The sequence below is a fragment of the Nycticebus coucang genome, chromosome 5, assembly GCF_027406575.1.
Source record: "Nycticebus coucang isolate mNycCou1 chromosome 5, mNycCou1.pri, whole genome shotgun sequence".
NCBI classification, from domain to species: domain Eukaryota; kingdom Metazoa; phylum Chordata; class Mammalia; order Primates; family Lorisidae; genus Nycticebus; species Nycticebus coucang.
In genome coordinates, this window is record NC_069784.1 from 46,002,744 (window position 1) to 46,074,832 (window position 72,089).

The following is a 72,089-nucleotide window of genomic DNA, read 5'->3' on the forward strand; positions in this document are numbered from 1 at the left end:
TTTAATATAGTCAATAAAATTTCAGGTTACCAATAATGGTAACTTAACTTAGTATACAATCTTTATTTAAATTAAATCCACATAGTCTACTTTTAGAAAAATTAAATCAAAATTTGGATCAACCCAGTTATTTAGCAGAAATCTGTTGTGTTTGCCTTATAAGTTTTTTTTAATTTGCAAAAGAGAAGAAACAATAATATCATAAAACGTAAGCTGATCTTAACTACCTTTTTGGTCAAGAAAAGTTGTCCAAAAATCCTTTTTAGATTTAGATGGAGGAGGGGGAACTGCTTGTGTACATCTTTCTATATCTCATAAGGACTTTGTAGACATTCGTGATGAGATTTCTAGGACTTGTTTAAAAGAGTGAAAAATTTTAAAGTAGAAAAAAAGAAGTATTCTCTAGTGACACTATTGTCCTAAAGAGTTAATGTATGCATCTTTTGTGGGGAGGTTGAAACCACACATAAATATTTAGAATATATCATGTAAAATAAACAGAGCCATAGAAAAATAAATGTTGTCCACTCAAAAAATTATAACAATTATTGTTAGATTATTGTATCTGTAATTCTGATTATGATATTATACTGTGAGCTTCAGATATAATGTGATTATTATATATAGAAAGAAGAAGCAGATGGATGGATGGATGGGATAGATGAGACAGGTCTAACATTTACCTGTCGGAATTTTATATGGGCAGTGATAGTCCATAATTTTAATTCTTTTGTGTCTGAATCAATGTCGTAAGTATCAGAGCTTGGCAACTGATTTTTTTTAGTAAATAAATAAATGAGTAAGTTTATAAGTTAAAAACATACGTAAGGAAGAACATGGGTTTTGAATGTGTAATTTTAATAAAGGAAGCATCATTTGATAAAAAAAAAAAAGTAAACTTTTGGGATGTATTTTCAGAACACAAAAATAACCCTCAGGTATACCTCAAAGTTCACTTTTGGCATTCTGCAGTTTCTCAGTTTTCTGGGCCAAGAGGTTTCAATGTAGAACACGTGAGTCCTCTCTGACAATTTTGCTGTCTTTCAAAAGGCTCTCATTATCCTTTGTTAACAATAAATTTTCACCACGGAGATCATTCTCTTGGATAAGGAAAGCAGGAACAAAGTGAGATCCAGGAATCCCACTATTTCTGTATAAATTGGTAAAGCTGTACCATCAGCCCCAAATGGGGTGCATCTTGCATTTTCTTTTCTTGCTTTAATAGAACCTTTAAGAAACTTTACTTTTGGGGGGTGGAGCAAGATGGCGGCCGAGTAACAGCTTCCCTGCAACTGGGCACGGTGGGTCTGGGGAGATAAGACTCCAGGCATCTCTGGCTGCTGGGATCTGCCTATAATCATCCCTTTGAGGATACAGGGAGTCAGCAAGGGACTTCTGGACCCCAAGAGGAGGACAAAAACAGTGGAAAACTGGGAAGTGGTTGTGTGTGTTTGATTGACCTAATCCCGCCAGGAGTCGTAAGTACAAGCAGCAGTGAGACTGCAAACCGGAAAGGCCTTACCTGTAAACTGTTTCGGTGTTTTTGGACTTGGCACTCAGTTGAACTGCCTTGGGGAGAGCTTGAGCAGGAGTGCAGAGAACTTTGGGCATTGTCTAGGGCCCCAGACTGAGCTGCTGAGCCGCATCAAGCTAATAGTGTTCGGCTGTGGGCTACAGGGAGCCATTGTGAGAGAACTGCCCCGGCAAGCTCTGCCCTCAAGGTCTCAAAGCAAGGATCAGGCAGGAGCTAGTAACCTACTGACTGAGCAGCCTAAAGGCGGGGATGAGCTGTCTACAGCCTTAACCCCCAGGGGCAGAGTAAGACCAGTTTTGGCATACTTTAGCCTCAGGCTGTTGCCCTGAGTAGAGTGCTGTGGCATCACAGCTCATAGCAACCTCAAACTCCTGGGCTTGGCGCTGCCCAGACCTCCATAAGAGCTGCACACTGAGCCCCAACCTGCGACCTGCACCCACCAGGCCTCCACATACCCTGACCAGGAACTATGGGAGCCGCGCAAACCTGCGTCCTCCCTCCTGTACCCTCCCTGCCTCCACACAGGCCCGCTCATCAGGCCAGGGACTCTGGTAGCTGCGTGCCGTCTAGAGCCCTCCCTTCCTCTGTGCAGAGCCCTTCTCCTGGCCAGAGACTGCTGGAGCCTTGGGCTCTCTGTGCCAAAGTCACTGGGATCCAGGCACCACCAGAACCATGCGCACCACCTCCTGCCCTGTTGCTGGATCCAAGTGTGTCACACTCCAGAGCTGCCTCCACAACCAGAACTCCCTGGCTAGGGCAGCCCCAGAGGAACTACACAGGGTCACTCCCTACAAAGATCCAGCAACAATAGAGTGATGCCACTAGGCTCTACACTTGGAGAGACACCTCCCCAACTCTGACAATGGCCAGAGGCAATGGTGAAAAACAATCATGAGGCGAAATGAACAGAAAAACTCTGGCAAAATGAATAATCAGAGTAGATCAACTCCCCCAAGGATCAATGGGGCAGACACAGCACAAAATCCCATGCACAAACAAATAGCTGAGATGTCAGAAATCGAATTCAGAATCTGGATAGCAAATACGATTCAATTAAAATTCCAAGTAGTAACCCAAAAGATATCTCAAGAATTCAACGAATTCAAAGACCAAATGAGCAAATATTTTGACACATTGAGACATGAAATTGCAGCCCTCAAAGATCTGAGAAATGCAGTAAAATCCCTCAGTAACAGAATGGAACAAACAGAACAAAGGATTTCTGACATTGCAGACAAAGCTTTCGAACACTCCCAAACTCTCAAAGAAGAAGAGAAATGGAGGGCAAAAACAGATCACTCTCTCAGAGAGCTCTGGGATAATTTGAAGGAAATCAATATTCGTCTTATAGGGATCCCCGAAAGCGATAAAGTGGCTTCACAAGGCACAGAGTCTCTTCTCCATGAGATTATGAAGGAGAACTTTCCAGACATGCCAAGAGATTCTGAAATTCAGATAGCAGACGGATTCAGAACTCCAGCACAACTCAACCCAAATAAGACATCCTTCAGACACATCATAATCAATTTCACAAAGTTAATATGAAGGAGAAAATTCTGAAAGCAGCCAGACAAAAGAAAACCATCACCTACAAGGGCAAAAATATGAGAATAACTGCAGATCTCTCTGCTGAAACCTTTCAAGCTAGAAGAGGATGGTCATTGACTTTTAATGTCCTAAAACAAAATAACCTTCAACCCAGAATCCTGTACCCGGCTAAACTGAGTTTCATTTATGACGGAGAAATTAAATACTTTAATGACATTCACATTTTGAAGAAATTTGCCACAACTAAACCAGCTCTCCAGGATATTCTCAGACCTATCCTCCATAAAGACCAACATAATCCTCCACCACAAAAGTAAACCCACCCAGAAAATTTTGATCAAATTTCAACTTCCACAGTCACAAATGGATTAAAAATGTCCACTGGACTCTCGAAAGGCTTATCAATATTCTCAATTAATATGAATGGTTTAAACTGTCCTCTAAAGAGGCACAGCTTGGCTAACTGGATACAAAACTCAAGCCAGATATCTGCTGCATACAAGAATCGCATCTTACATTAAAAGACAAATATAGGGCGGCACCTGTGGCTCAGCAGGTAGGACGCCGGTCCCATATGCCAGAGGTGGTGGGTTCAAACCCAGCCCCGGCCAAAAAAAAAAAAAAAAAAAGAAACAATCTTAAAAAAAAAATAAATAAATAAAAGACAAATATAGGGTGAAGGGATGGTCATCTATACTCCAGGCAAATGGAAAGCAGAAAAAAGCAGGCATTGCAATCCTATTCGCAGATACTATAGGCTTTAAACCAAACAAAATAAGGAAGGATAAGGATGGACACTTCATATTTGTTAAAGGTAATACTCAATATGATGAGATTTCAAATATTAATATTTATGCACCCAACCAGAACACACCTCAATTTATAAGAGAAACTCTAACAGACATGAGCAACTTGATTTCCTCCAGTTCCATAGTAGTTGGAGATTTTAACACCCCTTTAGCTGTGCAGGATAGATACTCCAAAAAGAAGCTAAGCAAATGAATTTTAGATTTAAACTTAACCATTCAACATCTGGATGTAACAGACATCCACAGAACATTTCATCCCAACAAAACCAAATACACATTCTTCTCATCAGCCCATGGAACATACTCCAAAACTGACCACATCTTAGGGCACAAATCTAACCTCAGCAAATTTAAAAAAATGGAAATTATTCCTTGCATCTTCTCAGACCATCATGGAATAATAGTTGAACTCAACAACAACAGGAACCTGGTACCCATACAAAAACATGGAAGCTAAACAACCTTATGCTGAAGGATAGATGGGTCATAGACAAGATTAAGAAGGTAATCACCAAATTTTTGGAACAAAATAACAATGAAGACACAAATTATCAGAACCTCTGGGATATTGCCAAGGCAGTCCTAAGAGGGAAATTTATAGCACTGCAAGCCTTCCTCAAGAAAACGGAAAATGAGGACATTAATAACTTAATGGGACATCTCAAGCAATGGGAGAAGGAAGAAAACTCCAAACTCAAACTCAGCACAAGAAAAGAAATAACCAAAATGAGAGCAGAATTAAATGAAATTGAAAAAAAAAGAATTATACAACAGATCAATAAATCCAAAAGTTGGTTTTTTGAAAAGATCAATAAAATAGATAAACCTTTGGCCAACCTAACCAGGAAAAAAAAGAGTAAAATCTCTAATTTCATCAATCAGAAATGGTAAAGATGAAATAACAACAGACCCCTCAGAAATTCAAAAAATCCTTAACGAATACTACAAGATACTCTACTCTAAGAAATATGAAAATCTGAAAGAAATAGACCAATACCTGGAAGTACACCACCTACCAAGACTTAGCCAGAACGAAGTGGAAATGTTGAACGGGCCTATATCAAGTTCTGAAATAGCATCAACTATACAAAATCTCCCTAAAAAGAAAAGCCCAGGACCAGATGGCTTTACGTCAGAATCCTACCAAACCTTTAAAGAAGAACTAGTACCTATATTACTAAACCTCTTCCAAAATATATAAAAAGAAGGAATATTACCCAACATATTCTATGAAGCAAACATCACCTTGATCCCCAAACCAGAGAAAGACCTAAAAGAAAAGAAAATTATAGACCAATATCACTAATGAATATTGATGCTAAAATACTCAATAAGATCCTAACAAACAGAATCCAAAATACATCAAAAAAATTATACACCACAACCAAGTGGGATTTATCTCAGGGTCTCAAGGCTGGTTCAATATATGTAAATCTATAAAAGTAATTCAGTACATGAACAAACTAAAAAATAAGGACCATATGATTCTCTCAATTGATGCAGAAAAAGCTTTTGATAATATCCAGCATTCCTTCATGATCAGAACACTTAAGAAAATTGGTACAGAAGGGACATTTCTTAAACTAATAGAGGCCATCTACAGCAAACCCACAGCCAATATCGTATTGAATGGAGTTAAATTGAAATCATTTCCACTTAGATCAGGAACCAAGCAAGGTTGCCCATTGTCTCCATTGCTCTTTAACATTGTAATGGAAGTTTTAGTCATCGCAGTTAGGGAAGAATGGGCGATCAAGCGTATCTACATAGGGTCAGAAGAGATCAAACTTTCACTCTTCGCAGATGATATGATCGTATATCCAGAAACACTAGGGATTCTACTACAAAACTTTTAGAAGTGATCAAGGAATATAGCAATGTCTCAGGCTACAAAATCAACACTCATAAATCTGTAGTCTTTATATATACCAACAATAACCAAGCCGAAAAAACAGTCAAGGACTCTATTCCTTTCCCAGTAGTGCCAAAGAAGATGAAATATTTGGGAGTATACTTAACAAAGGACATGAAAGATCTCTACAAAGAGAACTATGAAACTTTAAGAAAAGCAATAGCTGCAGATGTTAACAAATGGAAAACATACCATGCTCATGGCTGGGAAGAATCAACATTGTTAAAATGTCTATACTACCCAAAGCAATATATAATTTTAATGCAATTCCTATTAAAGCTCCATTGTCATATTTTAAAGATCTTAAAAAAAAACTTCCTTTTATATGGAATTAAAAAAAACCCTTGAATAGCCAAATCATTACTCAGCAATAAAAACACACCAGGAGGAATCACACTACCAGACCTGAGACTGTACTACAAATCAGTAGTGATAAAAACAGCATGGTATTGGCACAAAAACAGAGTAGTAGATCTCTGGAACAGAATAGAGAACCAAGAGATGAATCCAGCTACTTACCATTATTTGATCTTTGACAAGCCAATTAAAAACATTCAGTGGGGAAACGATTCCCTATTTAACAAATGGTGCTGGGTGAACTGGCTGGCAACCTGTAGAAGATTGAAACTGGACCCACACCTTTCACCATTAACTACGATAGACTCTCACTGGATAAAAGATTTAAACTTAAGACATGAAACTATAAAAATACTTGAAGAAAGTGCAGGGAAAACTCTTGAAGGAATCGGTCTGGGTGAATATTTTATGAGGAGGACTCCCCAGGCAATTGAAGCAGTATCAAAAATACACTACTGGGACCTGATCAAACTAAAAAGCTTCTGCACAGCCAAGAACATAGTAAGTAAAGCAAGCAGACAACCCTCAGAATGGGAGAAAATATTTGCAGGTTATACCTCCGATAAAGGTCTAATAACCAGAATCCACAGAGACCTCAAACATATTAGCAAGAAAAGAATACATGATCCCATCTCAGGGTGGGCAAGGGACTTGAAGAGAAACTTCTCTAAAGAAGACAGATGCACGATCTACAAACACATGAAAAAAAGCTCATCATCCTTAATCATCAGAGAAATGCAAATCAAAACTACTTTGAGATATCACCTAACCCCAGGAAGAGTAGCCCACATAACAAAATACCAAAACCAGAGATGTTGGCGTGGATGTGGAGGAAAGGGCACACTTCTACACTGCTGGTGGGAATGCACACTAATACGTTCCTTCTGAAAGGATGTTTGGAGAATACTTAAGAGACCTAAAAATAGACCTGCCATTTCATCCTATAATTCTTTTACTAGGTTTATACCCAGAAGACCAAAAATCACAATATAACAAAGACATCTGTACCAGGATGTTTATTGCAGCCCAATTCATAATTGATAAGTCATGGAAGAAGCACAAGTGCCCATCGACCCACGAATGGACTAGCAAATTGTGGTACATGTATACCATGGAATATTATGCAGCCTTAAAGAAAGATGGAGACTTTACCTCTTTCATGTTTACATGGATGGAGCTGGAACATATTCTTCTTAGTAAAGTATCTCAAGAATGGAAGAAAAAGTATCCAATGTACTCAGCTCTACTATGAAGCTAAATTATAGCTTTCACATGAAGGCTATAACCCAACTATATCACAAGACCATGGGGAAAGGGCCAAGGAAGGGGAAGAGTGGAGGGAAGTTAGGGTGAAGGGAGAGTAATGGGTGGGGCAGCACCTACGGTGCATCCTAGAATGGGTACAGAGGAAACTTACTAAATGCAGAATACAAATGCCTACATACAGTAACTAAGAAAACGCCATGAAGGCTACATTGAACAGTTTGATGAGAATATTTTAGATTGTATATGAAACCAGCACATTGTACCCCTTCAATGCATTAATGTACACAGCTATGATTTAACAATAAAAAAAAGAAACTTTCTTTTTCTTCATATCTCAGTGCAATTGATGTTTTGACTTTTTCGACACAGGATCATTTCAAAATGTCCTAAATAGCTCAGTTGTGCTTAGTACTGTTATTGTAAAGTCCTCACTCAAAGAGTTACACATTTCATACAGTGACACTTGTTCCTGTAGACCCTCCCTGTCTGCTTCCCCATGATTCAGTTCACTTACGGTCTCCACACAGACATCAGAAAAGCACCCCCAGATGCAGGACCCCTGGCACTGTGGCAGTCCTGATGGACACTGGTGGCATAGATTATTACCTATTGCCACCATAATATTACAAAATGACTCTAGAAGCTGACACAAATGCCTTCCAGAACTGAGGAAGTGTCAGGATAGTCAGAATACATGCAAAAGAAAAACAATCCTAGCAATTTCTTTTCATCTCATCCAAATGCCTCATGATAGAAAACCTCCCCCACAGCCAGGTGTGTAAACCAGCCGGAGTGGTGGCAGTGACAGTAGCAACACCACCGTTACAGTGGGAGGAGTGACAGGAGGAAGCACAGGGCTATGCTGGCTGCAGGAACACAGGTTTTCAGTGACTGCCCGAGGGTTCTGTGAGAAATTGCAGAGTGGAACATGAAGGAGCAAGATACCGCAAAGATCAACTCCCAAGAGGCCTGGAGTCCAGCAAAAAGTTTAGCTGGGCCAGTTTATTTCTCCCTCCCCCATGTCTCTGGCAGTCAGTGGGCTCCTGAGCTGGGGAGAGCCCTTCTACCCTCACAGGTCCACCCAAACTCCTGCCAACAGTGAACTGGGAGCTTCTTGAGGGCAAAGCACAAAGCTCCCAGCCCCCCTTGGGGTCACTTCTTGACAATGCAGACCTGAGCCAAGATGGCAGGTACCATACTGCTTCTCTACACCCCTGCACCCCGTGCACCTTTGTCCTCCTCAGAGGGCTTCAGCCTCCTCTCATTTGTTCCTGCACAAATATTTCCCAACTCCAGGCCAGACTCTTGGGGCCACAGGGGACCAGTGGGTCCTGGAGGATCGGTGTGACTCCAGAGCCGGACATTCTGAGTGGCTGCCTTCTGGAGAGAGGGACAGATATGACCAGAATGCTATCTTTCTCCCATTCAGATTCTTTTCTTCCCCTGCCCCACCTGTGGCTGCTGAGAGACAGTTGAGCTAAGGCTTGTGGGAGATTCTTTTCCTGTCTATTGGTGCATCCAATAGACAGGGGCTTCAACAGAGAGCAGGGCTCAGACCTTCCCTCCAGGGGTTCTGAAGTAGACTGTGAGCTCCTTGGCCACAGGCCTTCCCTGGTGTTGCCTTCCCAGTAACTTCATTAGAGAGGGGCACACCCCAAGATGGAGGGATGGGATGCTGAACCTGGTTGGGCACCCCATGGACAACTTGACACCAGGAATCCCTGGCATGGTTAGGGATTGATCTTTGTGGACCCAAGGACAGGCCTATAGACAAGACCCCAGGTCTTAATCATGTTCCTCAGAAGCAAGGATGGGAGATTTGTGAATTAATCTTGAGAGGAAAGGCTGCCTGTGTGGGCAGATTAGTGGAAAAAGTCCCATGTGGGTCCTCACTGCAGCACTTATGAGGCACCACCTCCTGCCATGGAAGGACCACAGCCTGCTTCAGACTGCCAGATTGTGAATCTCAGACAATCCACCATGACCAGACTTTCTGGTTGGGTGAGGCCATTTCAGCACCCTGCTAGCAGCTTTGCCTGGAGGCTAGGAACAGATCTTTGACCCCTGCGAAAATAGCTACCTTGCCAGCTTTGGTGGAGCCTGAGGGCAGCTCACCCAACTCAGCCCCACCCAGCTGCACTCCCACACCTCCTCTGCTATGGCAGAGAATAGGGACATACCAGAGTTCCAGGACCCTACCCACAACCTGGGGCAATCAAGTGCTTCTCCTTAGGGAATTAGAGCTTGTCACAGGACCCAAAATCAACATTGTGGCTTGTTCTTCAGTCAAGTGCCACCTACTGAAAAGGAGGTCAAATTGCACTCCCTTTGCAGCATTTCTGGACTCAATCATACAGGATGTGGTTGAGTCTCACCTACAAGCACCACCCACTATCTCAGATATTAAACCGCGCAAGCCATTATCTAAACAAAGAAAGTCTAATAACAAGAAGCAAAAACTGCTCCAAGATAAAAAGATATCAGTGAATGGTCTTTACATACACAAAAAGTCAGAGGGAAAGAATACCCCCAAAAGAAAATGATAATGCCCTACCAATAGAAACCAAATAAAATGGGAATACTGAAATGACTGATAAGGAATTTCAAATATGGATTGTAAGGAAGCTCAATAAAATACAAGAGGAAATGAAAGCCCAACACAAAGAAAGCACAAAAACAATGCAGGAAATGAATGAAGAATCCATTAAAGACATCAAATTATTGAAAAATATCAAGCAGAGCTTCTAAAAATAAAATATTCATTCAAAGAAATACAAAACCCAGTAGGAAACCTTAAGAATAGGCTAGATCAGGCAGGAAATAAAACAATGTCTGAGTTAGAGAACAAATACCTTTGAATTAAACAAGTCAGTCAAAGAAAAAGAACAGAGAATTAGGAGGAATGAACAAAACCTACACAAAGTTTGAGATTATGTAAGGCAGCATAACATAAGAATCACAGGCATCCCTGAGAGTGAAGAAGAAAATGCACTAGGGCTGGAGGAAATACTTGTGGAAAATTTCCCAATCCTCACTAGAAATCTGGACATCCAGGTACTAGAAATACAATGAATTCCTAGGAGATTCATCACCAAGTGTCAAGCAGGGGTCCTCAAACTGTGGCCCATGGGCCACATGAGGCAGTGTGATAGTATTTGTTCCCGTTTTGTTTTTTCACTTCAAAATAAGATATATGCAGTATGCATAGGAATTTGTTCATAGTTTTGTTTTTTTTTTTGTAAACTATAGTCTGGCCTTCCAACAGTCTGAGGGACAGTGAACTGGCCCCTTGTTTAAAAAGTCTGAGGACTCCTATTGGCTAAAGTTAACACAAAAGAGGAACTCCTACAAACCAAAAAGTGAAAGCATCAGGTAACTTATAAACGAAAACCCATCAGAGTAACTGCAGACTTCTCAATTGAGACTTCACAAGCCAGAAAGGACTGGGGCCTCATTCTCAGTCTTCTCAAACAGACTGATTGGCCAGCCTAGAATTTTGTATCCTTCAAAACTGTTTCTTTTATGAGGGAGAATAAAAACTTTCCCAGAGAAGCAAACACTGAGGGACTTTGTAAAGAACAGAACTGCCCTACAAGAAGTCTCAGATCTGCATTATATATTAATCAGCACTATAGACACTCACCAGTGTAAAACCGCCAAAAGTTAAAGGTAAGAGCCCAGATACCACAATTACTCAAGAGGTAATATAAAACAATAAAGCTCTATTCAATACTATGTTTATCAATTTTTTAAATAAATGTAATTGGATTGAATTCACCACTAGGGAAACATAGGCTGATTGAATGGTTAAAAAAATGCAACCCAAATGTGTGTGTCACCAGGAAACACATCTAACCCATAAGGACTCATTTATACTCAAGGTAATGAGATGGAAAACAATACTTCATACAAATGGAAACTAAATGAAAGCTGGTATAGCCATTATATTAGATAACACAGACTTCAAATCAACAAAAGTAAAGAAAGACAAAGTTAGTCACTATATAATGGTGAAGGGAACAATTCAATAAGAAGACATAACAATTCTAAATATTTAAGCATCTAACATAGGTACACCCAGATTTATAAAACAGGTCTCCCTTGACCCAAACAAAATGATAAATAGCAGCATTGTAATAGCTAGAGACTTTATTTTATACCTGTAGACTTCAATACCCCACTGATAGAATGGGACAGATCTTCCAAGCAGAAAATAAGCAAATAAATGATGGACCTAAATGTAACTCTAGAATAAGTGAGCCTAACAGATGTTTACAGAACACTCTACCCCAAAACCTCTAATTATACATTCTTCTCATCAGCTCATGGAACATTCTCTAAGACAGATCAACTCCTAGGTCCCACAAAAAGTATCCACAATTTTTTTTTTTAAATAGAAATTATACCATGTTTCTTCTCAGTAGTATAAAACTAGAAATCAATTCCAACAGAAATTCTTCTCTCTACACAAAATTCATGGAACTAAACAATGTACTGCTAAATGATTATTGAGTCAAGGAGGAAATTAAGATGAAAATCAAAAGATTCTTTGAACTAAATGACACAGGGAACATGAGTTATCAAAATCTGTGGGACTCAGCAAAAGCAGTCAGAAGGAGAAAAATTAATTGCCGTAAAGCCTACATCCAAAAGACAGAAAGATTACAAATCCATAGTCTCATAAATTGCCTCAAAGAATTGGAAAAGAAAGAGCAAACCAATTCCAAGCCCAGGAGAAGAAAACAAATAAGGTGAGCATAGAACTAAATGAAATTGATAATAAAAGAATTATATAGAAGATTAATGAGACAAAAAGTTGGATCTTTGAAAAGATGAATAATATTGGCCAAGGATTGTGGTTCACACCTGTAATCCTAGCAATCTGGGAGGCCAAGGCAGATGGATTGCTTGAGCTCACAAGTTGAAGGCCAGCCTGAACAAGAGTGAGATCCCATCTCTAAAAAATAACCAGGCATTGTGGTGGGTGCCTGTAGTCCCAGCTACTCATGAGGCTGAGGCAAGTGGATTGCTTGAACCCAGGATTTTGAGGTTACTATTAGCTATGACTCCACAGAAACTCTACCCAGGGATATAAAGTGAGCCTCTGTCAAAAAAAAAAAAAAAAAGGAAGGAAGGAAGGAAGGAAGGAAGGAAGGAAGGAAGGAAAGAAAAGAAGAGATGAACAATATTGATAGAATTCTTGCTAGATAAACCAGAAACAGGAAAGAAAGTACCCTAATAAACTCAATCAGAAATGAAAAAGGAGAAATTACAACTGATACCACAAAATCCAAAATATCATCCCTAGATGCTATAAAAATATCTTTGCACATAAACTTGAAAACATGGATGAAATGGACATATTCTTAGAAACACATTACTTCCCTAGGCTCAATCAGGAAGAAATAGAATGGCTGAAAAGATCAGTATCAAGTAATGACATTGAAACAGTAATAAAAATCCCAGATGAGATGGTTTCACAGCCCAAATATTATCAGACCTGCAAAGACGAACTGGTACCTATACTACAAAAATTATTTCATAATGTAGAAAAGAAAAAAATCCCCTCAATTCATTCTGTGAAGTCAATATCACCTTGATACCAAAGCTAGAAAAGGACACAATGAAAGAAAGAAAACTATGGATAAATATCCCTTAATGAATATAGATGCAAAAATTCTCAATAAAATTCTAGCAAACTGAATTCAACTACACTTAAAAAAAGAATCTGCTACATTCAAGTGGGCTTCATCCCAGAGATGAAATGATGGTTCAACATATGCAAATCTATAAATGTGGTTTGCCACATAAAAGAAACAAAGACAAACACCAGACAATCCTCCCAATAGATGCAGAAAGAGCATGTGACTAAATTCAGCGCCCTTATAAAATCAGGACTCTCAATAAAATAGGAATGGAAAGAATACACCTCAATATTATTAAAAACATGACAAACTGAAAGAAAACATCACACTGACTGAAGAAAAATTCAAAACATTTCCACTCCAAACCAGAAGCAGACAAGGTTGCCCACCGTCCCCACTTCTGTTCAACATAGTGCTGGAAGTCCTAGCCAGAGCAATCAGACAAGAGAAGGAAATGGAGGGTATCCAAATAGAGAAAGAACTCAAACTATCACTCTTTGCAGATGATATGATCTTATATTTAGAAAACCCAAAGGTTCTACCAAGAGACTCCTGGAATTGATAAACAAATTCAGCACAGCCTCAGGTTAAAAAATCAATGTGCACAAATCAGTAGCATCCCTGCATGCCAACAAGAGTCAAGCTGAGAATCAAATCAATGCCTCAATACCTTTCACAATAGCAACAAAGAAAATAAAATACCTAAGCACATATTTTGCATGGGAGGTGGAAAGACCTTTACGGGGAGAACTATGAAACACTAAGGAGGGAAATCCCAGAGGTTGTAAACAAATGGAAAAGCACATTATGCTAATGGTCAGCAGAATTAACATGGTTAAAGTTGCTATACTACCCAAAGTAATTTACAGATTCAGTGGAAACCTCATTAAAATACCAATGTCACTTTTTTGCAGATATAGAAAAAATAATTTTACACTTTGTATGGAACCAGAAATGACCCTGAATAGCCAAAGCAACCCTGAGCAGAACGAACAAATCAGAAGGCATCACTTCACCAGACTTCAAGCTATGCTAAAAGGCTATTGTACGCAAAACAGCATGGTATTGGCATAAGAACAGAGGCACAGATCAATGGAGCAGAACAGAGAACCCAGATATAAAACCATATTGCCATTTTATCTTTGACAAAGCAGACACAAGCTTACAATGGGGGAAAGAATCTTTGTTCGGTAAATGGTGCTAGGAAAATTGGATAGCTACATGTAGAGGACTGAAATAGGATCTTACCATGCATAAAAATTAATTCATGGTGGATGAAAGTCTTAAACTTAAGGCATGAAACTGTAAGAGTTCTGGAAGAAGAGGTTGTAAAAACTCTTCTTGATATTACCTTTGCAAAGAATTTATGAAGAAGACCCCAAAGGCAATTACTAACAACAAAAATAAATAAATAGGACCTGATTAGATTAAAAATTGTGCACAGCTAAGGAAACAATCAATAGGGCAAATAGATAACCTACAGCATGGGAGAAGATATTTGCATGCCATACATCTGATAAAGGGCTAATAACCAGAATCTACAAAGGACTCACAAAATCAGCAAGAAGACATCAAACAATTCTATTTTTAAAAATGGGTAAAAGACACGAACAGAAGCTTTTCAAAAGAAGATAGACTAGTGGCCAATAAGCACACCGAAAAATGCTCAACATCTCTAATCATCAAGGAAAGGCAAATCAAAACCACAATGAGGCATCACCTAATACCAGTGAAAATGGCTTTTATGCAAAAGTCCCCAAACAACAAATGCTGGTGTAGATGTGGAGAGAAAGGAATGCTTACATACTTGGTGGGACTGCAGACTAGTACAACCTCTGTGGGAAGGGGTATGGAGATACCTCAAAGAACTAAAATTAGACCTACTATTTTATCCAGTGGTCCCACCACTAGGTATTTACTCAAAGGAAAAAAGACATTCTCTAAAAAAGACACATACTTACACCTGAATGCTTATAGCAGCACAATTCAGAGTCTCATAGATGTGGAACCAATCCAAGTGCCTGTCAATACATGAGTGCATTAATAAAATGTGGCCTATGTATGCCATAGAGTATTACTCAGCCATAAAAAAAGTTGGTGGTGAACTAATAATACCTTTTGTAACAATCTGGATGGAAGAAACATCCTCCTAAATGAAGTGTCACAGGAGTGGAAAAACGAACACCACATGGGCTCCCTTTTAAACTGGAACTAAATGATCAGCATGCATGTATACATATGGTGGTTAAATTCAAGGGAAGTCAAGCAGGTTGGGAGGGGGGTTAATTCACACTTAACAGGTACAATGCACATGATCTGGGGGATGGACATAATTACTACCTTGACTCAAAATGTATAAAAATAATGCATATAACCAAAGCATTTGTACCCCTGTAACATTCTAAAATAAAATAAATTTTAAAAACTCTAAAACTTAGTGGCTTTAGACGATAACTACTTATTATTGCTCATAAATCTGTGGGTTGACTGGACAGTTCCAGTTTTGACTGAGTTCAGCGAGGCTCACTCAGGGGTCTGTGGTCAGCAAGGCTCACTCATGGGTCTGTGGTCAGCGAGGCTAACTCATGAGTCTGTGGTCAGTGAGGCTCACTCATGGGTCTATGGTCAGCGAGGCTCACTCATGGGTCTGTGGTCAGCGAGGCTCACTCATGGGTCTGTGGTCAGTGAGGCTCACTCGTGGGTATATGGTCAGTGAGGCTCACTCATGGGTCTGTGGTCAGCGAGGCTCACTCATGGGTCTGTGGTCAGCGAGGCTCACTCATGGGTCTGTGGTCAGTGAGGCTCACTCATGGGTATATGGTCAGTGAGGCTCACTCATGGGTCTGTGGTCAGCGAGGCTCACTCATGGGTCTGTGGTCAGCGAGTCTCACTCATGGGTCTGTGGTCAGTGAGGCTCACTCATGGGTCTGTGGTCAGCGAGGCTCACTCATGGGTCTGTGGTCAGCGAGGCTCACTCATGGGTCTGTGGTCAGTGAGGCTCACTCATGGGTCAGCTGCAGCTTTCTTGATTTTGACTAGACTCTCACATGTCTGAAGCTGGGCTGAGCTTACTGGGCTCACTCAGCTCTGTTGCTTCTGGTCTCTCATTCTCTAGCAGCCTCGCATCGCGCTTCTCATGGTGGAAGAAGGGGTGGAAGTTAGAGGGAGGGACCCACATAAGGCCTCTTGAGGCTTGGCCCCATATCTCGCATATTGTTGACCAGAGAAGGCAACAAAATCAGCCCAGATTCAAAGGATGAGGAAGTAGATTTCATCTCTTGATGACAGCAGCTGAAAGGGGCCATTTCTGCAACGACACTACCATTAGCATAATTTCTTCTATGGGTAGTGACAGTCGGAGAAGATACTACCAAAGCCACCCACAGAGGTGGAAGAGGCTCTAAGATGACTCTGTAGTGGGAGGATTAATCTTCCAAGCAAAGACAGGCAGCGCCTGAGAAAATCACAACTCCTTGAAAAGGCTATGAAGAGTTTTTCTAAGAAGCAGGAGGCAGCAGAGCCTGATTGTCAGTGCTATTTTTACAACCTCGCTGGTGAACCTGAGAATATGGGTAATGTGGGAAGGTCTGTAGCACTTAGGCCTCAAGTGTTGCACTGAAGTTGTGGAACACACATAACTCTCTTTGTTCACGTTGCTGAATATTGGCTCACACCCTACGGGACGTGACCTAGGCCATCTGACAATTGAGTGTGACCTTCCCACCACGCACGTATGTCAGCAGCACTTACAGACAGCTCAGTAAGCTCATAATCTTGGTATATCAGGTTTTACTGCTGTGCTGGTGTTGATGGGTGGCAGTGTCCCACTGAGTGCCATTCATTACTGTTCTGTGCTATTGTGTGACCTGGGGGAGCTTGAATTAGAGCAATGAATAAACTCATGAATTTCTTGTTAAACTTGGCAAGAGTGAAAGTGAAATCAGGGACATATTAGCCCAAGGTTATGGGGATAATTCCATAAAGAAAACAGCAGAGTACTAATGGATTAATGTTTTTTCTGAGGGGTGAGAAAGCACAACAGATGAAGAAAGGCAGGAGTGGCCAGTAACAAGCCCAGCTGATGGAAACATGGCAAAACTCATCAGATTGTCCATCGAAGTCATCAGCTGACTGTGAGAAGCACAGCAGACCAAGTAAACATTGATAGAGAAACAGGAAACTCTTAACTGAAAATCTTGGCCAACAATTCATGGTCCTTTCATCAGGACTGTACACCACTCACAGGGCACTGTCTGTGAGGGCATTTTTAGGCAGTGAACAAATAACTGTATTACCCTGTTTCCCCGAAAATAAGACATCCTCCGAAAATAAGACCTACTTACAGGAAAGATAAGATGTCCCCTGAAAATAAGACCTAGCGCATCTTTGGGAGCACACCCTAAAATAAGACACTGTCTTATTTTTGGGGAAACAGGGTAGAACACCCTCCCTAATTACCTGATCTGGCCTCCATTGACTTTTCTCTTTACCCAAAGATAAAGGAAATGTTGAAAGGAAGATATTTGGATGACTTTCAAGACATCAAAGGTACTATGACAACAGCTCTGATGGCCATTCCAGAAAGTTCCCAAATTGCTTTGAAGGGTGAACTAGGCCCTGCGGTGCATGTGTAGCTTCTCAAGGGGAGCACTTCAGAGGTGACCATGGTGATATTCACAATTAGGTAGGTAGCACTTTTTCCAGGATGAGTTTACAAACTTAATTGTCAGGCCTGTATACGTGGATTGCTTTCATATAGCTCCTGTATAAGCACTGACACATTTCAGCTGATTAAGACTATTGTGTTTGTAGCACTACATTCAAGGATTTGAAGCAGCCGGTGCAGGCAGCCCTCTTGTCTGAGGAACTTACTGAACACCGTGTTGCAAACACAAGCTCCCTTCCTTGAGACTCGAGCTTTTCTAGTTCTTACATGGGAGCCTGTCACATGTCCCCTCCTTCTGTTCTGTCTCATTTTCATCCCCGTCCCTCTGCTCTTTTGTTTGAATAAGCAAATAGACCCAGAAAGCAATGTTTAAGAAGTAAAACTCTAAAAACAATCAAACAAACAAAAATCCAGCTGCTATAATTTAAAGCTCATTAATGCTTGAGGAGAGAACTGCTGAGTGTAAAATACACATAAGTACAATTTTGGAAGGGAATTTGGCAACATCCATCAACATCTAAAATATGGAACAAGCATGGTGGCTCACGCCTGTAATCCTAACACTCTGGAAGGTTGAACTGAGTGAATTGCTTGAGCTCAGGAATTTAAGACCAGTTTGAGCAAGAACAAGACCCCATCTCTACCAAAAATAGAAGAATTAGCCGGGCGTTGTGGCGGGTGCCTGTAGTCCCAGCTACTTGGGAGGATGAGGCAAGAGGATCACTTGAGCCTAAGAGTCTGAGGTTGGCGTGAGCTGTGACACCACTGCACTCTACCCGGGTCAACAAAGTGAGACTCTGCCTTAAAATAAAAAAATAAAAATCATTTAAAATGTATATATCCTTTGATGCAGCAATTTCCCACTGGGAAATTTATTTTAGATAAATTTGCACAAATATGCGAGTGTGTGTGTATATGTGTTTGCAACTAGACACATCACAGTATCAACTTTAAGGGGTGTTGCTAGCAGCACTGTAAGAATAGGAAGTTCATAACACATAAATGTCCATCAGTAAAGCCTGTTTAAATGAATTAAAGCACATTCAGATACTAGAGCACCAGCCCCATATACGGAGAGTGGCGGATCCAAACCTGGCCCCTGCCAAACTGCAACAAAAAAATAGCTGGGCATTGTGGGCGGGCACCTGTAGTCCCAGCTACTCAGGAGGCTGAGGCAACAGAGTCGCCTAAGCCCAAGAGCTGGAGGTTGCTGTGAGCTGTGACGCCACTGCACTCTACCAAGGGTGACAAAGTGAGACTCTGTCTTTAAAAAAAAAAAAAATGAGGTAGATTTATATGTACTGATTTCGAAACATGTCTAATGCATATGGTTAAATTTTTTAAAATCAAGTTACAGAAGAGTATAATGTTCCATTGAAGTTTTAAAAAATTAGGCATAGGTATGCACATATGCACCAAAACTTTCAAGAAGGACTAGGAGTTATAACCTCTGCGGAGTCAGACTGAAAAGTTGTGGGGGAGAAATCTTTTACTTTATACTCATTTTTACTCCTAGAAAATATTCACCTGTTGGCATAATTTACATTTACAATTTTAAAATAAATTTAAATGTAAAATATATAATTAGTTTAACAAACGTATGTCAAGCATCTTCCATGTTGATACAAAGTTGTTTGTATCAATCAAGATACTTAGTTAAAGTCAGCAGAATTTACTAATGCCAGTTTGAACAGCAAGGGATTTATTATAAGATACTGGATAACTCAGAATTGGTGGGAGAACTGGAGCATAAAATTCTAGACCAGCCTTCCAGAAATGCCTCATAGAGCTACAAAATTGTGACAAGCGAGTCATTGCCATCACCATTCCAATCCACACTGACTCTGCATCTACCCCGGCCCCGTTCTTGGAACTCTTTCCTTTTTTATTTTCTTTTACTTTATTTTGTTTTATTTTATGTTGTTTTATTTTATTTTATTTTATTTTATTTTATTTATTTATTTATTTATTTGGAGACAGAGTTTCACTTTATCACTCTTGGTAGAGTGCCTTGATGTCATAGCTCACAGCAACCTCAAATTCTTGGGCTCAAGCAATTCTCTTGCCTCAGCCTCCCAAGTGGCTGGAATACAGGTGCCCACTACAATGTCCAGCTATTTTCAGAGATGAGGGTCTCGCTTTTGCTCAGGCTGGTCTTGAACTCCTGAGCTCAGGCAATCTACCTGCCTCAGCCTCCCAAAGTGCTAGAATTACTGGTGTGAGCCACCATGCCTGGCCTTTTTTCTTCACAATTTTAGAGATAGAAGGCTTGTTATTACCATAGATCTTAGCAACCTCAAAATGTGATTTTTTTACTTTTCTTAGTAAGTTGACAACTTTCACCTTTTTACTTAAAGAAAGCACCTTCTGGCTCTTCTTGGGCATGTCTAAAATGCCAGTATCTCTACTCGTGTACTTTGGGGCCACTATTAAGTAAAGTGAGGCTTACTTGAATACAAGCACTATAGTGCACCTGATATCCATGCCACCTAGTAAGTGACTAATGGGTGGGGAGTGTAGACAGGGCAAGAAGATACTGGGCAAAAGGATGATTCACATCCTGGACAGGACAGGGCAAGACAGCACAAACCTTCATCACTCTACTCATAACAGGGTGCAATTTAAAATTTATAAATTGCTTATGTCTGGAATTTTCCTTTTAAAAATTTCAGACCTCAATTGACCTTGAGTAACTAAAACCCTAAAACCGTGGGTAACAGAAATCACTGACTGCAGAAGTATGGACAGGGGGGACTTCTGTAGCTACTGGGTGCCCTGCTACATGTCATTGTTTGGGGGGGGGCAGATGCATCAGGAAATAATACAGACCAAGATTCCTGCCCCCATGGAATTAAGATTCTTTGTGTAATAGAATGGTGCTCATTTTGAGTTTTCTTTCAGCAGTTGGAGGATATTGAAGTTTAGAAACAGCCAAGGCAGACAGATTTGGGGAGAAGGTAGGTTCCAACCTAGTGGCAGTTTGGGATCAAGAAAATGGTGACCAGTGAGAAATACCTTTGCACTACTCACCGGTGGCAGTTAGGAACAATGATATGCAGTGTTCCTGTTTTGTGCTCTCTTGTAATACCCTTCATTATCCCCAAAGCATCTGTTAAAGTTGGTGACACATCAAGCCTGGAGTTAATGAAGTGTGGTAGTGCCGATGCTTGGAGCAAACTGGTGCAGAGGCAGGAAGCAGCCACAGGAAGCAAGAGGGTCTCCTGAGACAGAACCAACAGGAGAGGACACACACATACATAAAAATATACATACGTATTTGTATAGGAGTATATGTGTATACTTGTATACACACACACGTACACATGCAAACAGTCATGTGTTGATGAACAACGAGGATACATTCTGATAAATGTGTCATTAGGCAATTTTGCCCTTGCAGGAACATTATAGAATGTATTTTCATAAACCTAGATGGTGTAGCCTACTATGCAACCAGGCCCTGGGGTATGGACTGTTGCTTGTAGGCCACAAATCTGTACAGTTTGTTACTGTGCTCAATACTGTGGCAGCTGGAACACATGATAAATATTTATATATCTAAAGATATTTAAACATAGAAGAAAAGTACTGTGTAAGTATGGAATTATAATCTAATGGGACATCGTCTTATACTCAGTCCATTATTGACCAAAATATCATTATACAGCATAAGTATAAACACACACACACACACACACACACACACACACATGTGCGCGTGCATGTTAGGGGTTTTATTTCAAGGAATTGGTTCATGTTGTTGTGAAGGTTGGCAATGTAACAGAGGCAAAGGCCTGCTAAAGAGCAAAATATATTGTGAGCTGTCTCCTTAAAACCCCCTCACTCTTTTTAGTAACTAAACCTGCATCCTTGCCCAAGGCCAGTAATCAGAGGGGCAGGGGAGTGCTCTTTGTTCATTGTACCACAGATGGCTCACCAGAATTGTTCCTACAGAGGTCATGAGATTGTTGAGATTATCTTCCCTGCACATGGGGTTGATCAGGATCATCATAGTTAAATGGCAATAGCCTGAAGCTAAAACCCCCATCTTTTAAGAGTTCTGTATTTCTGCTTATAGTCAGGACTTGGTACTTTAAGATGGGAGTCTGACAACCTCCTCATTTGCTGGCAAATTTAATCAACTTCTCTTTCCCTCTCAAACCACCTGTCCTTGTTTTTTGTTTGGCTGTGGAAGCAAGCACTGAACTTTCAGTAACAGCAGTCCAAAGTCTCTAGGCTTGGTCAGGTCAGCAGACTGGAAACTGAGGCAGGAGCTGAAACTGGATTCTGAAGGCAGATTTACTTTTCTTTCTAGGAAATATGTTTTGTTCTCAATGCCTTAAGGCCTTCCAACTGGTTGGATCAGGCATATCCACCTCATCTATTTAATTTTCTTTTAAAAGGAAAGTCAATGGATTGTAGATGTTAACCACATCTACACAATACCTTCACAGCAACACCTAGATTTGTGTTTGATTGACTTACCAGATGTGGTAGTCTGGCCAGCTTGACACAGTTAAATACCATAGGCAGGATATCAGAGTGATGACCAGAAGAATCTGAAACCCTAGATTCCTCTGAAAATTGGGAATGGAGCTGGACCTTTGTGAAATGAAGCTTGATACCATTTGTTTGTCTGTTAGAGTGTTAAGAAAAAATGATCAACAACTTGGAAATAGGCTGTAGGATGACTGCGTGTCCTGTGAGTGTCACCCTGGAGCACAACCTTGTAGGTCTACCCAAGGATTACCTCATTCTCTGGAGGCATGTACACTTGTTCAACTCACTATTTACTATTGATTTCAAGATTTTACAACTTTGGTAAAAGTGAAGTAAACTTGTTGAAATTGATTCTTATCTTACTGCAATGCAAATATGTCCCATAGAAATGAAAAGTGCTTCCATTCATAGAAAATATAATCCCCAGAACTAAACACTTTTATTGTCCTGTGGTCCATTAAATTTATTATCACTTAATTTAGCAATGTTATTCTAGTATTATTTCTTCCTATGACTATAAATATTTCTATCTCTACTAGATCTTTTTAACTAGATATATAATTTTGCTGTTTAAATCAATAATGAGTTAAAAAGTCTTTAACATGTGTACATTACATTAGTGAGAAATCTACTTTTAACTTTTAAAAGTTATGATTTGCAAAAAGAAAGGATGAGGAACCCCAAAAGGCTGAATAACTTGAAGACATTTCGGTGCTACCTACCTTATCCTATTTAATTTTCAAACAATACAGTACTTTAATATCATTATTACTATTGTAATGGAGAAAGAAATAGAGACTTTAAATTTCCCCAAAACTACTGAAATAATATGTGGCAGAAGTCGAATCTGTTGGGTCTCAGGACAAGCCACCCCAAATATGACTGGAGGAGATCAGGACATGCCACCTCCAAAAACACTTCTTTGGCATACTTTGAGCAGGTTATTTTTAAAAACTACAGACATAATAGTAGCTCTGAAAAGTATCTATTAGTAAAAGCATCTGTATAGGAAAAAGTGTTGTTAAAATTGCAAGGGGGTTTAGATCTGGGTCCAGGTGCTGCTCACACAAAAATACAATTATTGAGAGAACAGGATCTCCAGAGAAGAAAGAAAATTTTAATATGACAGACATCTTGCCCTCAGAACAGGAGAAGCTGCCTCAAATCCACCTCCTGAACTAAGAGATATCATGGACTTTTAAAGGAAGGGCTGCATGCCTTGGGGCAGGTCGTGATGAAAACACGTGTAGTGAGAATAGATGGAGCAAGCCAGGCAAGGGCTACATGACACAGCCGGTCTGGTCGTTTTAGGTCCTACATGACCTTCACCTGCTGTCTCCCATTCCTACTGTTTTATAAATTTAGCTCCCACCCTAAAGATGACCATCTTGAGTAGTTTGGGAAGATTAATTTAAGAAATTGACTTTTGAATTGGAAATGTTGTAATAGGTCACTGAGTTATGCTGATTGCCATTTAAAATAAGGGTTAATGTGGTCTTTGCTTTAGGAGGATTGATTTAGGAAATTAACTTTTGAATTGGAAATGTTGTAATAGATTGTCACCGAGTTGTGCTGATTATTATTTAAAATAAGAGTTAATGTGCTCTTTGCTTTGAACCTTTATGTATAATACTGTGGTTTTGGAAATGGAAAACAGAACAGTCTTGGGGAGGCTACACTCCCTGTTCCCCAGAAGTGCTGGCCTTCTGACAACTGGTCTCTGCATATCGGCTGACAATGACAGGCAGCCAGACCCTCTTTGTCTAGTGACAGTAATGTATCTCACAAGGCCCTACATGCATTGGGGTGTAGGAGATGGTGAATCTTGGTCACTGGAAGTCTTCCCTGGGCCCTCAGAATTTAAACTCCTTTGCCTTGTAGAAAATGCATCATTTCAGGCCGGGAGAGTAGCTAATGCCTATAATCTTTGTCAGGCCAAGGTTAGAAGATTGAGGTTGCAGTGATCTATGATGACTCCACTGCACCTCAGGCTGGGCAACAGAGTGAGATCTTGTCTCAAAAACAAAACAAAACAACAGCCAAAACGTTGGTAAATAGTTACTCTCTTCCATCTGACAGGACATTTTTATTCATGTTGCAGGAGGCAAGAAAAAATTTCCCCTTCTCCTTCTGAAGGTTTGCTGGACAAGTAACAAGGTTACTAAAATAACGTAGATAAGGGAAAGTCTCTTCCAACATCTGTTGTTCTCTAAGGGCCTTTAATTTAAAATATTCATTATGCCGGAGAGCCATGTTTTGGGGTGAAGTTTCCCTGCATTCCTTCATTATTCTTGGGTTTGCTTTTCCCACTCATCACATTCTTCAAATTGACACAGACTTCAAATCTTTGGCCTCACAGACGCTAGACCACGATCAGTTTGTGACTATTACTCTTCAGGCATGACCTTCTAAATTATATGTCATGATACTCCATATTGAGCAGATAAATGAAAAGACAGAAAACTATCAATTACCTTCCCTTTTATAATAGTCAATCTAAAATTGAATTAACTTTCTTGATGATTTCAATAATTGATTGTACATAATCTTTCATGCAAAAAAAAAATGATAGTGTTAGTGAAAGCATGATGGAACTTTAAATAGCAGGTTCTTGAGTGGACAAAGAATTGAAAAACACACCACCAACAAACACTGAAACAGATGAGGGAGGGCCAGAATAAACCCCAGGCTTAGGACAGCATCTTGTAACAAGAGTGACCACCTCCCAAAGGAAAAAATACGGTGAAAAGTCTTGGTTACCACCCTATCGGGCTACCGACTACCTGCCTTCCGAGAAGGATACTTTGAGACACACTGGAGGTATCCTGGCCAATGTCCCTCAATTGGAACTCCTCTTCTGAGTGGATGGGACAACTAGGATGAAATCAAAAAATAACACATACTATGTTAAGACACTTGGGGTTTATTGAAAGGTATTAAAAAGCTCCAAAGTTAAGACAAAGCTCAACAGTAGAGGGGTGGTGGAAATGGCTCACCACCCTTGTTCAAACTTTTACTTTTCATATATATCCTATAAACTACATTTATCTATTGTCCCATTCTTACTTAATCTTTATTTTTCATCTTAACTATTCCTTATGGGACGGTCAGTGTGAGCACCAACTGGTCTGTGGTTGGTTCTGCCTGCCTGCCTGCCTTTAGATAAGTTCCTCCCTATGTTGAAATACCAGTTTTTTCTTCCTTGACTGCTCTATACCTTGTTCTATTAATTTTTAACTGTTTCCACAAGGGCTGCTTCCAGCTTCTCAGAGATCGCCTTCATCAGGTAGCTAGTAAGGGACTTCCAAGACTCTTGCAAGGGACAAAATGGGTTCTTTGCCTTGGTGCTGCCTTGAGGGATTACCCCATCTGGGAAAAAAGACAAGAGTATGCCCAGTCTGGGTCCTGCCCCACCTTAATTCTATTCTGAGCAACTAACTGCCACACCTGGGTAGGAAGAATACCCAGGGGCCAGGTAGCCCAGGCACAAAAGGATTTGCAAAGTGACTTAGAGTAACCTAGGGCTAATTATCTGTTAACTGTCCATCAAAGTGGTTCCCTGGAAACACAGAAGGGTCCCACCCAGATAGTATAAAACAGGATCCCACACCATAACGAAAGCTTTTTTGTCCTGACCACAGGGCCATTCATCGTCTAGGATAAATGTATCTTGCTCTGTAAGTCTATATCTTGCTCTTGTTCTATAAACCTAACTTTCTCTTCCTCAATACACGTTGTTTCACATTTGCCTTGCTTTGGGTTGGTCGGGTCATTCTTTGGCCAAGAGCACACAGAGAACTGAGAATGCAGCCAACTGCCGGAACTCCGGCAATGGGTCTTATTCGTTTTACTACTTACAGTTTTCCCTGTGAAACAGAAATGCATGGTTCAGATCTCAGGAATTCCTAAGAAGGAGGCAGTAACTTAGTGCATTCTCTGCATTTATTTCAATTTAAAGAAATTCAATTTATAGAAGATATTTTTGCAAAGTTGCTACCTAAGGCAGTCAGCTACAGGGGACAAAATATATGTAAAAAACAGAGGTTACAATCATACAGGGTTCCCTGCTCCCATTCAGGACTGAACAGGAACCCCAGTTTCCTAGGCCCTAGCAATTTCATGTAAGCTAGCCAGGCATCTTCTGAAAATGAGACCCTGCTCTTTTGCAAGCTGAAGGGACTGCATTCACTCGTTTGTTAATACTCTTATTAACATTGAAAAGGTGTCTTCCATCTACCAAGTCTTGGCCAAATATAATTCCCGAGGCTTTCTACCCCTAGACAAAAGATTCATGTGGAAACTTCCCACTTGGGTCTTTCCCTCTATCAGAAGCTCTGGTGCTTTTTATTCCTTCTGTATTCCTTTCTATCTAATAAATTCTATCTTACCACTGATCTGTGGTCCATGGATTCATTCTTTGAATCCCCAAGACCAAGAACCTACTTCAGAAAGAAATTCCATCAACAACAACTTAAATGACCTCGTCTAAAAAATGCATTAATGCAGACCATTATTTGAAAGTTTCAGAGTGAATTTGTGAACCATCAAATAAAGTATGGGTAATGACTCAAGAAACAAAGCTATATTTCTCAAAATGAACAAACTTAAATTTTTCAAATAAGTCATTTGTGTTTGGTTTCAAATAGAGTTTAATTACATGGGGAGCAGCCAGATGTTTGTGATTACATAAGGACAATGATAACACGTGTAAATGAAGAAAAGCCTCTCTCCATACCAAGAATAGTGCTAATCTCACCTGAAATTGCTGAGTCTGTGGCACTGAGCTGAGTGAATCAGGACTTTGCTGTTTGCAGGTGACAGAAACCTATTCAAACTTGTTTTGGCAGATAGAGGTTTCACATATCCCAAAGAACGGCTCCAGGGGTAGCTATCAAACTATCTCTGGCTCTGCTTTTCTGTAAGTTAGCATCCATCTCTCCTACGCTATGGGTGCTATGGCCATCCTACAGGCACACATCTCTGTACCCAGAGGTCCGAGGTTCTCAAAGTAATCCTGGGAAAGGTTCTCCTGGGCCTGTTTTAGGCTTGGTTCGTGCCTGTGTCTCCACACTCAACTGTGGCCATTGGAGAAGCATGATATGACTGGGTGGGCCCAGGTAGATACTGACCTCTGTGAACCCATCACTGTGGCCAGTGGAGCGGCATCTAAAAGAAAATGGCAAACCTATTCAAACCCACATGGTTGCTCTAGAGAGAAGGAATATGTCCAGGATAAGGTAGGAAAGTATTCTGCTGGGCATTCTGAATAATAGATATTTGCCATACAGGAATAGCTAAGAGTTTGAAATGTAATATTATGCATTAAAAAATATCAAATGACTTTTACATAAGAGTAAAATCATTATCTATTGTAACGAAAACAAAAGCCTGAAAAAAAGAAACAAAAATGTTTTGTCTAATTAAAAATGTTTTAGTTCCCCTTTTAAGAACTAAAACCTGCATTCCTGGCTGGGGCCAGTGTCTTTTGTACCATAGGACACCACTCAATGGAATTGTCTGAGAGGAGGTCATGAGGTCACGAGATTGTCTTCACTGGAAACTGAAACTGCCTTTTACAAATCAAAACCAGGGCACAAGGAGAGAACTTTGGGAAGGGCTTAGAACTCTGTAAAAGGAAAAGCCTAGCTAAAAGTAATGATAATAGTAAACCACTGTCCACTCATTTGCTTGATAATTATCAGCCACTGTCTCCTATTTGCTTCTCTATAGTTGCTACTCTGGAGTCATAGAGCCTTAACTTTCTCCATAGATAACAATTTTTTGAAACCTAAAAGTAGTTTCTGAGATATCCTCCAAGCTCTGCATTCCAGTGGAATGACTGACCCACCCAGAATAGTCGCCCATACCAAAGAACCATTCAACTGGTATTGTGACCTCCACCCAAGAACCATTCAGAAAGAAGACAATTTCTTTTTTTTTAATTTACAAAACATTTTTATTTTAACAAATATTATTTCCAAACAGAGACCTGAGAGTATTTTATCATTTCATTAGTAAACATTTAAGAAGCCCTAACATATACATCAGACACTTGCAAATTCTGTGGATCCAAAAACGTAGCAGGTTATAATACCTGCCTCTGTGGAGATCCAAGGATATTAATGCAATGCATAGTGATGTACTAGTCTAGTGATGTACTAGTGAGGTACAAGTCTGGCAAGTGGCTTACAGCGCCATCTATGGACAAGGTGGGCCCCTTGCCAAGGAGTCCTCAACTGACCTGCAAAGACTGGCTCACGAGAGTGTCCTCAAGAGGATAACCTAGAACTGTATCTCAAAAGCAAGAAAACAACAAAGTTTAAAACAGTAGGTAGAACAGTTTAGGTAGTGACAGAATAAGTAAAAACATAGAGAATTATAAATACAGCATAGCCATGAGAATAACTTAGAGAACTTTGGAATGCATCACGGATGACTAAGCAAATTCAGCCTAAGGCCAGTAATTTAAAACTTTGATATGTGCACATATATTATATATTTAATATACATATAAATATATTATATAACTTTGATATATGTGTATATATACATAGGTACATAACTGATATACGTATATATAAATATATTATAAAACTTTGATATATGTATATATTATATATTATATACTTAATATTATTATGTATTATACAATATATGTATTTTATATATAATATCTTTACTTTATATATAAATTAATATATTTTGTATATAATATATATTATATGTAATATCTCAAATCTGCTCAACTGAATTTTATTCACTTCCAGATAGCAGAGAATAATATGAATGAGTCTAATTGAGTCACTTTCCTGTTTAAGACTTTGCTGTACTTATAGGTAAATATATATTATATATAATACATATGTATTATAATTTTATATATAACATATTATATATTACATAATACATATATAATATATTGTACATTTTACATATATAATTATAATTATATATATGTATTTTTATATGCAATATATAATTATAATTTTATATATGACATATATAGTACATAGTATTTTATATATAATTATATATAATACATGTATTTTACTTATAATATATAATTATAATTTTATATATAATATATATTTACCTATAGCTACAGCAAGGTCTTAAACAAGAAAGTGACTCAATTAGACTCATTTCATAATATTATTCTCTGCTATCTGGGAGTAAATAGAATTCAGTTGAGCAGATTTGATACAAGGAAACATTTTAAGTTTAAGTTGTCTGGATCATATGATGAAAACACGCCTCTGATCAATGTTAACAGAAAAGTATGGATTTTTTTTTTTTTTTTTGAGACAGAGCCTCAAGCTGTCACCCTGGGTAAAGTACGGTGATGTCATAGCTCACAGCAACCTCCAACTCCTGGGCTTAAGCGATTCTCTTGCCTCAGCCTCCTGAGTAGCTGGGACTACAGGTGCCCGCTACAACACCCAGCTATTTTTTGGTTATAGTTGTCATTGTTTGGCAGGCCCAGACTGGATTCAAACCTGCCAGCTCTGGTGTATATGGCTGGCACCTTAGCCACTTGAGTTACAGATGCCAAGCCAGATTTAATTATTTTAATATTGAAGATTGAAGAACTAGCAAATGGTAATGAATGGGAACGTAAGTAGATTCTAGTGTTATTCTCAGGTTGTTTGAAGCTCAAGGGAGAAGTCTGAGGTGAAAATATGCAATAACAAGTTAACAGCTTATATTGGGTTCCCTTATATAATTTTATTTATTTGTTTTTTGATTTTAGATTGATATGAGGGCACAAATGATTATGGTACATTGTTTCCTTTTCTTAGGTATAACCCAAATTGTGGTTGAGCCCTTCACCCAGCAGGTGTGCTGTACACCCTTACACTGGGCCATAAGGTGAGAGCTTACCAATCTTCCTCCCTCCTCCCCTCTCCCCTTTCCCTCCTCCTCACTCCCAAAGAAGACAATTTCTACACCCCTATAGTTCTTCCCTAAACCCAGCAAATTACCAGACCCAATTACCCAGACTTTCGGCTACTAAACTGTCTTTAAAAACCCTTCCAAATTTTTGAGAAGATGGATTTGAGAAATTCCTCCTGTCTCCTCACATGGCACTCGCAACATTAAACCCTTTCTCTGCTGTGAAAGCTGCTGTCCCAGTGTATTGATTTTCCCTCATGCAGGGAGGGGGCAATAAACCTGGTTGAGTGGTTAACAAGATGGGATGCATCAGAACCATCAACTACAGTTAATAGCCTGAAGCTGAAACCTCCTTCTTTAAAAGCTCTGTACTTCTGTGTTAGCAGGATGGTTTCCCCTAAGACTGTAGTCTGCCATCCTCCTCATTTGCTTGCAAATCAATAAACTCTCCTTTTCTTCTCCTCAAACTATTTGTCCTCATTCTTCTGATGTGGCCTGGGGACAAGTGCCAAACTATTAACAAAATTCCAAATGATTGCTCCACGTGTCAATGGAAAAAGACCCCAAACTAGGTAAAATAATTCAAAGAGGTTTATTCTGAGACAAATTGGTACAACCACAGCCAGAGAGTCATGCCCAAGGAGCTCTGAGCAAGTGTTCTCATGGTGATTGGGTTACAGTTTGGCTTTGTACATGTCAGGGAGACAGGAATTATGCAATGTGGTTTAAGCTTTATCCTGCATAGCCTGAGGGCCATTAATGAGTTACAAAGGATGTCACCAAGAAAATAGGGGGGCATGACAAGGTCTGTCTGACCTCCCTTCTCTTGGCCTGCAACTCAGCTTTAGGATATTCCTGGGGTCCCCTTGGCTGGGCAGGGGTCCATTCAGTTGGCGGGGGGGGAGTGTCTTATTTTAGTTCATACATGTATTCTAGATGCAAAATTGAGAGCTGCCAAATCATTTTTTATGGGCCTGCAGGTATAGAAAGGACTCATTGCCTTTTTATGAACATGTCTCTTCCTTTCACACCTCCAAGAGCTACTGCTTCTTGGAAACCCTCTATTAAACCTTTGATAAAGTCTAAGGTGATTGGATACTTACCTACGTTAGTCACAGTCTGGTTGGACCTCTCCTCCTACCGCATTCCATTCCTTAGTTCATTATTCTATTTATCACTCAAATATTTAATGAGTGCATATTATGTGCCAGTCATATAGATATGAAAGATATATACAAACAATATAGCATAGTCCCTGCTGTTCAGGGCTGAATCAAAGAGGAAACATCAGACAAGTAAACAAATTATCATAATACTGTGTAGGGGTCAAGGGAAAACTTCCCCTTTACCCTCTGAAGGTTTGCTGAAAATCAACTGAAAAGGGGCAAATTAATAGGAGAAAAGGCATGTGAATTTATTAATGGGCCATGAGAATCTTACAAAACAAAACCTTAAAGAAAGGTAACACAGTGTATACTTTTATACCATATTGAGGTCACGCAAAGAATAGGGGTTTGGATCTTGGCAAAACAGATGAGAGCAGCCTGAATAGCAAAAGTAGTGTTACACAGATCTGGGTGTCCACCCCGGATGCATCGGAAGAAGATGAGTCGTCTTGGGCCACACATCAAATTCACAAACATTAGCAAAACCTGAGGAACAAAAAAAAGTTTGGTGCATAGTTTTCGTGATGTCTTCTACCATAAAGAAGCACAAAGTCTTCACATAATCATCCTAGTTATGTAGTGACCCACTCAAAGAGTCTTTTAAAAGAGTCTTTTAAAATCATCCAACAGGGCCAGGCACAGAGACTTACACCTGTAACCCCAGGATTCTTGTAGGTCAAGGTAGGAGTTCAAGACCAGCCTAAGCAAGAGTGAGACCTCCATCTCTACTAAAAATAGAAAAACTAGGCAGGTATTGTGACGGGTGCCTATAGTCCCAGCTACTTGAGATGCTGAGGCAGGAAGATCACTTGAAACCAGGAGTATGAGGTCGCAGTCAGCTATGATGACAACACTGCACTCTAGCCTGGGGCAACAGAGTGAGACTGTCTCTAAATAAATAAATAATATTAAGCCAGAGCTGTGGCTCACACCTGTAATCCTAGCACTCTGGGAGGATGAGGCAAGTGGATTGCTTGAGCTCAGGAGTTAGAGACCAGCCTGAGCAAGAATGAGGTTCCAGTCTCTACAAATTAAAAAAACAAAACAAGGGGCAGCACCTGTGGCTCAAAGGAGTAGGGTGCCAGCCCCATACGCCAGAGGTGGTGGTGGATTCAAACCCAGCCTCGGCCAAAAAAAAAGAAAAGAAAAGAAAAGAAAATCTAGCCCAGCATGGTGGTGGGCGCCTATGGTCCCAGCCACTTGGGAGGCTGAGGCAAGAGGCTCTCTTGAGCCCAGGAGTTTGAGGTTGCTGTGAGCTATGATGACACCACAGCACTCAACCCCAGGGCAACTGAATGAGACTTTGTAGAAAATGTACATATCTAAGTAATAAAACTACCTTTGTTTTTTTTTATATTTTTTATTTCAAAAATAAAGGAAAAGTGGACAACACAAAACTAGTGGGATAAGTGACATTGTATTTGAGAAAATAATGCATCAATATCTGGTCGATGGAAGTAGTTGCAATTCTTAGTAAGTTCTAAAGGTGCTCATCAGATATTTGGTTCTAATTTTACTCTTTAGGTGCTTTTTTTTTGAGACAGTGCCTCCCTATGTTGCTCTCGGTAGAGTGCTGTGGTGTCACAGCTCACGCAACCTCAAACTCTTGGGCTTCAGCGATTCTCTTGCCTTTGCCTCCCAAGTAGCAGGGACTACAAGTGAATGTGCTTCTTTTTTAATAAGAGTTACTTACAAATGTAATTACTGCCAAAAGTGATGACGTGAATAAGGTGCAATTGTGAAATGAGAGATATTTGTCTCTGGGAAGACAGGAACTATAAAACTCTAGTAAAGAGACATGATCAAATTTTTCTTTAATCTGAATGTCACATTGTAGCTCTATGCATTCCATTTGAAAATTGTCAGGTAACATATGTATGTTGACTAAAAATGGAGTAGCAAATGCACCAAAATTTGATTATTTTCCAGGAAACTTTGAAATCTGTTTTCAAATTCTTATATCAAATTGAAAAGCAAGGCTGCATATTTTTCACTGTTCTCAGGACTGTGTTTAGTCTATGTGCTGAAATGCATAAAATTGTTTGCCTTCATTTGAGTTTGCCTTGATTTGAGCTTGCCATAATTTCAGTTTCATTTAGAATGCTGTGGGGTTTGAGACATTGTATTGATAAGTTTGTTTTCACCTTAATGACACATATTTAACTCATTTAAATGAGTGGTTAAGTCCATTAACAGTACTAAATCTGTAGGATAGTTTTCATCATCAAGGTCTCATACAAATGTTTTTTTTGACACCATAAATGAGTTTATGTTGCAAATCATAAAATCTTTTCAACATTTGGCCTCAACCATCTTACTTCTGAAAAGTAAATGATCTCACTATGGTCGGCAGCAGCACGTTTAAGGAATTCCTGGAATTGGCGATGAGTCAATCCCTTGGCCTGAAATTCACAGTTTTGAATGATGATTTGCATGATGTTATCCATTTTTAAAGCTTTTGCACATGAAATTTCTTGATGTACTATACAACACTACTTAATCAAACATAGAGTTTTGGGCGACAATTGCATCTTCTATTAATTTTACAAATTCCACTTATCTACCATTGCTGGGCACCATCAGTATCTATACCAACTATGTTAACAACAAACAAAGAAATCACTTTAACATATCTTTTACTGCTTTGTATAAATATTTTGATTTAGTTGTGTCTTTTTTTTTTAATTAATTTATTTTTTTATTGTTGGGGATTCATTGAGGGTACAATAAGCCAGGTTACACTGATTGCAATTGTTAGGTAAAGTCCCTCTTGCAATCATGTCTTGCCCCCGTAAAGTATGACACACACCAAGGCCCCACCCCCCTCCCTCCGTCCCTCTTTCTGCTTTTCCTCCCCCCCCATAACCTTAATTTTCATTAATTGTCCTCATATCAAAATTGAGTACATAGGATTCATGCTTCTCCATTCTTGTGATGCTTTACTAAGAATAATGTCTTCCACGTCCATCCAGGTTAATACAAAGCATGTAAAGTCTCCATTTTTTTTAATAGCTGAATAGTATTCCATGGTACACATATACCACAGCTTGTTAATCCCTTCCTGGGTTGGTGGGCATTTAGGCTGTTTCCACATTTTGGCGATTGTAAATTGAGCTGCAATAAACAGTCTAGTACAAGTGTCCTTATGATAAAAGGATTTCTTTCCTTCTGGGTAGATGCCCAGTAATGGGATTGCAGGATCAAATGGGAGGTCTAGCTTGAGTGCTTTGAGGTTTCTCCATACTTCCTTCCAGAAAGGTTGTACTAGTTTGCAGTCCCACCAGCAGTGTAAAAGTGTTCCCTTCTCCACGCCGGCATCTGCAGTTTTGAGATTTTCTGATGTGTGCCATTCTCACTGGGGTTAGATGATATCTCAGGGTTGTTTTGATTTGCATTTCTCTAATATATAGAGATGATGAACATTTTTTCATGTGTTTGTTAGCCATTCGTCTGTCATCTTTAGAGAAGGTTCTATTCATGTCTCTTGCCCATTGATATATAGGATTGTTGGCTTTTTTCATGTGGAATAATTTGAGTTCTCTATAGATCCTAGTTATCAAGCTTTTGTCTGATTGAAAATATGCAAATATCCTTTCCCATTGTGTAGGTTGTCTCCTTGCTTTGGTTATTGTCTCCTTAGCTGTACAGAAGCATTTCAGTTTAATGAAGTCCCATTTGTCTATTTTTGTTGTTGTTGCAATTGCCATGGCAGTCTTCTTCATGAAGTATTTCCCCAGGCCAATATCTTCCAGTGTTTTTCCTATGCTTTCTTGGAGGATTTTTATTGTTTCATGCCTTAAATTTAAGTCCTTTATCCATCTTGAATCAAGTTTTGTGAGTGGGGAAAGGTGTGGGTCCAGTTTCAGTCTTTTACATGTAGACATCCAGTTCTCTGAACACCATTTATTGAATAGGGAGTCTTTCCCCCTAGGTATGTTCTTGTTTGGTTTATCAAAGATTAGGTGGTTGTAAAATGTTAGTTTTATTTCTTGGTTTTCAATTCGATTCCAAGTGTCTATGTCTCTGTTTTTGTGCCAGTACCATGCTGTCTTGACCACTATAGCTTTGTAGTACAAACTAAAATCTGGTATGCTGATGCCCCCAGCTTTAATTTTATTACTAAGAACTGCCTTAGCTATACGGGGTTTTTTCCGGTTCCATACAAAACGCAGAATCATTTTCTCCAAATCTTGAAAGTACAATGTTGGTATTTTGATAGGAATGGCATTGAATAGGTAGATTGCTTTGGGAAGTATAGACATTTTACCAATGTTGATTCTTCCCATCCATGAGCATGGTATGTTCTTCCATTTGTTAATATTCTCTGCTATTTCCTTTCTGAGGATTTCATAGTTTTCTTTATAGAGGTCCTTCACCTCCTTCATTAGGTATATTCCTAGGTATTTCATTTTCTTTGAAACTATGGTGAAGGGAGTTGTGTCCTTAATTAGCTTCTCATCTTGACTGGTATTGGTGTGTACAAAGGCTACTGACTTGTGGACATTGATTGTATATCCTGAAACATTACTGTATTTTTTGATGACTTCTAGGAGTCTTGTGTGTTGGGTCTTTGGGGTTCTCTAAGTATAAGACCATGTCGTCAGCAAAGAGGGAGAGTTTGACCTCCTCTGCTCCCATTTGGATTCCCTTTATTTCCTTGTCTTGCCTAATTGTATTGGCTAGAACTTCCAGCACTATGTTGAATAGTAAAGGTGACAGAGGACAACCTTGTCTGGTTCCAGTTCTAAGAGGAAAAGCTTTCAGTTTTACTCCATTCAGTAAAATATTAGCTGTGGGTTTGTCATAGATAGCTTCAATCAGTTTCAGAAATGTGCCACCTATGCCTATACTCTTCAGTGTTCTAATTAGAAAAAGATGCTGGATTTTATCAAATGCTTTCTCTGCATCTATTGAGAGGATCATATGATCTTTATTTTTGCCTCTGTTAATATGGTGGATAACGTTTATGGACTTGCGTATGTTAAACCAGCCTTGCATCCCTGGGATGAAGCCTACTTGATCATGATGAATGACTTTTTTGATGATAAGCTGTAATCTATTGGCTAGGATTTTGTTGAGAATTTTTCCATCTATATTCATGAGTGAGATTGGTCTGAAATTCTCCTTTTTGTTTGTGTCTTTTCCTGGTTTTGGTATCAGGGTGATGTTTGCTTCATAGAATGTGTTGGGGAGGATTCCTTCTTCCTCAATTTTTTGGAATAATTTCTGCAGTACAGGAATAAGCTCTTCCTTGAAGGTTTGATAGAATTCTGTTGTGAAGCCATCTGGACCAGGGCATTTTTTGGTTGGAAGATTTTTTATTGTTTCTTTGATTTCAGTGCTTGAGATTGGTCTGTTCAGGAGCTCTATTTCTTCCTGGCTAAGTCTAGGGAGAGGATGTTATTCCAAATATTGATCCATTTTCTTCACATTGTCAAATTTCTGGGCATAGAGTTTCTGGTAGTATTCAGAAATGATCTCTTGTATCTCTGTGGGATCAGTTGCTATTTCCTCTTTATCATTTCTGATTGAGGTTACTAGAGATTTTACTTTCTATTTCTCATTAGTCTGGCCAATGGTTTATCTATTTTATTTATTTTTTAAAAAAAACAACTCCTTGTTTCATTAATTTTCTGAATGATTCTTTTGTTTTCAATTTCATTGATCTCTGATTTGATTTTGGATATTTCTTTTTTCTACTGAGTTTAAGATTAGATTGTTCTTATTTTTCCAATTCCATAAAATGGCTTGTGAGATTGTTGATGTGCTCTCTTTCTGTTTTTCGAATGTAGGCATCTAAAGTGACGAATTTTCCTCTCAAAACTGCTTTTACAGTATCCCACAGGTTTTGGTAGCTTGTGTCTTCATTGTTGTTATGCTCAAGGAAGTTAATGATTTCCTGTTTTATTTCTTCCTGCACCCATCTGTTATTCAACAGAAGATTGTTTAATTTCCATGCCTTTATGTGGGGTCGAGCATTTTTGTTAGAGTTGATTGCCTTATGGTCTGAGAAGACACAAGGTAAAATTTCAATTCTTTTGATTCTTTTGATATTTGTTTTGTGTCCCAGGATATGATCAATTTTGGAGAATGTTCCATGGGGTGATGAGAAGAATGTATATTCTTTATCTTTGGGATGGAGTGTTCTATATGCGTCTATCAAGCACAGTTGTTCTAGGGTCTCATTTAAGTTTCTTATGTCTTTGTGTAATTTCTGTTTAGAGGATCTGTCCAGCTCTGTAAGAGGAGTGTTAAAGTCCCCTGTTATTATGGTATTATCAGATATCATATTGCTCAGACTGAGTAAGGTCTATTTCAAGAATCTGGGAGCATTTAAATTGGGTGCATAAACATGTAGAATTGAAACATCTTCTTGTTGTATTTTTCCCTTGACCAATATAAAGTGACCATCTTTGTCTTTTTTGACTTAGTTGCTTTAAATCCACATGAATCTGAAAATAAGATTACAACTCCTCTTTTCTTCTGAATGCCATTTGCCTGCAAAATTGTCTTCCAACCCTTGACTCGGAGCTTTAATTTTTCTTTTGAAGCCAGGTGTGTTTCTTGCAGACAGCAAATGGATGGCTTGTGTTTTCTAATCCAGTCAGCCAATCTATGTCTCTTCAGTGGGGAATTCAAGCCATTAACATTTATTGAGATAATTGATAAGTGTGGTAGTATTCTATTTGTCTTATTTTGTGAGAGTCCATTGCTTAGTTTTATCTTTTGCATCAGTGTGGAGGTTAGGTTCTGTCCTTTAATTTCTGAGTTCTTACTTTGCTTCTGATCCATTGTGGTGGTCAGTGTGCAGAACAGGTTGAAGTATTTTCTGTAGATCTGGTCTTGTTGTGGCAAATTTTCTCAATGTTCCATAAATGATTTGATTTCTCCGTCAATTTTGAAGCTTAGCTTAGCAGGGTACAGAATTCTGGGCTGGAAATTGTTCTGTTTAAGTAGATTAAAGGTAGATGACCATTGTCTTCTTGCTTGGAAAGTTTCATTAGAGAAGTCTGCAGTCACTCTGATGGATTTTCTCCTGTAGGTCAATTGGCGCTTACTCCTGGCAGTTTGCAGAATCTTTTCTTTTGTCTTGACTTTGGACAGGTTCATCACAATGTGTCTTGGAGAAACTTGGTTAGAGTTGAGGTGACCTGGGGTCCGATATCCCTCTGAAAGCAGTGTGTCAGAATCTTTGGTGATATTTGGGAAATTTTCTTTTATAATATTCTCTAGTATGGCTTCCATTTCTCTGGGGCATTCTTCTTCTCCTTCTGGGATTTCTATAACTCGTATGTTGGAGCGCTCCATAAAGAGAGAGAAAGCATAATGCTGACAGTGAACGTTCTGCTTTCTCTCTCTCCTTTTCTGCCTCTTTTACTATCTGAGTTATCTCAAGAACTTTGTCTTCTACCTCTGAAATTCTTTCTTCTGCATAGTCTAACCTGCTACTGATACTTTCCATTGCATCTTTAAGTTCCCTGATTGACTGTTTCAGTTCCTTCAGCTCTGCTATATCCTTTTTATATTCTTCATATTGTTCATCTCTTATTTGATTCTGTTTTTGGATTTACTTTTGGTTATTTTCCACTGTATTAGCAGTTTCCTTCATTGTTTCCATCATTTCCTTCATTGTTTTCATCATGTGTATTCTAAATTCCCTTTCTGTCATTCCTAACATTTCTTTATATGTGGAATCCTCTGCAGTAGCTACCTCATGGTCTCTTGGCGGGGTTGTTCTTGACTGGTTCTTCATGTTGCCTGGAGTTTTCTGCTGATTCTTCCTCATGAGTGATTTCTTTTATCTGTTTCCTTGCCCTAATTTTCCTTTCACTTCCTCTTGCTCTTTAAGTTCTCGTGCCTGTGGAGTAAGTGTTAGATGAGTCCTTTTGGTACAGGACCAGAGGGTTAGAAGGTTGAAGAGCAAGAAAGGGATGAAAGAAAGGAGGTCCGAGTGAAAAGAAAAAAAAAAAATAGGGAAAGGAGAGGGGTTGGGTAAAAGGAATATTGACAAAAAGAAGCGAGGCACAGAAAGAGGGAGACAGAGCAATATAGGTATACAGTGGGGTACTTTGACCCAACCTTAAAAAAAAAATCACCTTCTGGGGGTGCCCAGTTGGGTGGTTCCCTTGAGGTCAGCAGCTCTTTGCTAACCTGATCAGACACAGTACCCCACCTCCACCAAGTAGAGAGGAAAGACAAAAATGCTATAAATCAAACCAAAACAAGCAAACAGAAAACTTTACGGGATAATATTGGGTGAAAAAACAAATAATAGCGGTAGAAACACTAGCAAACATGAAGTTCTAGTTATTAAAAAAGGCAGCAATGGGAAATTATAATTAAACTAGAAAAATTGATAAAGAAAAAAGATCTGTATGGAAAAGGTTGAAATTAAAAAACAAAACAACATCAACAACATCAAAATAAACAAAAAAACCACCAAACCAAAAAAAAAAACACAACCAAAAACAAAGCAGTATGTATATGTTGTTGAATATTGTTTGGGGAACACGTGGTCTTCTGAGGTATGAGATGTTAATCACAGTTCTGATACGACTGGAGGCTGCTGATTTCTCAAACCCCAGCAGGTAGACACCCTAAATCTCTCTTCAGCCCACTTAAAAGGCACTTTGAACTTGTAAACTTGCTGAGCAGAAGCTTTCCCAGCTTTCTCGCTGGAATCACTGCTGAAGTGGCTATCCACTTACCCAGTGTGCCAAAACCGGTCTCACTTTGCCCCTGAGGGTTAGGGCTGCAAGGCGGCTCAGACCCCTCCCTTAGGCTACTTGGTCACTGGGTTACCAGCTCCCACCGATTCTAGCTCTGCGACCCTGAGGGCGGAGCTTGCCAGGGTAGATCGCTCACAATGGCTCCCTGTGGCCCACAGCCAAACACTATTAGCTCCGTCTGGCCCAGCGGCTCAGACTGGGGCCCTAGACAACAGCCAAAGTTCTCCGCATTCCCGCTCAGGCTCTCCCCAAGGCAGCTCCACTGAGTGCCAAGGCCAAAGACACCAAAACAATTCATAGGTAAGGCCTTTCCTGTTTGCAGTCTCGCTGCTACTGAACTTACAATTGCGGGCGGGTTTAGACCGATTGAACACACGTGACCACTTGCTGGTTTTCCATTGTTTTAGTCCTACCCTGGGGTCCAGAAGTCTCTCGCTGACTCTCTGTATCCTCCCAGGAGTGATGATAGGCAGATCCCACCAGCCAGAGATGCCTGGAGTCCTATCTCCCCAGACTCACGGTGCCCAGATGCAAGGAAGCTGTTACTCGGCCACCATCTTGCTCTCCTCTTTAGTTGTGTCTTTTAATGATGTTAAAGAAGCCATTTCTTTGTCCTTATGACAGAATTCTTCATATGCATAAAATTTGGCAGCATGCTTTTTTGTGTATAATGCCTTTTCAAATTATAGTCTTTTAAAACTTACACAAATTCCCTACAAATTAAGGAGAGTGCCTTTCTATTTGCCTCTACAAAAAAGAAAGTAGTCATATGTTCACTATTCATTGAACAATCTACTTTAATTCATAAATTTTCTTTTTGGGGGTTCTGTTTTCTTTTGAGATGTTATAGAAGCCATGTTGGGATTAACAAACAATTATAAATAGGAGACTATGTTTACTTTTATTAGGAAAATTAATTGACAGGAAAATAGAAAGCAAGATTTGGGCCCTTCTACATCTTGGCTGCTGATACCTGGTGAGGCAGAGGGCCTATTCGTGTGTGAGGGGTCACTGAGGAATTGTAGTTCCCTTAATAATCAAATAAAAATGTGGGTGGGAATATGAGTACTTAAGGAAAGAGTCATATCTTGATGTGCTTGCATTGCTAGAAATAATGATTTAATAAGCTTAAAACCAATCTTCAATTGTTTATTATAAGCAGGTTAGGAATTGAATTAAGGAAATGATTGCAGATGATGGGCAGAAGGGAGCAGAGACAAAAAGAGAGGTGAATCAGAGAAACTCAAAGTCTGTTGCAAAATGCAGAGCCTGTAACCAAGGCCCTTTTAGACAAGGAGACTGCCTTGCTGGTACCTAACCCCTCCCCCAGCATGACTCCCCTGCAAGGTCACTGAGAGGCAAGGGTCCCCAGGAGGGGCTGCCCTCTCAGGGAGAGTGAATGCTTTTGGGGAGTTAGAGGATGCAGAATGTCTAAATCTCATTAAGTGAGAAAAACTCTCTGGGGGGGGGGGGGAGACTTTTGAAAGAAAATGTTTCTTTTCTTCTATCACCTGACCTCAGTATGGTCAGAAGCACTAGATTGTCTGAGCACAAGGCTTCCCAGGGGCTTAATTGTTCATCCTGGGGTTTGTGTGCAAGGTGTAATTGGGATCATCCTTGACGTCCTGCATCTGGACTATGTTCCTGTCCTAGGCTTTGTGTTAGAATCAAAAGTAGCATAGAGTGATAAAAGTAAAAAGTAAATCAATGCAATTAAGGTAGTTAAAGAAGTAGTTTGGTTAGAAAATGCAAGCCCAGCAAGAACGATGATGTAAGGGTTTAGCTTTCCCCCCTTAGATTGATGATTAAAACAATGGTGTATGTAATAAAAATGGAGCTAGCCTGGAGCAAGGGACTGTCCACAGACCTCACGTTTAAGGGTGGTCAGCCACTTCTACCCAGTTCTTTAAAAAAAACTTTCTCTTTCTGTTCTGACTTTTCATTTTCCCTCATCCTCTCATCTCCGCCAACCACTGGGAGAGAACTCACAGTATAGTTTGGGGCTGGTCCCCAACATAAGAATACTTACCTGACTTCTACATAACACTAAATGCCTAACATTGCCATGGTAGGTTGAAATATTATGGTAATCACTGTCTTGGCAAAAATTACTGGAAGCTGCACACCACTGTAAAACTGAAGCCACACATGCATACAAATAGAGCATATGTGGATTTTACATGATGTTGTGACACGACTTTGTCATCTACAAAGTTCACGCTCAAGAACCACACAATTTAGTTCTACCAAAAAAATCATGACAAATCTCATACTGTTCTAAGTAAGTTTACAATGTTACATTGGGCCCCACTCATAACCATCCTGGGTGTCATGCAGGACTATGGGCTGCAATTTGGATGGGTACCTCTGATATAGATGATACTGCACAGCTAGCAATCCTCAGAGAAAACAGGTGGTAGACGTTTCTTTCTGACCTTTAAAGGTGTCAGATTCTCAGGTAATCTTTTCTTGATATGGATAAGGGAGGGGCTCAGAGAAAGCCTGGCTGCCTCAAGCAAATTCTCTTCAGATACAAATCTCCCCCACAAATAACAGGTTTGCAGGGCTACTTCTGTTTGTAGACCCTCTGAACAACCATCTCAAAATATCTCAAAAACAAGTATTTTTGCAGGACACTGTAGTATGCACCTGTAGTCCCAGCTACTCGGGAGGCAGGAGGATCACTTGAGTCCAGGAATTCTAGGCCATAGTGTGCTATGCTGTCAGGTGTTTGCACTAAGTTTGGATTCAATATGGTAACCCCCAGGCACAAGGTGGGGGGCACCACCAGGTTGTCTATGGAGGGGTGAACCAGCCCAGGTTACAAATGGTGCAGGTTAAAACTCCCACGCTGATCAGTAATGGGATTGAACCTGTGAATAGCCACTGCACTCCAGAATGGACAACATAGTGAGACCCCATCCTTAAAAAAAAAAAGTATTTCTGGGATGAAATATTTTGGTGTCTGTCAACTGTTTTATAAGCACTGTGATAGGCCTATTTTATAGGCCACAATTAACACCTGTTTATTTGCATCTCAAAACACTTGCTCACTGTACCCAGTGATGTCCACAATTTTGCAGACATGGATTAATTAATTAATTAATTCCAAATTAATCCAGATAAAAATTAAAGTTAAATTCCAAATTAACTTCCAGATAAAAATTAAAGTGCAAATACTCAAGAGGACTAAGTGTTTTAAATTTAAACAGAGGTAAATAACTGATCTTATATCCTTTCTTATAAGTCCCCCCTCCCCTGCTGTCCACAGGAAGTGAAACTTGGAGTTGTAAAAGAAATAAAAATCTCACGACTTCATGAACTCCCTATGTGAAAGGGAAGGTCAAGCCTGGAGGCTGAGTCATTCAATGGCCCCTTCCAGCTGAATAGCTGCTACCAGTATTGAGCATCAGCCAGATCCTGCCCCCTACCCAAAGGTAAAAGTCCTCAGGCAATCTACAAGGATTGCTTCCACAGAGGTTTATAGGGAAGTTCTTTGCTGGCTTCCTATAACCAAGGATATGCAAATTGTAACAGAGTCTGTAGACTAAGTCTAGTGCCTAAAACTAAAGTTTGTTCCATTCCATGCTAATAATGATGATGACAAGTTTATTTTCCCAAGTGCAGAATACAGACAAGACAAGATTGATCATTCTTTCACCAACCCAGGGTCACCTGCACAACGGATGCTTCCTTCATGCCCTTTTTCTCATTTACTGGACCTTACCGTTCATTTCCTGAGCCTCACAAGAATGGAAGCACTTTGTCTCACTGCTCATCCTCCTCCTCTTTTTTCTTTCCACATGCCCTGTCCCCTCAAATACTGAAGTTCCCAGATTCCCCCTTCAGAAAAACTGTCACAGATGCATTTGTGGTTTGTATATTTCCCAGTACATTCTAAATTCTCAAACTTTGGCTTAATAACCTTCCACTGATTAAGATCTTTGGCCTCAGTCTTTTATTTTGGCTTGTCAGAGTTCTCCCTGAAATTACCAGTAACCAGGCACCATCTTAAATGGTGTCTGTTAAACGGTGTCTGTTTTCCCCTGGCACTGAGTTCTCTTTTACTAGAAATGTGAAGTTGCATATTTCATGCCCTTGCTTTTATGAGTCCTTTGGCTCTTCTAAGCTTTTCTTTGCTTTTGTTCAGCGCACAAACCTAAGTGAGTATCTGTTAATATTTCCCTAGACCACTATTCAAGAAAAGAAACCACTTGGTATTAATCATGATGGCAGAACTCCTTGACTACTACAGTCTTTTGCTCAGAATTCCTGGCTATGGTGCCTGAGGCTCAATACTGTTCCAACTTTGTTAAACTGAGAACGTCCCTGAGGAATTTGCTAGCAGTCTGTTAGGAAGTCAAAGCCCCCCACGATTCTGTTTTGAGTGGGTCAGGAGCAGAAACTGTAGTGTTAGCAAAACCACCAGTTGATTGTGGAACGAATATTCTGAAGAACAAACTAAAAGCCTTGCAGTACAGGGAGCTTTTCCCTTATAAGCTCGTGAATTCCTCATCATTCATCCATCCATTCCCTCACTCATTCAAGTACTTCCTAGGTACCTTCTAACTGGATTTTCTATTTCTAAGGATTTATAATTTCAATTCCATGGTCAAGTTTCACTTTTCTTGGGAGAGTTGCCAAGGGTGAGGCTTGAAGAGACCAACCTAAATTGGTTCCAAAAGTGGTCACTCCAGCTGCAGGCCAGGAGGTGAGGTGGGGGACAACGTCCAGCTGGCTGGAAACCATCTGGTAGGAAGAGGATTAGATGATGGCCTTCACCTAAGGAAACTGGCTATTTATCTAAGCCTCCAGAGGGAGCAATCCCTGGCCCCATAATGTGCTGAAGAAGTTTGATGAGAGCATGAAGACCATGAAGACTTCAACATGTGTGATCAGAAAGCTGAATAAGATCTTTGTTTTGGGCACCAACGAGGCCCCTTCTGTTTTCTTTACTATTGTACTGTGACTGAAAATTGAGTGTTTTATTTTTGTTATAACCTGAAAATTGCTGTCATGCATATGAAATAATTAATGTCTTATAAATATTCCAGTTCCTCAGGTCTCTCAAGGTATTTCTGAAGGATTCCAGTCCCTCAGTTTAAACCTCAGGTCCACTTTAGGGCCGACCCCCCCACACAAGAAGTTAGATGCTGCTTCCTTCAAAGAGGCCACAGCCACTCCATGGATGGGAACGCTTGAGCGAGGAGGTCCCAAACTTATGGTTAGTTGGCTCCAGTTTGTAGTTTTCTTTCTGGTAGTAGAATTTCACAAAGATGTGGTAGGGGAAGGGTGAGGAGAGAGATGTCCCAGAAAGGAGAAGGATTCTATACCTCAGACCACTGTTGGGGCTCAGAATATGAAGTGAAGGGTTCAGAAACAAAAGTTTTTCTCTGACTTTCTCCCATGCTCTTGGCTCTCAGTCCTATTCTCCACTGAAGCTGGCCACTGAATCTCTCTTCCCCAAGGCAGGTCATAAAAACCAGAAATCATGTTCTTAAAGGCCATGCATAAAACCCAAAATTACTCTGTGGAAAAATGGGTCATAAAAAAATTATCTGACCTACTTTGTCTGACTCTAGATCATAAGACCCCCAATTCCAGAAAGGGTCCTTCCTGGATGAGAAGGGACGCTAAGAAAGGGTTTCAAAGGGGATGAAAGGAAAATCTGGCCTGATGAACCAGGAAGTCTGGAGGCCCATCAGAATATGGGCAAGAGGTAACCAAGGTAACCAATGACCAATAGAAAAGGACAGTTCAGCCTGGAGGTGCAAAGAGGCCAATGAAAGACTTGCAGCTAACTTCAAACAGAGGCTATTTATACCCCTGAAGGCCTTTGCTTCTTGGTCTCTCTCTCCTCTGCTGCTTCATGAGAGGGACCCACTTCCAACTCTCTTTGGAAGTGCTCTAAACTTTCTCTTTGTTCTTCCTAAATAAAATCTCTCTAGGTTACCCTGAAATTTGTGTAGGTTACCTTTGCTACCTGTCCACATTGTCTATGCCACTCCATTTTATTTTCAGTTTCCATTCACTTTTGCTTTGCCTCAGTTGAATTCTCAAGTTCAGCCAAGTAATGGAGCCAGGTCATTTGGGTTTGGGGAACTGGGATCCCCTGACCCCCAACACTGCCCCACCAGAAGGAAGGAATGCTACTCAGAGAGGCCAAGAAGAATCTAGACAGACAGGCCTCGCTAGGTTTTCCCCACTCAGTCTGCTAGCATTAGATTACACCCTTTTTGTCTAATCACATTTCTACATGGCTGTCCATATTTGTTGAACCTAACTAAGCATAAAAGTGAGCAGTCTCCCCTGTATCTTTAGGTCTTCATTCTGAGGGGCTCCCATGTACTACACATCAAATAAATTTGTACACCTTTTCTCCTATTAGCCGATTTGACCCGTGTCAGTGATTTTTCAGTGGTGTAGTGTCTTTGTCCCTGATTTTGCTTTTTAAAATGTGTTTGTGACTTGTCTGCGAAGGAAACTTGGATAAGTCAAATCTCTGTGTGCTTGTTGTGTGTGTGGTGGGGGAGGCAGTGGTATGACTTGAGTGTGTGTTTTTCTGGGATGTAGACAGGAAGAGGGGGTCTGTATGTGCTGGGCGGGGGGTAGCAAAGAGTGAGCAGGTACACAGCGCTCCCACACCTGCCATCAGGCACCCCATCACCAATCCATAGTAAGAAATTCATCTCTAAATGCAGGCTCTGGAAAAAAAGAAGAAAAAAGAAATGTGACTTTTGTTTGGCTTGCCCCCCATAAATGTGGAGTTTTCAGAGTGCTGCTACTTGAAGGGCGTGGAGAAGAATGATTTCAGCTGGAATGAATGGAGGTGACGGATGAGAAAAATCCAAGCTGGGGAGGGAAATCCCGTGGCGGTGCAGTCTCACCCAGCTGGTGAGCGTCAGAGCCTGTGTCCTTCCCGCCCCACCATGATAAAAGGGGATGCCCACAAGGACAGGACACCCCTGGGGGAAGGTGACCTAAATAACAGAGGGCAAGAGGTAACCAAGGTAACCAAGCCCCTTGGGGCAAACGGGTGAAGACTTACGCTGTGCCTTGCCAGAAGTTTTGCCTGTGAGGATCCATTCCCACCCTCTGTCTTCACGCCTCCTTTCATTTCCATTCCAAGTACAAATGCAGCTCAGGACTGTTCCTCTTCCCAGGGAAGACTTCTGGTAGTCTTGCTTGACAACTGCCCTAATATTATGGATTTCTGGGGCAGGGCTGGCTTCTGGGGCATGTGGTCCTCGAGGTTGCATGGGTCTTATGTTTAGAAGGTCCCCAGGCTTGGTCAATGCTCCACTGTCACCATCTCAAGATTCTTAATAATTTTTAAAAACAGGGACTGCAAATTACATCACCAGGGCTGTTTTCAGGGTCAGGAAGGTGCTTCAGGCTGTGTGGAAGTCTTGGGGTGGGGATGGGGTGATGGCTGCCCCAGGTGATGGGGGAAGCACTTCCTGGTCTTGTCCCCTGTTGCAAAGAGAGTCTGTGAGTCTCATCATCACCTGCTCTGTCCTTCTTTCCTATAAGAACTGGACCTAGAAAGACAAAGGGGAGAGAGCTTTGTTGGAAATTATTATTGTTTCTGATAGGGTCATAAAGTAGGGAGGGCATGATGAAGATGGTATTGGGACTGGGTGAACCTCAATTAGGCGAAATGACAAGAAATGGCCCCGAGAACAGGCCAAACACAAGGACAAGGGCTGCCCAAGGGAGCAGGGGCCAGCCCCTGGGAGGGATAAGCTCCTGCTACGACTGCCTTTATCAGCAGACCCTCCTTCCCCCAGCTCAACGCCCGCCCTGGCCTGGATCCTGGGGATCTCCGTGCCCAGAGACCTCAGGTGGCTCGTCCTTACCTGGCTCACCTTAGGTGTGAGGTGCTGCTGAGGTCAGAGCCTCTGCCTGCTGCTCCAGTATACCGCCTGCCAGCCCACGCTGTGAACTCAGCAGCAGAAAGGGGCAAACTCTGCACATAGGGAGCGCTTGCCTCTCTTCTAGTGACTAGTACTGGCTGCTGTTTATCAAACATCTGTGACATACAGGCAAAAGGACATTCTCCCGTTCTATCCTCAACACAGTGCCTTCACCAAAGTTACGTTATTTCCCCATTTAACAGATGAGGAAACTAATGTTCAAGGGGAATACGTAACTGTCCAAGGCTGAGAGAATTCATACTGGAATTCAGGCTTTTCTAACAATAGACACCTGATTTTTCTGATTACATTCCATTATTTCCCTAATTGTCTATCACCTCACGTACACAAACATGTGTCAGCCCCTGCTCTGCCTCCCTCCAGCACATGAAGGGAGCGGGTGGTTACCATTCTGTAAGCCCAAGAGACCGGGATAAGAATGACTTCTTATCTCTTCAAATGAGGCACTTATTCCTGATCAGCCATGTCGTCCACTCCTGGTTAGTGAGCATGTTAAGGATGGTGAGAGTGCTGGCAATGACTAATGTTTATTGAGCACACTGTATTATCGTTTCCTTACTTAACGCTCACAAGGTGCCCTGTAAGGTAGATAGTCATTACTTACATTTTCATTTTTTGCTTTTTTTTGTTTTATTTATTTATATTTTATTTATTTTATTTTATTTTTTTAGACAGAGTCTCGTTCAGTCACCCTGGGATTGAGTGCTGTGGTGTCACAGCTCACAGCAACCTCAAACTCTCAGGCTCAAGTGATCCTCTTCCCTCAGCCTCCCCAGTAGCTGGGACTGTAGGCGGATGCCACCACGCCAGATAGTTTTTTCTGTTTTAAGTAGAGATGGAGTCTTGCTCTTGCACTGGTTGGTCTTGAATTTGTAAGCTCAGGTGAGCCACCTGCCTCAGCCTCCCAGAGTGCTGGGATTACAGGCATGAGTCACTGCACCCAGCCTATCACTTCCATTTTCAGATGATGCAAATGAGTGTTGGAAAGGTTAAGTGCCAAGTTCATACAATTAGACATGGGGGGGGGAAGGGCAATACTCAACTTTAATACAAAATACTATAGCCACTATGAAAAATAATTTGATAGTTTTTCAAAAAGTTAAACCTAAAATTACCATATGACCCAGCAATTCTATCAGTAGGTATGTATACAAAAATGTGTATACAAACATTCATAGCAGCATTATTCATAGTAGATGAAAAGTAGAAACAGCCCAAATGTCCATTCAATGAATGAATGAACAAAATGTACCTGTATGTACAATGAAATATTATTCAGGCCAGGCCCAGTGGCTCACGCCTGTAGTTTAGAACTCTGGGAGGCCAAGGTGTGTGGATTACTTGAGCTTAGGAGTTTAAGACCAGCCTGAGCAAGAGTAAGACCCCATTTGAACTAAAAAACAAAAGAAAAATTAGCCTGGCATCGTGATGGGCACTTGTAGGCCCAGCTACTCAAGAAGCTGAGGCATGAGGATCGCTTGAGCTCAAGAGTGTGAGGTTGCTTGAGCTGTGATGCTACGATGATGCCATGGCACTCTACCCAGGGCAACAGGGTAAGAGTCTACCTCAAAAAGAAATAATAAGAAATAAATAAACATTTTTTAAAAAAACATTATTCAGCAACAAAAAGGAAGAATAGATATGTATCAGGACATGGATGGACCTTGGAAACTTTATGCTTTGCAAGAGAAGCTGGGCATAGAGAGACATATTGCCTAGTTCCTTTATACGAAATGTTCACAATAGGCAAATCCATAGATACAAAAAATAGATTAGTGTTTGCCAAGGAATGAGAGAATGATGAAAATGTTCTAGAATAAGATAGTAGGGATAGTTCACTGAATTGGATACTCTAAAAATGCTGATTTTTAGTTATGTGAATTATATCTCAATAAAAAAAATTCATCTTTGGTCCCATATGTAGCTATTTATCTTTTTTTGAGACAGTCTCACTCTGTCACCCTGGGTAGAGTGCCTTGGTATCATAGCTCACGGCAAGCTCAAACTCTTGGGCTCAAGTGATCCTCTTCCCTCAGCCTCTTGAGTAGCTGGGACTGCAGGTGCCTGCCACAATGCCTGGTTAGTTGTTCTATTTTTGGTAGAGACTGGGTCTTGCTCTTGCTCAGGTTGTTCTCAAACTCCTGAGCTCAAGCAATCTACCTGCCTCAGCCTTCCAGAGTGGTAGGATTATAGGCATGAGCCAACATACCTAGCCCATGTATATTTCTTTAAAAGACAATAGATATATATTGTATGTATGTATACACACACACACACACACACACACAGCCTCCCCAGTAGCTGGGACTGTAGGCGAATGCCACCATGCCCAGCTAGTTTTTTCTATTTTAAGTAGAGATGGATGTATATGTGTGTGATGTCCATCAAGTTCATGTGCAATTTACTATTAAACTATGTTAAATTGCACACTTTTTGATTTTATATATAAAGGTTTGGTTAAATCTGATGTTTATAAAGAACACAGATTAATTCTGGCTATTGATTCATGTTTTCAGAATTATATTTAGCTGTAAGAAGCCAAACATTTGTGGGTTTTGTCTGGATTTTGAGTTTTCCTTAAGGACTGAATTCTTGAGTCTTCCCAAAATTCGTATGTTGAAACTCTCCCCCTAGTGGGATGAGATTAGGGGGTGGGGTCTTGGCAAGGTTATCCGGACAAGATGAAGTCTTGAGTGTGAGGCCCTTGGGAATGGGATTAGCATCGTCCCCAGAGAGCTTGCTTGCTCTCTCTGCCACCTGCAGACTCAAACCAACCCTGCCTCAGTATTGGAGGGGATGATGCCCGGAGCCTGGACAGAAGTAGGTGGGATCCCCGGGGAGATAGCAGAACTCGGGCTCCAGAGACCCAGAAACTGGAAACAGAGTGATGGTTGTCAAGGTGTGACACTCAGCCAACACTGGGCCTGGCTTGAATCCTGCAAAGACTACCCTGCTGAAGCCACACACCAGTGGTAGCCTCACTGCGGTTCTGGGAATGGTTGCTCAGGACAGCACACACAGGCAAAGACCACAGACCTGGAATGAGGCCTGTATGAGTCCACGCTGCCCCTTACTCCCTCACTGAGCCTGGACAAGTCTCTCTCCTTCTGCAGGCCTTGGCCTCCCCTTCTGTAAAAGACACAACCTGACTGGACTTCAGTTTTTCTCTCTGAGCTCTCCAGGACCCGAGGATGTACAGCAGGGTAAGCTGGAAATTGGCTGTGCTGTGCAATGCGGAAGCTTCCTCTAGGCCTTCACTTTGAGTGTCTCAGTCTCCAAATCAGCCAAGCCTCGGCTGTAGGCTCACTCTCCACCATGCCAAAGGTACGCAAAGAATCTGCCCCGACCTGTGGTTGGCTGACCAGAGAGGAATTGCCTTCACATCACATGCCACAAAAATTGTCAGTCATTTTCTCGTGGCCCAGAAGGGAAAAATCCTAAAGGAAGGGTGGTGTCCATGGTGTTGACACAGGGCCGACGCATCTGGATGCAAAGTGAAAAATAAGTCAGTTCCCCAGACTTCAGACCTGAGCAGAGAGGCACCCAGGAAGGGGCAGAGGGCAGGGGTGGGCTTGGGCTTAATCCCTGATGTGTCCAGGTCTTCCGAACTCTATTCACCTCACCTGTGACCTCTCATGATCCAGTGAATTCAAGGCTCTCTTGGAAGGTACATGAGGCTGGCACCTACCAGGTGGTGGGGGTGGCACCCCAGGGCAGAGGAAGGAAAAGGCTCATGGAATGGGGACAGCCTGTACCTGAATCCCTCTGACTGTTATGAGAGAATGCAGGCCAGGGTTGCTGGATCATCTCACTTTTCAGAAATCAGAAACATGGGTTTTTATGTGCCATTTTCCAATCTATAAAATACTCTGTGGGTCAAATAGAACATGTTGCTGGGCCAGATCTGATCCATTGGCCTCTAGTTTGCAACCCCTGAATTCCACATGAGGAAATTCATGCCAAGAAAATGAGGTAACAATTTCCTTCTCCTTCTGAGTACTTGTCCTCTGGAAGTACATTTGTCTGGGGCCAGGACTGGCCAGGTCTCTGGCCTCGGCCTATCTAACTGTCCGGACATGGACCCCTGTGCTACCTTGTTCGGGATCAACTCCCCTTAGGTGCTGGCGGGCAATTCGTCTTAGTTGGAGAGAGAGAGACACACACGGTCTTCGAGGGAGAGAAACAGTCTTAGTAGGAGAGCGAATCTTAACCGTCTTCATAGCAGATGCCCTCCACGCAGGAGAAGCCAAAGAGTTAGAGTGAGCGAGTCCATGAGAGAAGGAAGAATCCGGACTAACTTCTCCTGCAGCTGCTTATAGAAACGATCTCATGGCTATTTACACCACAGGTGTGGAGACTGCCAAGCACTGACGCTCCAGTGTCGGGCTCTCATGTTAAGGAGAGCTGAATCCCTTTTCCATGCCCTAGTCACCGAGGTGTTATCAAGATGTTATATCACAGGTGTTTCTTATAGTCACAGAGTGTTCAAAGCTTAACTCTTGCTTCTCTTTCCTTTAATCATTTGGTCTCCTAGACGCATTACTTTTTTTTTATTGAGACAGAGATTCACTCTGGGTAGAGTGCCCTGGTGTCTTAGTGCATAGTAACCTCAAACTCCTGGGTTCAAGAAGTTCTTCTCCCTCAACCTGCCAAGTAGCTGGGACTTTAGGCACCCACCACCAACCTTGGCTAGTTTTTTCTATTTTTAGTAGAGACAGGGTCTCGGTCTTGCTCAGGCTAATCTCAGAACTCCTGAGCTTAGGCGATCCACCTGCCTCAGCCCCTCAGAGTGCTAGGATTACAGGTGTGAGCCAATATACCCAACCTGGAAGCACATTATCTATTCAGCCATTAAGCGCCTACCGTGTGCGTGCATAGAAAGGCTGTAGAATGTTTACAGCTTCTCCTCTGCTTCCTGATCATACAGGACATTTTCCGTTCTGCATTAGATTTCTGTGCAAAGGGAAAGTGGGAAGAAAAGAAACAAGGGAAGAAAAACACAGGCCTGGAATAAAAGTTTGGCAAATGTTTCATTTCATTAAGTGAAGGGTAAAATTAGGCCTCCAAATCCCTCATCTTTGCCCCCTCAGCCTCCAGCAGAAAGCTCGTCACATAGGTAGCGAAAGACCCAGCAAAACAGTAAAGGAAGATGTTGATGGGTCACCCTTCCCGCGCCCGCCCCAGGGGCTGTGTGATTATACTGCTGGGCTAGGCATTTTGGTCCCCAGTGCATTTCCAGGATCCAGGGGCCTCCTTTTCGCACATGAGGGAACTGAAGCCTAAAGAGACTAATCATTTGCCCATTTCCTAGAGCTCTCAAGTGGGGGGCCTGGGATTTTAGTAGAGATGTGCTCGAGTCCAGGGCACTCATTTCACTGAATGCGTGAATGAGCCAGTGAGCCAGTGGAAGCCCTGCTCCCTCTCTCCCTCCCCTCCAGCCTCACCCTGACCTCCCAATTCATTCACCGGTTCTGAGACTTAAAGTCCTGAGTTACGTTTTTACAGATTTCCCAGAGGAGCCCTGGTGCCCCACTCCTCTAAGCTGTCAATGTTTCCATGTTCACTCAGCTCCCTTCCTATCACACTGACGCACTCAGCATCGCTCCCCTTTGACATATATTGGCTGAAGGGGAAACCTTTGAGAAAGCAGCATGTTTTATGGATCCAGGAGGGTTCTTATTTACTAGCGTGCTCATTTCTGTTATTTTGTTCTGTACCCTAGTGTGTAATCAGAGCTCATAACAGTGCTACTGTGTGGGCGGTCTGCGCTTCCTCCCAGTTAAGGGTCCCCAGATGTTCATAGATCCTGACACTTCACGCCTCCCGCCTGTCTGGTTCCCCTTCCAGCCTCACTGTTCCTGTCTGCTTCAGTTGGGGAGCTTAGCATGTCCCACCCTGTGGTCGGCTAATCAGTCATCCTCCCCCAGTACTGTGACTCAACATCTGCCTAGAAGTCTGTTTCCTCTTTGATGAGGTTAGGTGTTTGCTGTCTGCTCTCCCTCTGTCTTGAGAACCCGACTCCTGCGTTCAGATGCATTTTCTTACTGCCTTTGGAAATCAGCCATAGTGCTCCCTTGCTGGGATCAGAGAAGCCCCTGTGAGGAGCGTGTTGGCAGGTGCTTGTCAAACACTTTTACACACTGCGGTTCACAATCTCACTATTTGGGGGGATGTAATAATGAAACACGGAAACCCTGTTGTCCTTCAGATGGGTCTAAAGGTCTACATTTGTGAAGCATCGTACTTAAGGATGCTTGGGATGGTCCAAGTAGGGGGCCTCTTTGCTTTACCCCCTAATCTACCCAAGGACCAGCCCCATGGGCTTACAGCTCTGGCTGGAGGACTTTGACCTTTGTAACCCAGAAAAGGATACCATGAGGTCCTAGACTGATCTAAGACTTGGAGACCGCAGAACCAGGATTGGAGCCTCACTCCACCAAGTGCAGGTTTGAGTTATAAAGAAAATCACTGAATTTGAGAGCTTCATGTTCTTTACTTGTGAAATAGAAATCACAGGGACAAAAATTACCTCACAAAATTATCGTGAGAATTAAATGTGATCTTGCATAAATGTACTGGGATGGAGTAGGCATTCAGCAAATGTTAAATGCATTTCTGAAATGAAGGAAGGAAGTGTCCCCTTTCATTTTTCCTTCTTCTCACAAGGGGGAGCACACAGTGTGGCCTCAGGTGAGGAGCCGGGGGGACCCCTGTAGAGGGACCGGCGTGATGGGGGGGTTAGTTCACCCCCATCCTGTTTTCTTGTCTACCAGGCCAAGAAGTCTGGCATCGCTTCTTAAAGTCTTATCCTTTTACTTAAAAATTCTAACTATGGGGCGGCGCCTGTGGCTCAAAGGGGTGGGGCACCGGCCCCATATGCCAGAGGTGGGGGGTTCAAACCCAGCCCTGGCCAAAAACTGCAAAACAACAAAATTCTAACTCTGAAAGGTTTAAACATACAGGAGCGTAAGTAGAGCAGCATAATGAACAATGGGCCATCCACTTCCACCCAGCGAGCACTTTGCCCTGTTCCGTGTGAATGTTTACATATAAGGTCAGATGACAAAGTCCTCGAACTCATCCTTGAAAAACGACCACATCTTTCTGTGCTGAATATCACTGAGGTCACCTCAGAGGTACTCCCTTAGGAAGCTCTGCACCAATACCGTCACCTCGTCCACCCTTCAAAGTAATTTCGGAACTTTTTCTGGAATGGCCATCAGAGCTGTAGATGTATGAGGTCTGATAATGAAGTCCACCAAATCATCCCAAAAAAAGTGCTACATACTTCATTGCTGCATGTCACTATGGTCACCAGATGGCCAAGGAGAGTACTTTGAAGGTGACCATAGTGACATGCAGCAATGAGGTATGTAGCACTTTTTCTGGGATGAGTTGGTGGACTTCATTGTCTGACCTAACCTATGTGTGTTAGGTCACACATACACACATCTGCTGAACTGCTTCAGATGATTCCTCATCCCAAAAGTCTTCATCAGGCATCTCTAAAAGTCTTCATTATTTTATGTAACAGCAACAACTTTATGCACTAACCCAAATTAACTATTCCCTAATATCATCTATTATTTATTTCATGGTAATATTTCCTCAATTATTTCCAAAACATCTTATAACTTTTTGGGGAGTAGGGATCCAGTCAAAGATCCATTTGCTTATTATGTCTCTTAAATCATTCGAAATCTAGAATAGAACCCTTCCCCTCCCCACTCACAGCTTCACTCCCCTCCTGGCCTGCCTGCCACACACTTTTTTGTCCCCTTTCATGCTAAATTTGACCCCCACCTAGGATGGTAACCAATCACCTGGGCTGTAAGCTGGCTCTTGCAGCCTCGCTTGGATTGAGAGATGTGGAGAAGTACAGAAGGATCCTTGGCAAAGTGAGCAGCCGAAGCAGAAAGCCAGGGATGTAGACAGGAAACCATGAAGCATTCAGTGTAAGTAGAGGTGGGAGAGTCCTGCTGTCACAGTCCACAGAGAGGAGAAATGCAAACATAGTCGTCCATTTCCAGGAAAGGGCTGACTTGTTGTCACCCATGGGTGCACTTGGGCTCCAGAAGTCAGAGCAAACCCCTCCTTGTTCCCCTGGGCGAGAGCTGACTTGACCTCGCCAGGGTGCCTGGGCACTCTCTTTCCCTGCTGGCCTTCCTCCTCCCTGTTGAATGCCCCACATCTAGGGTCTGGCTTCACCTCACTGTCACCTTCTTTACTTCTGCTGGCAAGCCCCATGTCCCCTGGATCTTTCTTTAAAGAGCAGCCTCTGTAGGAAAACTGGTGTCTCTGCTGCCAAACTAGTCCCCTCTCACGGCTCCAATTCATGTTTATGCTAAAATGTACGTAGGATGAGGATGGTGAGAGGCAAAGGGAGCAAAGAACCCTGCGCTGGTGAGTGAAGCAGGCAGAATCTCCCAGCGCCGGAAGCAGGTTTAGAAGAGTAGCTTGGATTTGGTCCTCAGGGGCTTCTGAGAAAGAGGTAAGAATCCTTGGAATGTGTCAATCTGGGAGTGGTGCACAGAGCGGGTTGGAGAGAGAAGCAACCTAAGGAGGGGAAATGCGTCTGGTAGGCAGCAGGTGAATCTGAATGATGCATGTCACTGTGCAAGGAGAGAAAGCTGAGACCTGAAAGAAGAGTGTTAAGGAATCCTCGGGGCACACCCAGGACCACTGGGAGGGGAACAGAGGCACCAGAGCAGAAGGCAGAGCAGACTGGTTCCATCACGGAGCGGAAGCCACCCGCCTCTGCACTACAGAAGCCAGTAAGACATTTTTCAACAGGAAGGAGTGGTAACAGTGTCCGATGCTGAATTGCTATTGCAGAGGTGAGAGCTGAGCAGGAGACTGAACTGGGGGTCCAACAGGCAGCCTTCTCCAGACCAGCAGTGGTCAGCATCCCTCTCTTTTCTTATGTCCTCTGCCCTCTGCTGCTTACCTCTCCTCTGAACCCCAGGTGCCTCCTGGCTCTGTCACCTCCCCTCTCCTCTCTTCCTCCTCAGCCAACTGGGAAGCTCAAGACGCTTCTGAAATCTCACAAATGCAAACCAATCAATCTCCCTCCGTCCGCCATCCACACCCAAGTCTTCTCTACATTCAAGCTCTTTGAGGAGTTACCTTATCTGCATCCATCCATGTCCTTTCATTCATTCTTTGCCACGGTCCCCCTTCCTCAAAGCTGTCCTGGCTAAGGTCACCAATGATCTCCATGCTGCTCAGTCCAACCAGCAATTTCCTGCCATATCTTACCCAGCTTCTGTGAGTCGCTTGATTTTAGTCTCTTTCTTTTGCTTCTGAAATACCTCTTTATCCTGTTTTACACCCTCCCTCTCTGTTGTTCCCTCGCCATCTCTTCTGCAACACGTCCGTCCCCAGGGTCTGTTCTTTTCACATGGTGTGGTCCCCGTAGACACCCTAATCCACTTCCCTGTGGCCAACACCGTCTCTATGCTGGTAAGTCCCAGCTTGTGTGACCCCAGACTCTCCTCTGGGTGGGATCTAATTGCTTACTGGATGATTCAGCTTTTATTCAACAAACACTATGTGGCAGGTACATCTCTAAGCACTTTCTAAACAGTGCCCTGTCTACTATGGTTTGAATGTTTGCCCCCTCCCCAAGTCAGGTTGAAAGTTAATTGCTATTTTAACAGTATTATGAGGCTTATTTATTTGTTTGTTTTGAGACAGAATCTCACTCTGTCACCCTGGGTAGAGTGCTATGGTGTCATCATAGCTCACAGCAACCTCAAACTCTTGGACTCAAGTGATCTTCTTGCCTAAGATTCCTGAGTAGCTGGGACTATAGGTGCTCACCACAATGTCTGGCTAGATGTGGGACTTTTAAGAAGTGATTCTAGGAGGCCAGGGCAAGTGGATTTCCTGAGCTCAGGAGTTCAAGACCAGCCTGAGCAAAGAGAGACTCTGTCTCCACAAATAGAAAGACTAGCTGGGCATTCTGGCAGGTGCCTGTAGTCCCAGCTACTTGGGAGGCTGAGACAAGAGCATTGCTTGAGCCCAAGAGGTTGAGGTTGCTGTGAGCTATGATGCTATGGCACTCTACCCAGGGTAACTGAATGAGATTCTGTCTCAAAAAAAAAAAAAAAAGAAAGTAAAGAAAAGAAAAAAAGTGATTTGGCATGAGGGCAAATGAATGGATTAATGCTGTTATCAAGGAAGTGGGTTCATTATCATGAGAGTGAATTCTTTATACAAAGCCAATTTGGCCCCCTCTTGCTCTATCTCGTAGTCTCTTCTTTGTAAAAATGAAGCATCTTTTGCCAGATGTCAGCACTTTCATATTGGACTTGAATCCTCCAAAAGTCTGAACCAATAAATGTCTTTTCTTTATAAATTATCCAGTCTTGGGTGTTTTGTTATAACAGCATACAATGAACTAAGACACCATCCAAATTGAAATTTTGGCCATGACCAAAACTAAACGTGTCCCCTTTCTAAATCACCTTTTCCTCATTCCCCTTTGAGTTTGGTCTTACAGAAAGGTATTCAACATTCATGCAACTGCTCCAGCCAGAAACAAGTGGCTGCCCCTAGACACACCTGTCCTGAACCCCATATCTCTCACCCCTTCCACTCCATAGATAGCCAGTTCCGAGGTCTGCTTGTCTCGCCTCTGTTTCACCTGTCCCCTCCACCACCCCACAGTCACTGCTTTCATTCTACCCTTCATTGTGTCTGATCTGGATCCTCACAACAGCCTTGCGGGGTCTTCTGCCTCTGATACTTTCCAAATACTTTTCTCTAATATGTAGTCTAATCCTGTCTCCACCTGCGTCCTCTGCCCTTCTGCTTAAAGTCCTCCAATTTCTCTGCAAGATTTTAGGAAGACTACATGTGGTGGCTCATGCCTGTAAACCTAGCACTCTGGGAAGACGAGACAGGTGGATTGTTGAGCTCAGGACTTTGAGACCACCCTGAGCAAAAGTGAGACCCCGTCTCTACTACCCTGTTTCCCTGAAAATAAGACAGGGTCTTATTTTAAGGTGTGCTCCCAAAGACACGCTAGATCTTATTTTCAGGGGACGTCTTATCTTTCCTGTAAGAAGGTCTTAGTTTCGGAGGATGTCTTATTTTCGGGGAAACAGGGTAAAAATAGAAAAAGCTAGCTGGGCGTTGTGGCAGGTGCCTGTTGTCCTGGCTACTTGGGAGGCTGAGGCAAGAGCATCGCTTGAGCCTAAGAGATTGAGGTCGCCCTGAGCTATGATGCTGCAGCACTCTACCCAGGGCGACAGAGTGAGACTCTGCAGCACCCCCCAAAAAAGCAGATTTTAGGAAGAATAAAATCCTAAGCCATACACAAGAATGGAGAAGCATGAATCCTATGTACTCAATTTTGATATGAGGACAATTAAGGTTATGGGGGGGGAAGCAGAAAGAGGGACCAAGGGAGGGGGGTGGGGCCTTGGTGTGTGTCACACTTTATGGGGGCAAGACATGATTGCAAGAGGGACTTTGCCTAACAATTGCAATCAGTGTAACCTGGCTTGTTGTACCCTCAATGAATCCCCAACAATAAAAAAAAAAAAGAAAAAAAAATCCTAAGCCATAGGAAATAAGATTGGAAGGTCCAAGTAGGCTCCAAGGTGGCTGTTTGTCTCATGCTTCTTTACATTCCCACTGAGTCCTGCCCCGCCGCCCTTTATAACTACCATATATTCCTCCCTAGTGCATTTTTCTCGCAGAAGCCTTCTCTATTCTGACGTGATCCCCTTCTTGGGAATCACACACACACACACACACACCCCATATACACACATATGTCTATATACGTATATACACATACACGTAGTCTCCTGTCTTTTAATTGTTGACTTATTTGCTGTTCTCATCCACCATCTGCAAACTTCTTTAGAGAGGGATTAAGCTTTGTTGAACTATGACTCTCTAGTAGTCAATAACCTTCTGAATGAGTGGCCATAATGGAGGAGCATTATAGTTGGATGCTGGAGAATTAAGGGCATAGGACCTAGGATCAATCTATTTCAGCACAAATCTCATTTTAACTGTCATTTAGAAGACCCATGACTCTGAGCACATTTCTTAATGATCTATGGCTCAGTTTCCCTGTTGTACAATTAAGATTCATCATAGAACCCATAGGTTCAATGTGGTAATTAAGTTAGGTACTCTGTATAAATCATTAGCAAAATATTTAACATATAAGTGCTTAATACATGTTTGCTATTATTACCCATTTTAAATTAGGAAATCAATTGTTGAGGTGGTTGAAGTTTCTTTTTAAAAATGCAGATTGGGCGGCGCCTGTGGCTCAGTGAGTAGGGCGCCAGCCCCATATGCCGAGGGTGGCGGGTTCAAACCCAGCCCCGGCCAAACCGCAACAAAAAATAGCCGGGCGTTGTGGCGGGCGCCTGTAGTCCCGGCTGCTCGGGAGGCTGAGGCAACAGAATCGCGTAAGCCCAGGAGTTGGAGGTTGCTGTGAGCCGTGTGACGCCACGGCACTCTACCCGAGGGCGGTACAGTGAGACTCTGTCTCTACAAAAAAAAGAAAAAAAAAATGCAGATTGAATATTTTTTTCCTGAAAAAAGGTATTAATTTTAATACTTTCTATAAATTGTCTTCATTATTGCTAATTCACAGTTAAAACTTGACTTATAGCAAGGGGCAATTTGCTGCAGCTCCTGGCATAACCATCACCACTTCCCAAAAAAGAGGAGCTGAATTAATGAGATGATTTGACCCCATTAAAGGTCCCAGATTCAAGTGGCTGGGAGATATCATCTTTCATTCCAGGATTGAGGATAGCAGGTGGGAATATTGCCTCTCACTTAAGATTATGCAGTTTCCTGAGTCAGAAGAAGCTGAAAGATCAAGGTGTGTGCACTTTTCCACCTATCCAGGGACCCATGGAATATTTCTACTTCTGCCATCCAGCATAATTCAGAGACTACCCTCTCTTTCACTGGGTGGAAGGGCACTGGGATGTAAGGGTATTTGATATTTGTGAAACCAATGACATTAATACTTCACTTAAATAAAGCAGAATATTGGGTGGCGCCTGTGGCTCAAGGAGTAGGGCGCCGGTCCCATATGCCGGAGGTGGTAGGTTCAAACCTAGCCCCGGCCAAAAAAAAACCCCCAAAAAATAAAAAAATAAAGAAAAATAAAAATAAAATAAAAATAAAATAAATAAATAAAGCAGAATATCCTCCAAAGGCAGAATACAAATACTTTCTGACCTACCCACTGATTTGGAGTATACAGTTGAGAAATATCCACCTTGAGTATACAAGAAAACTGACTGCAGCATTTTGAAAAGCCTGTCTTGGCTACTGAACAGCTCATTTCTAAAGCCAACTAAACAGTGTCACAAACTTAACTGGCGAACCATTGATCAGTTCGATTTCTTCTATTAATATGCCTTTACCTGAGTGAAAATTTATGTTTGGACCCCATCCAGCCGTTGCTGCTACATGCATTTATAAATTTATAAATGCATGCAGAGACGTATCTAAGAAGTAACATCTGGAAATCTTTGAATCACATTCTTCTTGTTAAAATGTCCCTGGGGGAACAGAGGCCTCAAAAAGAGAAAAATCCAAACCTTTAATGGTTATTGTGAAAGATGTGAGACGTTAAAGTTTTTCTGCCTTAATTAAAACTTTCAGAGAACAAAAATTGACCTAAAATGCTTATTTAAAACGCATTAATGCCATGTATCACTTTTCAATTAATATTAAGAAGATGTCATTCTTCATCTTCATGAGATCAAAGATTATAGAGTACCATCTTTCATTCAAGTTTATGAAAAGGTCCAACCATTCATAAGATCTGTGCTGAAAATCCTGTGTCCAGGAGTGGTGATAAAATTGTACCGACTCTCCCAGTATGTTTTTACCGAGGGACCTGGAGCAACCTCCCTGGATTGTTGCAGGTTATAAACTGTAAAGGGCTACATTAACCCTTGATTAGTCCCTGGTAAAGACAGACTGCTGGGGTCAGAACTCATAGTACAGAAAATAGTCACAGAGCAGAGCAAAGCAGAAATTATCAGCTCAGGTGGGTACAAAACCACAACTCAGTCTTTATGTTCAGACCAGCGCTCAAACCACCATGGTCAACGGGTTGGTTTGCGTCACCGAACTGGGCTGGGAGTTGGGGCTTGTTCTAGTTTTCTTTTTTCCTAAGTGTGAAATTGCTACATATATAATGTTATCCTAATTTGGGACTTCTTTCCCTACTTGTGAGTTTTAGACTTCCTGCGGCCACAGAACCATCTCGAAGGGTTCAGGAATTTCTACGTAGAGCCAGCTCTTGGTCTAGCCTGGACAATGTGATTTTACTAGGCCCTGGAAAAACATTTAATCAGAATGAATGAACAAATGATCCACCTCACTCATTTATATTTATGTGCTACATTTCAAATTATGTAAATGTAGTATTTTTGTTATCTATTATTATGTAACCAACCACACTGAGACTTCATGGCTGAAAAGGACAGTAATTTATTCTTTCTCGGAATTCTGTGCATTGGCTGGGTGATTCTGCTATGTCTGGGATCCCTTCTGTGGCTGCATTCAGCTGGCAGATTAGCTGGTGACTGGGCCGAATGTTCAACCCTTAAGGAGGCTGGATCAGCTTTTTCCCGTGATGACTGCCAGGTTCCTGGAAGGCAAAGTGGGCAAGTCCCTCCCAAGCAGCGGCTTGTGTCCAGAGTACTGATGTCCCTTTGGCCACAGCAGGTAACAAAGTGAAGTCTGCAGTAAATGCGGCAGAAAATTAAACTTTGAGGTTTGATTCTTTGTGGACCAAGGGTACGACAACTGTAACATGGTAATTAATTATTTGTAAATTTATTTAGAGAAGTCACTTAATTCATAATAGCTTTTCATCATAATGTTTTCTCAATCGTTAGAATGTTTATTAAAACTTCAGATACGCTTCGGAGGATCCATTAAATTGTTTAAATTTATAAAGGGATTTTTGTGGTAAAACAAGGATGGGAATTTCTGCTTTAAATAAAGTCACCATCTGTCAGAAATTTAAAATATTTGGTTAGGGATAACATTTGACATACTTGGAAGATGCTGCTTTAATGTTTATTGTATTTTTCACCATACTGTGACCATGAGTGTTTCATGAAGAATGTTTTAAAAGCCAATTCATTACTGTACTTTTGTTTAAGGAGCAACATGGGGAGGTTATACTTTCTCATCTAAGGCAGACCATGTCACCCTCTACACCTCAGGCCTACCCCTGCCTCCTGTGGCTTTAATGTGGAAGAGCCTAAGGATAAAGTCAACCTTTGAACAATGCAACATTGTTAAAATCTGGCAACTGACAAATACAAAACTTCTACTTTTAAGTGCTAGTTTTAATTGTGAAATCAAGAATGTAAAACAACGTAGCATAGAGTTTATTTATTTTAATATCTACATACTTTTTAAAGTGCCAGACAATGACTCTAAAGTGAGAAAGGCACCAGCCAGCAACAGAATAGGCAAGGGAAGTAGTGTATGAATGAATTGTTAAATCCACAAAGAGAATCTAGTGATCACCTTTGCTCACAATAGGGATGAAATCAAAAGTAGAAACTTAAGTTTCCTGGTGAGTTGGGCATTTTTCCATTTCCATTGATGATAAAGCACTCTGAGCAATCAATGAACTCACCATATAGAATGACCCAGAAGGAGGAGATTCTGTTCCTTTCAAAGGAGTGTCCTTGTAAAGGTTTACACTACACAAGTGATTAAAAGGCAGTTCTTTGGCTCACGCTTGCCTGCAGACACATCACCACAGAGACAAGGAGAGACTGTGGCTGGGCCTGCTGCCCCCAGAGTGGAGGCTGTTGTCCATCCTCATCCTTACTGGTGCCTTCCTGGGGTGCCTCCCCAACCCCCTCCCATGGTTTTCTCTCTGGGTCTGATTCTTTCTCTGGAGACATTTCTAACAGACCGTTTTCTCAGTGTCTCCTACAGGCTTAGCAATCATCAGTAGCCTCTTTTTTGTTCCATGGTTCTTTTCATCAATTTATTCAACATATGTGTCACCACTGGAGTTGTACATTGGAAATGCAGTTGGTTAGGGAAGAGATATCACCAAATAGTCTCAAAAATTAGAGGTGATCGTTGTAGAAGGGTAGGTCCCAGGATAGCTGACTCAGCTTTCTCCCTTCCCACTTGCTGTTCTCAGGATAACTGTAGAATCTACCAAGAATGCAATGTCCTGAGATAAGGAGGACCTGTCTGGAATGAGCCAGACCATGGCCTTGTTCCTCCTAGAGCAGATGTTCTGCAGCACTGGTGCTCAGTGATGTCAGTCACGCTCAGGGTATGAAACTCAGGACAGGGTGACTTCAGGATCTCTCAGCTGCAGTGTGACACAGGCCACATGCAGACAACACTCCATCCACCCCCTGGCAGCTTCCCTGAGCCCTGCTGTGACAGCTTGCCATACCCCACAAATCCTAGGCTTCCGTCTGTCTGTGCACAACAAATCTGCTTTGCCTCACTTGTTTCGCGTGGGTCCTGTGTCACTGGACTAGACCTAAAAACCTTTGCAGTAACAAACGTCACAAGTGGTAAAACAGTCAGAGGAAGCAGCTGTTGACTGTCCTCTGTGTCCACTGCTTCCCAGCGTCTTCTCAGGCTCCTCTCCCTCCTTGCACCACTCACAGTCTTCTCTCTTTACTCCCAAGGCTGCGCATCTATTCCATGGGTTTCAATGCCCCATTCCCAGCCTCAAACATCCTCCTTAACTCCCGACTGTATTTTCAACCATCTCTTAGATGTCATTTTTGGAGGTTTCTAGGCCTTCTCTTATGCAGCATGTCTAAAATGGAATTCACTTTTCTGGAACTTACTGCCCCTCCTGTATTCCCAGATTCCAACAATGACAACAAGCTGGAAACCTTAGCTAATCTTGATACGTCCAGTGGTTAGATTTCTAAATCTAATACTTTGGCAAATATTAGCTGGTTTCACCTTGGTTTTCACCTTTTTTGTCAGTACCTTGGTCTTGCCCTTCATACTCATCTCATCCTCTTACTGATTATTTAATGATCTGATTGTTTTTTCCTTGGACCACTTTACCAACTGCCTAACTAGACTCCTATCCTCCTTCTCTTTCTTCCTTAAACTACTTTCCACTGATGCCAAAGTAATTCCCTATAACATACAAAGTGATCATTCCTGTTTTAGAACTTTATCATCATACAGAGTAAAGCCCAGATTTGTTACACCAGTGTAGAAGGTTTTCCCAACCTGGTCTCATTGTTGACACATAAGTACCTCCCCCCCATCCTGCCACACACACACACACACACACACGTACTTGAACTCTTCCAAAAAACCTCTTGGCTTCTCAGAGGGAAAAAATTGTCAAAGACTTGAAAATAAAGAAAACAATTATTAGGAGTGCCTTCCATGAAATGCGGGTGGCCCTGTCTACTAGGACCTTCAGGGTGATCGACTCTATAGGGTTGTATGCTTCCAATTGTCTTTGAGTAACAAGGCTATTCTGCAACTCCGTAGAAGTAGAAATTAAATGGTATAAAACTGAGAGTAATAAAAATATTTTCTTCTGAAACATTCACTGTCCCTGTTGGAATTAGGACACCTCTCTTTTCCTGCCCTCTAGCCTTCAAACTCAGACTAGGACTTGCACCATTGGCTCCCTTAGGCCTAAGCCTTTGAACTCAGACTACATTACACCACCAGCTTTCTTGATTCTCCACCTTCCTAAAGTTCCATTATGAACTTTTCAGCCTCTATAATCACGCCTTGAGTCTTCTGCTGATCTCTGTTCTTTGTCAAACTCAACTGAAGGCCAGAGGACGGGAGAGCCCAAGGGGTGCATTATGTGATGGCATGCTGCCTGCCACACTGTGGTGGTGAGAGCCGTTTAGTGAAGGCAATACATGGACACAAGCAGAAGGAAGTGGACAGAGCCTGGACCCTTGATCATATTAACCAGCTTCTGCACCATCCCAGAACTACCTCTACTGACTTGTTATCATTCCCAATGCAACAGAAGTTTTTTAACAAAAATATATAGGCCATTGGTGCTCACATGCACCCCTCAGGGGCCTGGGGATTGACCTGCTCCACCCACTACAGCCAGAGTGACTACCCATAAATGTCATCTGAGGGTCTGGGGATGAACCTACCACACTTGCCTCTGCCAGCACCCGTGCATGCAACTTGGGGGCCTGGAAACAAGTCTTCCCTGCTTGTCACTGCCACCACTGGTGTCTCAGGTTGCTCACTAGGGAGCCCCATGCTCAAAAAAGCCTCACCACAACCTCTATTAGCAAATGTAGTATATAAACCACTAAAGAACTCACAGATATCATTGATGCTGATTATAGCCAAAGAAATCATACAAAGACTATACTACCACATCGACTCAGATCAGAGCCAAAGCACCCTATTTGCAAAGCACTATGGGTACACTTTCCCTAAGAAATCCAATCCATGAAATTGGAAGGAGCAACAACTATACCAGATGCACATGAAACGTGGCCCTCGGGCAGCGCCTGTGGCTCAAAGGGGTAGGGCACTAGTCCCATATGCCGAGGTGCTGGGTTCAAACCCAGCCCCAGCCAAAAACCACACACACACACACACACACACACACACACAAAGAAACGTGACCTTCTCAGTGAAATGCGCAATAATGCTCCAGTCATCTAGCCTAAAGAAAAGAAAATTTATGAAATACCTGAAAAATAATATGAAGCAATGATATATTAAAGAAACTCAGTATTTTTCATACAAAATGCAAGTGAGATACAAATGAATACAGAAAAAATATACAAAGAAATCAGGAGAACAATTCATGATCTGAAGAAGAAATTCAGCAAAGAGATAGATATTATTAAAAGAACCAAACAGAAATCCTAGAATTGAAGAAATAAATGAATGAAATAAAATTACACTTGAAAGCATCAACAATAGGCAGAAGAAAATTGTTGTGAACTTGAAGACAGGTCTTCTGAAATAATCCAGCCAGACCAATGAGAAAAAAATGAAAAAGAAAGAAGAAATTCTATGTGACATATGAGAAACCATGAAGTGACCAAATATTCAAATTCTCAGAGTTCCAGAAAGAGAAGAGCTGGGAAAGGCATAAAAATAATAGATTTAAGGAAATGAAAGCTGAAAACTTACCAAGTCTTGCAGGACAATAGATATCTAGATACAGGAAGCTTAAAGATCACCAAATAGATTCAACCCCCCCAAAAGACTTTTTTTTTTTTTTGTAGAGACAGAGTCTCACTTTATGGCCCTCGGTAGAGTGCCGTGGCATCACACAGCTCACAGCAACCTCCAACTCCTGGGCTTAAGCAATTCTCTTGCCTCAGCCTCCCGAGTAGCTGGGACTATAGGAGCCTGCCACAACGCCTGGCTATTTTTTGGTTGCAGTTCAGCCAGGGCCGGGTTTGAACCCGCCACCCTCAGTATATGGGGCCAGCGCCTTACTGACTGAGCCACAGGACATTATAGTCAAATGGCTAAAAGTCAAAGACAAGGAAAGAATTCTCAAAACAGCAAGAGAATAGCATTAAGTTATAGTAAGAAAGGAAGAAATGAATAATAAGTTACATATATAAGGGAATCCCAATCAGATTAAGGAAAGATTTCCCATTAGAAACCTTACAGGTTGAGAGAAATTGTTATGATATATTCGCAGTGCTGAAAGAAAAAAAAATGCTACCCAACAATACGATACTCAGAAAAGCTTTCCTTCAAAAATGAAAGACAAGTAAAATCTTTCCCAGATAAATAAAAACTGAGAAAATACATCACTGCTAGACAAGCTCTACAAGAAATGATTGAAGAAATCCCACAGTGGGAAGCAAAAGGATAATCCCTATTATCATGAAAACATAATAATAAAGTAAAAACTCACTGGTATAGAAAATACACAAATAGAAAAAGAAGGAGTGAAACATTACCACCAGAAGAAGCCACCGAGCTGCAGTGATAAGCAGTTAGAGGGGAAGAAATGAACAAAAGGAATACAAAACAACCTGAAAACAATTAGCAAAATGACAGGTAGAAGTCCTCATTTCTCAATAACCACTTTAAAAATAAAGCAGATTGGGCAGCGCCTGTGGCTCAGTGAGTAGGGCACCGGCCCCATATGCCGAGGGTGGCGGGTTCAAGCCCAGCCCCGGCCAAACTGCAACAAAAAAATAGCCGGGCGTTGTGGCGGGCGCCTGTAGTCCCAGCTGCTCGGGAGGCTGAGGCAAGAGAATCGCGTAAGCCCAGGAGTTAGAGGTTGCTGTGAGCCGTGTGACGCCACGGCACTCTACCCCAGGGCAGTACGGTGAGACTCTGTCTCTACAAAAAAAAAATCAAAAAAAAAAAATAAAGCAGATTAAATATCTCACTTTAAAAATATAGACTGGCTGAATGGACTCTAAGAAGACGACTTAACTGGGCGGCCCCTAGCTCAGTGGGTAGGACAGGGACCACATACACCGAGGCTGGCAGGTTCAAACCCAGCCCGGGCCAGCTAAAACAACAATGGCAACTACAACAACAACAAACAAAAAATAGCCGGGTGTCGTGGTGGGCACCGGTAGTCCCAGCTACTTGGGAGGCTGAGGGAAGAGAATCCCTTAAGCCCAAGAGTTGGAGGTTGCTGCGAGCTGTGACGCCACGGCACTCTCCCCAGGGTGACATAGTGAGACTCTGTCTCAATAAATAAATAAATAAATAAATAAATAAATAAAATGTTTTTTTAAAAAATTAAAACATGACTTAACTATGTTGCCTACCAGAAACCCAGTTCACATGTAACTCAGTTCACATAGACTAAAATGAAGGGATGGAAAAAGATGCTCCACACAAAAGAAAATTAAAAGCAAGTAGAAGTAGCTATACCTATATCAGATAAAATAAGATTTTAACTCGAAAATTCTAAGAGACAAAGTGGCGGAAGGGGTAGGGTGGGTGGAGGGAGGGTAATTGGTGGGACCACACCTACGGTGCATCTTACAAGGGTACATGTGAAACTTACTGAATGTAGAACATAAATGTCTTAACACAATAACTAAGAAAATGCCAGGAAGGCTATTAGCCAGTGTGATAAAAATATGTCAAATTGTATATAAAACCAGTGTAAGGTGCCCCATGATCGCATTAATGTACACAGCTATGATTTAATAAAAAAAAAAATTCTAAGAGACAAAGAAAGTTCTTTTATGATGACAAAGGAATCAATTTAGCAAGAAGACATAACACTTCTAAATATATAGTGGGTGTCAAAAAATGTATACACATTTTAAGAAAGGAAAAAATGGCATTAAATTTGTAATACTCAATATATACTGACAGAAAAAGATGAACACAAGTCATACTGAGCAACTCTCGTAATTGCAGAAGTCAAAGATGTCTTGAATATTACAAATTTAATACAAGCTTTTTTCCTTTCTTAAAAGGTACATAGGTATTTTGGCACCTTCTCTACATGTACCCAACACAGAAGTACTCGGATATAAAAATCAAATATTATTACATATAAAGGAAGAGATAGACTACGATACAACAAGAGTTAGGGATTTCAACATTCCATCCCAGATGGGGTGTTGTCTCTCAGATCATCTAGAGAAAAAATTAACCAAAGAACATTGAATTTAAACTGCACAGGTACCTAACAGACTCAGGACGTTCGCCTGACAGCTACCAAAGGTACATTCTTCTCAGCAGCACGTGGCATCTTCTCCAGGGTAGACCTTGTGTTAGGATACAGAACAAGTCTCAACAAAGTCAAAAAGATCAAAATCACATCAAGCATCTTCTCAGACCACAATGAAATGAAAATAGAAATCAGAAACAAGTGGAATTTGGGAAACTTGTACAAATACATGGAAATTAAATAGCATGCTCCTAAATGGCCACTGGGTCAATGAAGAGATTAAAAAAAAAATTTTCAAAATCCTGAAACAAATTAAAATGAAAACATACCAAAGCCTATGGCATATAGTAAAAGCAGGGCTAAGAGAGAATTTTATAATAAAAAAATGCCTACCTTAAAAGAGTAGAAGATTTCAAATAAATAACCTAACAATGCACCACAAGGACCTAGAAATATAAGAACAAACCAAACTTAAAATTAGTGGAAGAAAAGAAATAATAAGATCAAAGTAGAACTAAATGAAATAGAGACTAAAAAATACACTTGTAAAGAATCACTGAAGTGAAAAGTTGATTTTTGAAAAGATAAAAACTGATAAACTGCTAGCAAGAAAAAAGAAGACCTAAATAAATAAAATGAGAACAAAAAAAGGAGACCTCATAGTTGGTACCACAGAACTCCAAGTCATTAGAGACTATTATAAACAACCATACGCTAACAAATTGGAAAATCGAGAGAAAATGGATAAATTCCTGGACAGATATAACCTATCAAGATTAAACCATGAAGAAACAGAAAACTTGAACGTACCCATAATGAACAACAAGATTGAATCAGCAATAAAATTCTCACAACAAGAGAAATCTCAGAGGCCAGGCACAGTGGCTCATACCTGTAATCCTAGCACTCTGGGAGGCCAAGCAGGGTGCATTGCTTGAGCTTAGGAGTTTGAGACCAGCCTGAGCAAGAGCGACACCTAAATTTCTATTTTAAAAATAGAAAAATTGAGGCAAGAGGATTGCTCGACCCAAGAGTTGGAGGTTGCTGTGAGCTATAATGAGCCATGGCGACAGCCTGGGACTCTGTCTCAAAAAAAAAAAGAAATCTCAGGACCAGATGGCTCTATGACTAAATTCTATCAAATTTATAAAGAACAAATAACAATTCTTCTCAAACTATTCCCAACTCATTCTATGAAGCCAACATTATCCTGATGCCAAAACCAGACATGGACACACACACCTCCCTCTAAAAGAAAACTATAGACCAATATCCCTAATACACACAGATACAAAAATCCTCAACAAAATATTGGCAAGCCAAATCCAACAACACATAAAAACGATAATACATTATGTTCAAATGGAATTTATCCCAGGGGTGTAAGCATAATTCAACATATGCAGATCAATAAATGTGATACATTGCATCAACAGAATGAAAGACAAAAACTATATGATCATTCCAAAAGACTCAGAAAAAACATTTGACAGGATTTGACATCTCTTCATGATAAATACTCTCAACAAATTTGGTATAGAGGAACTTACCTTAGTACCTAATAAAAACCATATATGACAACTCCACAGCTAACATCATACTGAAAGGAGAAAAGCTGAAAGCCTGTCCTCTGAGATCTGGAATAAGACAAGGATGCTTTACTTTCTCCACTCTTATTCAGCACAGTATGAAAAACCTACCCAGAGCAATCAGGCAGGAGGAAAAACAAACGGCGTCCAGTTTGGAAAAGAGGAAGTCAAATTTTCCCCTGAAAACCCCTAAAGTCTTAGAACTGATAAATAAACTCAGTAAAGTTGTAAGGGTGAGGAAATATTATAGGTGGAGTATTTAGAGATTCATTCTTTTATTTGTAATTTTTTAAAAGAAATAAAGCTTTGTGTAAAAGCTTAGAATCAATAGGAAGACATGTTTTACAATTAGGAAATCTATTATTCATAGAGCAATATAACAATATACCAGTCAAAATGATCTGTTAAGCAAATTGATGGTCTGCAGGCCTCATTTAACCTCTGTCTTGTATGGAACTTAGTTCCTGTCTGTTGTGTTTAAATATCTCTTTGCCAAAAAAGTATGTTTTTTCAGTTTTGTTTTGTTTTGTTTTTAATTGAGATAGAGTCTCACTTTGTGGCCCTCAGTAGAGTGGCGTGGTGTCACAGCTCACAGCAACCTCAAACTCTTGGACTCAAGCGATTCTCTTGCCTCAGCCTCCCTAGTAGCTGGGACTATAGGCACCCACCACAATGCCTGGCTATTTTTTGTTTTGTTTTGTTAGCAGGGCCCGGCTGGGTTTGAACCCACCAGCCCCAGAGCACGTGGCCACCCCTGAGCTATGGGTGCCCCTCTTTTTTCAGTATTATGATCTGTACTTTAATAGTAAACCTGCTCAGTTGTAGAGTCTAAGGATCACAAGGGAGGGAGTATAAGGAGGTGTGTCTGACACACTTCTCCCCTTCCTTTATGGCTAGAAACTCAGTT